This window comes from Hevea brasiliensis, chromosome 11, assembly GCF_030052815.1.
Source record: "Hevea brasiliensis isolate MT/VB/25A 57/8 chromosome 11, ASM3005281v1, whole genome shotgun sequence".
Classification (NCBI taxonomy): domain Eukaryota; kingdom Viridiplantae; phylum Streptophyta; class Magnoliopsida; order Malpighiales; family Euphorbiaceae; genus Hevea; species Hevea brasiliensis.
This window is the reverse complement of record NC_079503.1, coordinates 73,026,482-73,087,429: the sequence shown is the minus strand read 5'-3', so window position 1 is coordinate 73,087,429 and position 60,948 is coordinate 73,026,482. Positions and strand designations below refer to the sequence as shown.

The following is a 60,948-nucleotide window of genomic DNA, read 5'->3' as shown; positions in this document are numbered from 1 at the left end:
ATTTAAAGTCCTCTTATATTCCCTATGAGCTGTGACTTGGCCCAAGCCCAATGCCATTCTTCCTCTTCAGCTGCTTTCTTCTTCTTCTTCTTCTTCTTTTGCTCGTCTCTTCTTCTTCTTCTTTTTCCTTAGTTGTTCTCCTTCCTTCTTCCTCGGTGATATTTCCTCGCCCGATGACTATCCTTGTGATGGCCTTGGATTGAAGAATCAAGGCATCGAAAAGTTGAAAGCATCGCATCGCCTATTCTGCATGTTGAAGAATCAAAGTCCTTCGCCTTTGTGATGGCCTCATCACGCAACTGACTCTTCGCATCGCCTGCGCTTCCTCATCACACAATCGACTTCCTCGCCTAAGCTATTTTCAAGATTGTTTTGAGTGTTGTATTATATATATAGGTACTTTAGATTCGTTGATTTGTATTGTAATCACCTAAATTTGCAAATGTGTGTTGTGTTGTGTTGTTTATTGCATATTTGTTATATATTTTAGGTAAAAATGTGTTTGAGTTAATTGAGAATTTTATTTTGAGTTGTCTATCTTTTGGTGATTTTTAGTTTGTGATGGTGAATTTAAGATTTGCGGGGATTTGTTGTAGGTCTGGGGACAGTGTTTTGGCTCTGTATTCATGGAATGGGAAAAGTGTCATGGAACCAATCAAACCAAACTGAATCGATTTTTTTTGTTTGATTCAATTCAGTTTTAATCATAGTTTGGTTTCGGTTTAGTCTACAAAATTGAATCTTTTCATATTTTACTTCCCATCGTATCATTTAAAGTCTTCTTTATTTGATAAATCTTTTTCTCTTTGAGAAATATCTCTATCTTATAAGTATTTTCTCTCTCCAATAAATCTCTCTATCCATTTAATTATTTAAATATCTTCTAATTAAATACAATAAAATTTTGGCTCACCATGCAAATGAAGCACACATATAACACAAATTGATGCTAGTTTGGGCTCACCATGCAAATGAAGGAATTTTAAGCTGAATTTTCTAGATATCATCCCCAATATGAAGGTAGAATTTTGGTAAATTTTGGTCAAGTTGTAGGTTGGTTTGATGGGTGAACTAAAAATAGTCCAGTTTCTACACAAAATTTGATTCAATAGGCAAACAGTAGTATTTTCAACCCAAATTTTGTATGAAGCACAATAATTATTCCCAAATGATGCTGGTAAAATTTTAAAACCCAATTCAAACTTCAACCTCCTGTTTCAATAATTTCCCCCAATTCAACAATGGTAACAATTCACAATTCCAACACAAACACCACAAACTCCAATAGGGCAGTAGCTATATCATCAAAATTACATTCCTAATACCACTAATCATGTCAATTCTCAATTTCAATCATCAATTCATCAATCCCTCATAAATCACAATTAGCGCAGTAGGCTCAACATGCTTGATATTACGCAAGAGTTCAAAAAAATTAGCTAGCACAAAGATGGTATAAGCTTGAATATAGATTAAACCCTAAGGTAAAATTGAAATCAAAGACAAATTTAAAAAAAATTCTCTAAAACCCTAGATGAAGATTTCAGCCAACAAGTATTTGGAGACTGAAATGAAAATCAAATACTCTAAGGCTGCTAAGATGGGTTTCGATCACAAGAACAAGCATGGAAGATGAAGAAAAACAAAAACCCTAGAAACGTCTTCTTTGGCAGAATACCTTAGAAGCTTAAACCAAATAGAAAAATCAACTTAAGGAAGATAAAGAATGAAGGATACTTACTTGATTTGATGCCCTAATGCTTTGATACCAATATGATAGGCACCCATGTAGACACACCCATGAATGTAAACCTCTAATGGTAGCTAAGGATCACAACATCAATCAAGCATTTCTTTGAACAAAATAAGATGCAATCTCTATGGAAAAAGAAGCACCAGAATATATATTCAAAGAGAAATAGATCAAGTGTCAACACAATAACCTAACTTGTGAGAGATTACATTGATCATCAAGTAAAATAGGCAAGTGATCAAGTTGCTTAAGTTGTAGTTCTTCCAGAAACTAGCAAGAACAAGCTCAAAACTCTCTCTTATAGAGGCTTAAAATTTCAGCAGCAAGACTTAAGGAAGAAGATGAGGTTTTCTTCCTTATATACCTAGGGCTGAAACATAAGCTTAAAATATTAAGATAAAGCTTACACATAATTATGCCATGTTGGCAATCCTAACCAGAATAGTAAGTGCATTACTTACAAAGATAAAAAAGGTGGCAGCAGCATTAATTGCAAAAGACCAAAAGGAAGCAGAAATTGGTTCCTTTGTGGCAGAAAATGGGGTCCACAATGTCAAAAGGTGGCCTCCTTTACACCATGGCCAAATGGCATGAAGACACTTGGCATAGAAGAAGCTCTTCGAAATTCAAAAGGTCCAATTGTGGCCCTTTATGTGGCATGAGCTATGGGGACTTCAAGGTGGCTGCCACATGTGCTCCATGGTGGCGTGAGGAATGTCCAATGACATGGCTGGTGATGTGGCAATGGAAGCTGACATGGCTGGTGACTTGGCAATGAAAACTCCAACTTGGCACATGATGATCCACTTGGATTCTTAGAGCAAGCAAGCTAGGCCTTCCTTATGCACACCCCCTCCTATGCCAAAAGCTCTTTTATGGTCCATGAGTATGCTTTGAAGTTGCTTGGCTCTTGCCCTAGTGATTGCTCCTTTGAAGGGTGTTGGTGCTCAATGATGATCTTCATCACCATGTACATGTTTTCTTAGGCCCATGCCAGGAAAAAACTTCATCCCATTCTTCATAGTAGCCACTTTTGGATCTATCCAGTCTTTATAGATCCCAGCAACTTGAAAAGTAGACATTGGTAGAGCTGAATCATCTATTTGCAATGTAACTACCTCCCCATCAAAATTGGTCTAAACATCCAAAGGACCCTAATAATCGTTAAAATTATCACAAATGTCAACAAGCATTATAGGTTGAGGTTCATTAGGCTTCTAGATGGGTTGGATAAGGTCTATAATTCGGTTATGGTCATTTAGGTGGTGGAAATCATGTAAATACCGTAGAGGTCGAAAATTATGGTTAGGCATAAGGTCGATGTGGGTGTTTACTTAGGTTTCTGAGTCAACTATCTTTTTGGCATTAATTAAGTCTTGGATTAATTTCATGCTTAGGTCAAAAGTATCGATCGGTGTCATGACCATAGGTTTGGTGGAATTGGTTTATATCATAGCTAGGTGGGGGTGGATTTGGTGTTGGTCTAAGTGCTAGGGGCTGCAAGAGGCCTGGATTTTACAGACACTTGAAAACTTTGGACAAGGGCTGCTTGAATTGGGAAAATCTCCTTAGGGAGTGAGACACAGTTTGAACCTCATTAACCTTATTTTCCCTTTCAACTCGAACATCTTGGCATTTGAGATTTCATTCAACATTTTGTTAAACATGGTTATAGTATATTCCATCATAACTGGTACAGGTGAAATCCTTACTAGTCTCTTCTCTTCCCTAACCTAGGTGCCCTAATCAAAAGTCTCTTTGGTGTATTTCAAGGCTATGTTTAGTCAAAAAAGAAAAAAAAAAAAAAAGATTTAAGGGTTAATGTAAACATGCTATGTACAATGCATGAATGGACCTTTTTTTTTACCTTAACCAATTCCTGAAAATGCATAACCAAAAATGAAGTACATAAACTAGACCAAAATTAGAACCAAAAAAAAAAAAGCCAAAGCCTTTACTATATCTGAATCTTCGTCCCCTTATTCCTCCAATTCTAACATATGGGATAGGGTGAAAATTTGTCCTAGGCTTTAGTACACTAAACACACCAACAAGGGGTGGTCTAAGATGATCCTGCCCTCACAAACAATGGGTTTATATCCTTAATGTTTAACTATAAGTAGGCATCTTCTTGCCTAACTTGGGTTTTAAAATGGACCCAGGCCAATACACACATTAGGTTTATGCATAGGCCTAGGTTCATTTCAATTACCACTAAGACTTATAGTTTGGATAGTAAGGCTATAAATCTAACACAACAAATCTATAGGGTACCTAGGGATAAAATCTAGGGCTCATGGGCTTCATTGGGTAGGAGAAAAGGTAACTCATGCGAGAGCTTGTCCATTAAGCACAACGGCCGAAACTTTGGGTCTTTTATATACCTAAAGATATGAGCATGGAGTACTAGCATTCACCAATTTTCCATAGCTTGAGTGAAACTATGGCCTCCTTAGTTAATACTAGCGAGGTTAAAGAGTTAAGTGTGATCCGTGTGATAGTATAGTCTAATGCAAAGAAATTTAACAAAGGAATAATATTAAACTAGTAGAAACATATTGGACTAACTATCCATTATCCCCATTAGAGTCGCCAAACTGTGGGGTTAAAGGTCACGTCGTATGAGGCAAAAGATCATCTACTAAGATCACATAAAGTGCACTAGGTAATGCCTAGAAACGATGGCAGACTCACATCGGTTTTTCACTTAAGTACCACTTCCTTAGGCAGTATTTCCTAGACATGCAATTTATACAATCTTAATAGAATCAAGTCCACTGGTACGTACTGTTTTTCCATAACACTATCACAATACTAAGGATTTGTACTATAAAGACATAGATAGACAGGAGTCGCCACCCGGGTAATAACCGGGACATCTAATTGAGGCATCAATTTTCGAAGGGACAACCAAAAGGACTTAATTGATACACTCAATTTTTTGATAGAGTCATGGATGGTAACTAACTCCTTGCAAAGATTCTACAATCGTCATCACCATAGCCCAATGTCTAGACTCGGGATAGTGAGTACATAAGGGAAAGGTGTTAGGCACCCCTTACGCCTAGTCTAATCTCATTAATTGAGTGCCAGTCCTCTACTTATATTTTTAAAAGTCTTGTTTATTATTCATTTATCAAACTTCTTACCCAAAAATGCAATTTCTATACCTACACACAAATAATTCAACCAGGGATTGTTGTTTATAGATAATTTTCATGCGTAAGTACTCTCTATATATGAGGTTGCTAAATAAAATTAAGTGAAATTTACCGAATGACTAAAATTAATTTATTATTGACGATTTAATTTACAAATAAATTTAATTTATAAACAACATTAAATTTCTAATAAACCTATTTTATTTATTTACAAAGTTATCAAAAACAAATTATGTATATGTTACGATTTATTCTAACAAACACTTAAAGGTTCAAGCAATTACATCCTAAAAATATATTTATTTCTAATGTGCTAATTTATTTTATTTCTTACCAAATATTTAATTACATTTAATTTACATGCCAAAGTTTTTTATACAAACAAGATTTAATTTTAATTTACTTAATAATTATTTAATTAAATTTCGCGCATAAAGTGGGTTAAAGATACAAATAAAATTGATTTTATTATTTACCAAGTAAATCCTATTATTATTATTATTATTATTATTATTATTATTATTATTATTATTATTATTATTATATCACATATAAAATTATTATTTTAAGAAAGTTTAAGGGGGTATTTACCTTTTAATTATTGCAGTTACCTTTGGGGTAAGCTACCCTAAGAAGGGCGTTCTTTTCTTATATGCCAAGTTAATTTATGTCTTACTCCTGTTGAGCTCTACTAAGTTCCACGCAATTATTACTATTTTTGGTACTTACCTTTAGGTTTACTTACCAATTTATTTTTTAAAATAAAATAAATATTATAATTAAAAATTTAATCACCTACAGTATGGATTTTTAATGGGCCAAAACTATACAATGGCTATAAGTCTATCTAACCTAATTCTAACACTTTATAATATCATATCACATCATGCACATTATTAAAATTAGATCAATATACAATTTAAAACTTGAACATAAAAAAAAAATCCACATATGGCAAATTTACTATATTTTAGTATTTGAATTTCAAAAAATATCTAAGCAAGTATTAAAATTTCAAACAAATTATAGAAGCACGATAAAATATCATATTAAATTATAAAATTAATAACTAGGTCCAAATCATTGCCAAATAATTTATAAAAATTGAAACATTTAACTATGACAGATTTTCACTACTTTTTAATATCACGATTTTTCTCAATCTACAAAAGATTTTTCATGAAACTAATGGAAAAAGTTACTTAAGATCTTGAAATTAATTTAAACCCAAGAACCACAGAAAAAAGATGAAAAATTGAAGGAGATATGTGTCTTGAAATTCAGCTATACTGCAAATCACAATCTGTAGATATCCTAATTTTGGACAACCATAACTTACTCAATTTAACAACTTTTTCCGTGATTCTTTGAGTCAAAATTATCATAATTTCATAAAGATTATATATATAATTTTTACAGAAACAAAAGAGCACGAAAAGTAATAAAAAATGAAATAACAGCAATAAGAACACGTGTAAAGCTGTTATCACCCTAAATTTTTTTAAATATACATGAATGTTATGAACATATGAGATAATCTAAAGGCACATAAATATGAAAGAACATATATATGATATATTCCTTTAATATTTATAATTTATAAAAAATAATTTTAAAAAAAATCTTAAAGGTTTGTTTAATAAAAAGAAAGAAAGAAATAAAAAAAAAAAAAAAAAAAGAGTGAGATGGGAAAAGCTTACCAAATTGGAGAGATGGAGTGTGAGTTTTTTTTTTTTTTTGTATTGTGTTGTTGTCTTTTCCCCTCCCTCTCTCTAACTTTGTTTATTCTTTCTTTGACCTTTATAGGGTTTAGGTTCAAAAATTATATAGAAATGGAGTTATGAGACTAGCTACGACCTCATAACAATGAAAATTAAGTGTATCTTGCTCTGTCAATATTCAGGAGAATGGAGTACATGCAAACCTAGCAGAAATGAACTTGCAAATGAAGCCAGCCAATCAACAGAGAGATTAGCCTCTCAACGTGCATGATATTAACCTCTCTAAAAGAAACCATCAGCCTCTAAATAGACAGAACCAAGGAGAGACAGCAGCTAGAGGACTCTTAAACCCCTAAGATCATATTAACCACTCCAAGACCAGTTTGAAACTATAAAACATCGCCCAAAGCTCAGCCTTGACTATAGAGCATCTTCCCAAATTAGCAACAAAACCTCTAACCCAATAGCCATTACTGTCACGAATAAGCCCCCTCCAAATGCTTGTCTAGCAGTTCTACTATATTTTTTAATAAATTAATAATACGTGATCATTTTTAGGGTGTCCTATTTCTTAAAAAAAGGCATTCCTTCTCTCTAATTATATATATATATATAATTTCAATTTTTTTCTAACATCAAAGTTTGGATGGTTAAAAAAATAATTGACATTTGATAATTAAAAATTTAAGCTATAAACAAATTTATTAAAATGGAAATTTAGGAAATTATGTCAATTTTTATATTATTGTCTCACTTCTCAATTCAAATGTATTGTTAATTTTGAGATTATATTTATATTGATCAGATACATTTGCAAGTGTTGATAATGAAGTTATTATGCTATGTTTTCACAAAATGAAGAATAAAAAATATATAATATAGTTGTAATAATTTATCGCCTTGCACAATAATTATTTTATTTATTTATAAATATTTTTATTTTATATATTTTATTTTTGAAGGTGATATACATTTTTAATTGAACTCCAAACTAAAAATTTTGCATCTGTCACTGCTAATAGGAATGATGACAGACAGGATATCAGTGAAAATCTACTCAACCCGATTAATATTTTTAAAATCAACTAGTTCCAAACGCGATTGTTATTATTTAAAAAATATCTAAATATATTTAATTTTATATATTTTAATTAATATTTTACATAAAAAATTATTTTTATTAATAATTTATATTTTAAAATTTTAATAATTCTATAAAATGTTTAAATTTTATTTTATATAAAATAAAATATATAAAAATTTATAAATATTATTATAAAAAATATATTTTATATTTAATCGTTTAATTCAAATAATAATACCCAATACATAAAATCCAAACTAGCTACAAATATTATTTAAATACGAACCATCCTAAGCTCAATTATATGCTTTCTAAATATGTCTTATTAGAATTTGGTCACAAAAATCCTTACAATCTCTAACTACCAATTCTTGTGACTTGCTATTAGAGGTGCAGTGAAGGGCGCATGTGTCTCCGTTAATAGTTGAAAGATGTGCTGAGCTTGTCCTTTGGCTTCTGGTACAACATCTTCTCTTGGGTTCGGCGCACTGGTAACATGGCTGCCCATATGATGACTGCTCATGCGATTTCTCAGACTGAAGATTCCATACAAATTTCAAACTGCTGTAACTCCTGTTCTTCGCTCTATAGCGGAGGCAGATTTCTCTTCATTGTGATTGTGAAATTTCAATAATTCCTTTAAAAAAAACGATGATGTTATGCAAGTTTTAACATAATCAAATGTGAGCCTCCTGTTTAAATTTCGTGCATTAGCTTTAATTCCAGTTTCATTTTTTTGACAGATGGATAGCTAGTGGAGTGGTTGAATTGCTTTGCTAAGTGACCTTTGGTATTTGCGTTTGTCTTCTTTCCTTTTTTATTAAAATTTTGTATGGCATTTTTAAGTGTGTGCTTTGAGTGCTTGCTAAATAATTCTACCATATCTTTAGATAACTTTAAAGCTTAATGGCTCTTTATAATTTTATAAAATTTTATTAAACTTATTTATAACTCAATTCTTAGCATTTTTTTTAATTTGTAAACAAATACTTATTAAAATTAAGCAAAATTACTATTTAATTTTTCTATTTTAATAAAAAAATTATTATTTAATCTTTATAATTTAATGAATTAATTATTTAATCCATATATTTTGAAAATATATTATTTGATCACTGTATTTTGAAAATAATCTATTTATCTAATAGATAAAATACATAAATGGTATCCAAGGAATTGAATAAAATTATATTTGAATAATTTTTTTAAAAAAAAATGTAAATTGAGATTTAGGTTTTACACAATAAATTTTTTTTTATTTATTTAGGAATATGTTTTTCAAAATAAATAGATTAAATAATTAATTTTATTAAAATAAATAGACTAAATAATAGTATTTTTAAAATACAATGATTAATTAATTAATTTCACTAAAATAAAAAGTCAAAAAAGAATTTTATTAGTGCTAAAATTTGTTAAATAACGAAAAAATATTGATTGGCTAAATAGTTTAACAAATTAAAAATAAGAGACTAAATAATATATTTTTAAAATAAAGAGATTAAATATTTAATTTTATTAAAATATAAAAATTAAATAATAATTTTCTCTTTAATAAAATTAATTGCTTATTGGTTAATCTGTATTTAAAAAATACATTAATTATTAATTCTTTTTGTCATTTTAGGGGTCAATACAAATTTTAATTAATTCTTATAATTTAAACATATAACAATATAATTTATCTATTTTTAAAATTTTAAATAATTTAATTATTATAAATATAATTTTTCTATTTTTTAAATATACTAACTTAATAAACTAATTTACACCACTCAACTAACTTATTTTTCATAACCAATTATACCTTATATTTTTATGTAATAATCTTTAATTTTTAACAAATCATTTCTAAAATTAATCTTTTATTAAGCTTTGGTCTTTAGACGTGTAAAATTATGGTTTATATATGTCAATTTGAGTCTAAGCGAATTGTGTCATATGTCACATAGAGATTGAACCACGTGTCAATACTTTTCACATGTTAAAACACATGATGCTGACCTGGCGCACATAATGGGGAAGTGCGTTGGTGGCCTGCACAACTATCTTTAGATCGCAAGATATTAAAAAACAATGGCATTTGCTCCAATAATTTTAATAATGATTTCGTTAATTCTTTGAATGGTGAACTTCTTTTATATAAATAAATTTTATAATGAAAAATGTAGTGTTCCACCCATCCTACAGGTATCATGGGTTCTCTTTGTATGAAACTCAAAATCTTATCTTTAGTGAGTCATAGTCACCAAATTTAAGCATGATTTGAAATGGAGTAAATCTAATCACTGTTTGTTTCAAAAACAATTTTAGTTGTTTCACAACTTATGATTTTATGGGCGTATGAGATACAGAATATATTATCTAATTTATGCTATGACTTCTGAAGCAGCAATTAATCAAGAAGCAGTTTCGTTAAGATCTGTGAACTGAAATTTGAAAAAAACGTTTAGATTGATTAATTACAAAGTGAATATAAGGATTAAAATCAAATATTAAAATTTGAAAAATTAAAGACAGATAAAATAAAAGTAAATAAATTATTGGAGTCTAATTTATATTGTTGAATTGAGTTGTTGACACTATGAATGTTGCTATTAATCTTAGGCATGAAAATAAAATTAATTATTTTGGTATAAACAATCACAAACCAACCCATGTTGGGCATCAATTCATATTTGATCATTTTTGAGCTCATGGAGATTCATCAGATCGCCTAACCAAGTTATAGCTCAAATGATGACAGTTTGAGTAATAAGGATATTGACGAAACATTAGCTCAACAGGAATGAGCTCGGAATGACATGGTTTGAATACAAATACTGTTGCATATGGTGAGCATGATTTTCACGGTACAATTTCATTGCATATAGAAGCGAAGAGCTTGGAATCAGACCTCCTATATTTATAGAAATACACTTAGCCATTTAGCACTGTGATTTAGGGTTAAAAAGTAATTTTAATAAAAATAGACTATGAAAAATTTAGAAAAAAATTAATTTGTTATTTTAATATTATTATGATTAAAATTTTGTAGATTTAATTTTAAATCATTTTTAATATATTTTAACTAATAAATTTAATAAATTACATTTTTACAACAGCAATAATATTAAACAGACCTCTAATATTGGGAGTCTTTTCTCCTTCCTATCCTTTATGCCCTTCAATTTACATTATGAACTCACTTTGATCCCCTCCTCGTTATGGTATGAAAAGGATCAGAGCGTTAATCTTTAACCCAATATATTTCTTTAAATCTTTTACTACGTCGTTTTCACATTTGAATATTTAAATACTCAAAAGTCAGCTTTATCAGCAGGCCAAGGCGTGGATGATGATATTTTCGTTCTCTCTTATTTTACTACTAATTTTGTTTTAAAAGCATGCTGTGTTCATCATCCACTTGCTCCATTTAACTGACATTCTACCGCCGTTACTCATTCATACTTTATTTTATTTATTTATTATTTTTTATACTTAGATTTTATTTATTTTATAAAAAATATTTTTTTAAAAAATATTTTTTATATTTTTTAGTGTTTAATACATTAAAAAAATTAATTAACAGAAAATATTTTTCTGATTAAAAAAAATTAAATTATTTATAAAGAAAATAATTTTTATTTTTTTTAAAAAAAATTATTTTTTATTTTTTAAATTTTAATAATTTTATTAAATATAAACATATTTATATATATATATAATAAATATATATTATTAATTTAATATTATAATTAAATAATAAAAAATATTTTTACGAAAAATATCTTTTTAAAAAATATTTTTTTATTTATATATAAATTATTTTTTATGAAATAAATAGAGTCTTTTCGTGAAGAGAGACGATCTCTTTTCCGATCAGCTTAAGATGCAGTTCGCATCATTCTAATATAAATAATGCTGAAATATTATAAAAAAAGAAAAATTCTTATCTTTTACTATCTAAACAAATTCTATTGGATATTCATACGTTATTTCTTATTTTGAGGATTAAATACTTTTCAATCTCGTTCTATTTAAGGGGTACAAATCTATTCATCCTTCCATAATGTAGAGGCATATATCATCCAAGAAGGAAAAAGAAATGATGACTAGTCCTGGAACGGATTCGTTTGACTATCGAACGGAGCTTCTATCGCCTCCACCACCGGGAGAGGAGGCGCCGGCGGTGGCAAGCGTCCCTTCTTGGAGACTCAACATGGATAAATTTCAGTTGCCTGAAAGACGTCTGGAAACTCATCATTTTGGCTTTACATATATTTTCAAAACAACGAGTAAGTTTTTTCCAATTAAATGCAACTAGAAATTAAATTCTCTCTTTTTCTTCTTCTCCCTTTTTTTTTTTCTTTTGAATCTCTATTGTCTCTCTCTATCTCCTTTGGCCTGCCTAGAGAGACGAAGACAGATTGCAGAATATTACAACAGGCAGGAAAAGCTTCTTGAATCCTTCAATGAAGTTGAATCCTTCACTGAGCTTGGAATTTTGCCTCAGGCTTTGACAGAGGTTTGATTCTTTGCAATTTCCTACAACTTTAACCTCAATTGGCAAGTCCAGCTTTTTTCTTTTTTTCATTTTTAATGGTACATAATAATAACAATTAAGTCTTTCAACTCAACTCGTTAGATACTAAGTATGTAATAATATCATTTTTAATAATATAAATTACAAAATATTTTGCAAAATTTATCATCAAATCAACGTATACATAAAACTTATAAATTTAATAGATAAATCTCACTATATATTTTATATTTTGGATCCACTGAGTTTAAATAAGAAAAATCTCAATTTCAATCTTTTATTTTTATTTTTCATAATAAGGGCAAATGAATAGTCAATCACATTAAGTCTGATTAATAATATATTTTAATTTATACTTTGTTAAAATATTTATATATTTTTAATAAAATTTTATTTTAAAAAATGTTTTAGTAAATACCTGAGTTTTAAATATATATTAATTTTTAATTTGTAAAAAATAATGAATTAAAATTATTTTAATTGAATTGTTGTGTGTATGATTCAGAAAGAAGTAAAACAACTAGCAAGGAGTGAGAAAACGGCAATCTATGCATCAAACATAGCAAATTTGGTACTTTTCTTGGCAAAAGTATATGCTTCAGTTGAAAGTAGATCAATGGCAGTAATAGCATCAACAGTGGACTCTCTCTTAGATCTCTTGTCTGGTTTTATCCTCTGGTTTACTGATTATGCTATGAGAACTCCTAATCACTATATATATCCCATTGGCAAGCAGAGGATGCAACCAGTGGTAATTAAGCCTTCTACTTAATAATTTATTAATGATTTTCTCTTAATTCATTATTTTGTTTTATTATTGAATGATTATTTGCATTAATTTATACATTTTAACTGCAGGAATAGTGGTATTTGCATCAGTAATGGCAACTCTAGGGTTACAGATATTGTTTGAATCAGGACGGCAACTAATCACCAAGGTACGTATATTTTTATTCCAAAATCTTTATCTAGATTCGATTTATCATGATTTAAAATACAATACGTATGATGAAATCTACATATAAGATAAAACAAATTAATGAAAACATAATGAATTGAATAATAATTGATGGATTACATAACGAGAGATAATCAATTCTCTTTTTCACTATAAAAGTGAATAATCTTAAAATAAGCAGAGATTCAAACTCGAAATTTTTTTACTCCCTCCACTTTTAAAGTGGAATGTAGAGAAAATAGGGCTAATTCAATGGGAGGAAGTTTGTCTAAGTTTTGTATATAGTATAAATATCTTGTTCCTAACCAATATAAGATAACATACTTCTCTAACACCCGAGCATGAACATCTAAAGTATGAAATTTACAGTCAAACACATCTGCAGGTTTTGATACTATGTAGAAAAAATGAATCAGGCCTAATTATATCTTAAAAACTAGCTCAAAGATTTGTACAAATTTTATATATAGCACAAGTACTTTATCTCAAATTAATGTATTACAACATGCACCAATTAAACTATCTCCTAATTTGCATTACTTTTGAATTAAAGTGTAGCTATTATTGTTTTATTTCTTGACGAGTACTCACAAATACTCTACAAATATATAAGCAGGCTCAACCAGAGAGGGATCCAAACAAAGAAAAATGGATGATAGGGATAATGGTATCGGTAACAGTAATAAAACTAGCTCTGACAATATTTTGTCGGAGATTCAAGAATGAAATAATAAGGGCATATGCCAAGGATCATCTTTTTGATGTGATCACCAACTCAATTGGTCTAGCCACTGCCGTTTTGGCTATCAAATTCTACTGGTGGCTTGATCCTCTTGGAGCTATACTAGTAAGTGCATTCTTATTTATCTATTTGCTTCATTTAACTTCTTTCTATCTATTTGCTTCATTTAACTTCCTTCTTTTTTTTTATTTTTTTTAAAAACTGTATTTATAAATTCAAACTTCCCTCAGAATCACTTTTAACACTAATTTGATTTGATTCAATGATTAAAAGTATATTATTCATCTGATAGACTTAAGTTTAAATTCTCACTCTCTCATTATCCCTATTTTAAAAAAAAATAATTTTTTAAAGTCATTGCGTCAGTACTTATATACTTTGAAATAAAAATTTAAAATTATTAAGTAATTTTAATTTTTTTTTACAAAATGTTAATTATTGTTATTAGTTACATATGTACAAATAATAAATCAATCTAAAGTGTTAATTTATATGAATTTATGCGTTTAAATGATAAACCTCATCCAAACTTCATTTTGATATTTATAATACATCAAATTGAAATTTTTAGTCATTTGATCAAATTAAATGATTTTAATCACATATTTTATCTCTTCACTATCACAAAATCTCATCATTATTTGGTGCGTAATTAGTATTATAATGAAAATATATAAGAGTTGGTAATTTTTCTTTTTTTTCTAAAAATTTGATGTTCAATGATAGATATGGACAAGTTGAGAACACAGAGTTCAAGATTCGTTATAAATTTAAAAATTTTTAAAATTTTAGTCAATTGCCAAAATTTAAACGTTTAGATTAAATAGCTAAAATATGAAAAGGTTTGAATTATTTTTGTAATTAGGCCAATTAAAGTTCTTATATATAACTACTCATATATAAAATTTTTCAATTTCTTAAATTTAATATAGCTTTTGATATTTATGTGGTCTTGGTGTTCAATAGAACTTAATGGCGAAAAAAGGTCCATATAATTGATCCCACTAATTTAGAATTAAAACTTAGTTATTGTTATTGTGTTCTTAAATTTAATATAATACGTAGAAAATTATGTACACCAGATAGCTTTATACACGATAAGCAATTGGTCGGGTACGGTTGTGGAGAACGTATGGTCGTTGATCGGAAGAGCAGCACCGCCGGAGTATATAGCGAAGCTAACATACCTAATTTGGAATCATCACGAGGAGATCAAGAAAATAGACACCATTAGAGCATACACATTTGGTATTCACTACTTTGTGGAAGCAGACATTGTATTGCCTGAAGATATGTCACTTTCACATGCACATAACATTGGAGAGGCACTTCAAGAAAAGCTTGAACAACTTCCTGAGGTCGAACGAGCTTTTGTTCATTTGGATTTTGAATTTACTCATCACCCAGAACACAACCCCAAGAGGACTAATTGATCCATCATAGATTTTGTATTAGATTTGTCACCCTTATAATAAGAGTTTGTTAAGAGATGGATCTAATTCTTATTGCATAATTTATTAATTATTATTCGGTTTATTGAGATTAAATAAATAAAATAATACTATATAAAAGATGCTCACCTAAAATATTAAAAGTTTTGGATGAATCAATGCTTCTTACAGTATAAAGTGCAAAAAGAATTCTAAGCAAGTAACCAACTAATATATAGTTATCAACTTGTTCATTTTATACAAATTAATACATCTTTATCTCTTTTATTATTTATTTTGCATATAGAATATTATCTATATTTTTAATAATATTTGCATATTTTTTAATAATACTTTAAAAATATTTATAGAAGATTTTGAGGTTAAGCTTAGTGTTTAATTGAGGATAAAAGAAAGGAAAATCTCAATTATTTTTAGTATTTGGTTGAAGTAAATAAAATTTTATATTTTTTAATTATTGAATTTAAATATTTATAAATTTTAAATAATATTTTATTTATTTTAGAGCTTTTATAAAATTATTTTATTTATTTATTAAGAATATAAAATAGCACAATTTATTCATAAACTTAATTATTAAAATTTTAAATTTTAATTTATTTTTTTAATGAGATTTAAATGAATATCAAGTTTTTTCTCAATGACTTAAATGATCATCTTTATTTGATTTATAGATGAAGACGTAATTCTTTTGAGTTCTTGAATTTATTGAATTATTTTAAAAGTTCAAATGCTTGAATGACTCGTTTCTTTTACTCAAATGATGACTAGAATTTTCCACCTTACGGTAGAATTGTTCTGTTTAAATGTTATTGGTAATTATTTACAAACATATTTAATAATTACGAACGGAAATTCAAATCCGTTGATTAATTTAAGAAAAATTAAAAAATAATAAATTTTGTTATCCATTTGTATTCTAAAAAAATTACTAATCGGTATTAAAAAATATATAAAAAAATTTTGTAAACAAAATATTTTTTTATTAATTAAAAAAAAATTACTAATAAATAAAATACTACACCAGTATTATTAAAAATAATTTACTAATAGAAATTGTAAATAGTAATTTATCATAAATATATTGCAATAAAACTACTACAAGTAATTTTATAAGAATTTATACAAAAATAATATAATTTTATAAAATCACAAGAATATTTTCTAACAAACAAATTATTAATTTAAAAATTATAAAAAATTCACTATTAAAAGAATTTATTAAAGATGAGAAAAAGAAATTGAAGAAGAGAATAAGAAAATGAGAAAAAAAACTGAAGTTGAGAAAAAGATTGTGAAGAAAAAAAAAAGAGATAAAGAATGAAATAGAGAAAAGAAAATGAAGATAAGAAAATGAAATTGAAGAATAGAGAGAAAATGAGAGAATAAGATAAGAAAAAGGAAAAAAATAAAGAAAAAAAATAAGATGATAAAAAAAATAATAATAAAAAATAAAGAGTGTGAAATTACCAAGACCAGTGAATACAAATTTAATCAGTCAAAATTAATTTTTAAATTTTAAAAAATTAATTATTTCATTTTTAAATTTTACATTATACTTTAGTCTCTAAATTTTGAGAAATTAATTATTTAGTTCCTTTAATTTTAATATGTAAAACAATTTAATCTGTGTAATTTTAATATTTACAATAATTTATCCATTAATAGGAGGACTAAATTATTCTATATATTAAATTATATGGACTAAATTATTCTATATATTAAAATTAAATGAACTAAATAATTAATTTTTCAAAATTTAGGGATTAAAATTTAATATAATATAAAAATTAAGGTCTAAATAATTAATTTTTTAAAATTCAAGAACTGAAGTATAAAATTAAGGGACTATTTGTAAATTTTCCTTTAAAATAAGCACTTATAAATTTAAATATATGATAGTTTAAAATTATTAAATTTTTTTTAAAATAAAAAATTTAAAAGTATAAAGTTTTGTTAACAATAAACCAAAGAGTGATTATTATTTAAAAAAAAGAAAATTATCCAAAATGGCATGTATCTTCTTGTTTGATCTCTTGGATGATGATGCATGCTTTGGAGTTTAATTATTAACTCATTATTATCCATGTTGGTTTAAAAGTTAAAATAATTAAAGTACCTACCAACTACTATACAAATTGCATTTCACTAAGCCTATGTGAAATTTTTTTTTGTAAAAATATTACCTATTATTTAATTGTAATATTAAATTGATATTATATATTTATATCATATATATATAAATGTTTTAAATTTTAATAAAATTATTAAAGTTTAAAAATTAATTTTTTATTAAAAAATATTTTTTACTAATAACTTTTTTAAATGCTTTAAATACTAAAAAAATTATAAAAATACTTTTTATAAAATAAATAGAGCCTAAATGTAATTTGATTCATATCTTCTCACTTGTCACACTTCACTACATATAAATTAGCAACTCCATGCCATCATAATCCCAAGAATTTAAAATATGTATCCTTATCTTGTTCAATTCCCATCCTTTTATTAATGCTTGCATGGATTATTATTATTATTATTATTATTATTATTATTATTATTATTATTATTATTATTTCATCTCGATCAAGGAACTAAAATGTACATCTAATTTATGAAACAATTAATTTCACTTTTTATAAAAATTATAATATAAAAATTATGAAATTCGTTTAATTTTTATTAACTCAAATAATTTTATTGTGATATAAAATTTTAATATAATTATTTTTGTGAAATTAACTTATAATTTAAATTTGTTAAACTTATTTTAAAATTTTACTTAAAATATTAAGAAAATATACTAATTTCAATATATTTTATTTTTTAATAAAAATATTTATTTATATATTTTATTTTTAATACTTATTTAATTTAAATTTTATTTAATCCTTGTTGGATCTCACTAGCCTTTAACTCATTTACAAAGTAATAGTTCTAGGCATTGTTGAACAACAGTTTTTAAGGTAGCATTTAGTGTTTTGACTAAACATTATTTCTCTTATTTATATTGTTTGTTGTCATAGCATTTATATTAATATTTAGAGATTGAATGAGTGGTTCATGAAAAAGCTACCCTCCTAACATTTATAAGTTGAGGGAGCATTTTCTTTAAAATCAATAAGATTATATCACTATTTTTACACTTAATAGTTAATATAATAGTTATTTTTATCGAACATTCCTGCTTTAACAGATATATAAATAGCTAACTACCAATAACTAATATCTAACAGTTAACGACTCGTAAAACAACTAATAGCTATTATAATAGTTAATGTTGCAAGCAAATTATAAATTGTAGTTTGAATTTATGTTGATTTTCATATTTGATGGATTTTACAATTATATTATTCATATGCATTTTTTATAAGTTTTTGATGTTTATGTTAATTATTTTTTTCAATATATGTTGTAAATTATTAGTTAAATTTCACATTAAAATTCAATTTTTTAAATTTATTATATAATATGAAGCCTCAATTGAAAAAATAACTGGAATAAGATCCATCAAATTGAAAGTGGATAAATTAAAAGATTTTCAGAGGAAGTCAATTATGTCGAAAATTAGTGCATTTTATTGAATAACATTAAAAATTAATTTTTTAAGTTCCATTTGTTTCGCAGAATAACTTGTACATTAAAATTATTTTATAAAAAAAAAATTTTCGTGAAAATATTTTTTATTATTTAATTATAATATTAAATTAATAATATATATTTATATCATGTATACATAAATACTTTCATATTTTAATAAAATTATCAAAATTCAGAAAGTGATTTTCTTTTTTAAAAATAGAAAATCATTTTTCTTAATAATGATTTAATTTTTCTTTGACTGAAAAAAATATTTTTTATTGACCTATTTTTTAATGGCCCAAACGCTTGAAAAAGTAAACATACTTTAAAAAAAACGTATTTTTCACAAAATAGATGTGCAAATCAATTTTTTTTTTACTATAATTAGATATCTTATAATTATAATTTGGAATTTTTAATTATTATTTTACAAATTTCATCATGCAGCTAAAAACGTAATAGCACCTAATATTTTAAACAAAAAATTAAGAATTTCTATCAGAATCATATCAATTAGAGTTATATGTGTGGAAATCATCCAAACTACATATTAGATTAGATCAATTATTCCATTGTGATTGATTTTATAAAAATATTCAATAAGTTGTAAATTTTTGATAAATTCGTCTTCTTGATTATTATTATTATTATTAGTATAGAGCTTTCACTAATTAATCAGAAAACTAGCAAGCAATTTTGGCTAGACCAGCTGCATATGCATTAGCAGAGACAAATAGAAAAAAAAAAAAAAAAAAAAGCAAACATCCAAGACGGCATGGCCATGCACGACGAGAAATTAAGAATTAGTGACGAAATGATTAGTTACATATTAAATATACCCGCAAGCAAATTTGCAACCGGATAACTCCATTAATATGAGCTTGTGATCAAATTCATAAATGGCATTTCATAAAATCTATTCATTGTAAAGAAAACTGAACTTGTCTCAAGAGCTAATTTAAAGGCAAAAAGTTTAACTAAATCTTATTTAATTTGAACACTTTATTCCAAACTAATATAAGATAATTCAAGCAATATAAGCTGATATCATGTAGAGAAAATAGATCAAACTTAACTTTACTAAAAAATTAGCTCAAGGGAAAAAGATTTATCAAAATCTTATGTTTAAATTAAATACATTATTCCAAGTCAAATATGGAATAACATCCATTAATAGCAAATCTTTCTTTGATAAATTAGGGCTTTTAATTTAGAACTCATAAATGATACCCATAACAGCCATCCATCAATCTCTCTCTTCCTCTCTCTACAACATGGCAGCAACAATTAAGAGTGAGCACTCATTTATTTTAACCAAAAAACAAAATCAAACTGATTTAATTCGGCTTTTTAGTTCAATTATTTAGCTTAATAGTTAGGTTTCAATTTTCATTTTTAAAAAATTTCAGTTCTTCAATTCGGTTCGATTAATTTAGTGAAAAAATCAAATTAACCAAACCGAATCTATTTTATTCCCTCATGATGCTACGTCGTTTAGACCCTTCCCAACTATTGGTATTTAAAGTCCTCTTATATTCCCTATGAGCTGTGACTTGGCCCAAGCCCAATGCCATTCTTCCTCTTCAGCTGCTTTCTTCTTCTTCTTCTTCTTCTTTTTCCTTAGTTGTTCTCCCTTCCTTCTTCCTCAGTGATATTTCCTCTGCCCGACGACTATCCTTGTGATGGTCTTGGATTGAAGAATCAAAGCATCGAAAGGTTGAAGATGACTGCATCGCCTATTCTGCATGTTGAAGAATCAAAGTCCTTCGCCTTTGTGATGGCCTCATCACGCAACTGACTCTTCGCCTCGCCTGCGCTTCATCATCACACAATCGACTTCCTCGCCTAAGCTATTTTCAAGATTGTTTTGAGTGTTGTATTATATATACAGGTATTTTAGATTCGTTGATTTGTATTGTAATCACCTAAATTTGCAAATGTGTGTTGTGTTGTTTATTGCAGATTTGTTATATATTTTAGGTAAAAATGTGTTTGAGTTAATTGAGAATTTTATTTTGAGTTGTCTATCTTTTGGTGATTTTTAGTTTGTGATGGTGAATTTAAGATTTGCGGGGATTTGTTGTGGGTCTGGGGAAAGTGTTTTGGCTGTGTATTCATGGAATGGGAAAAGTGTCATGGAACCAATCAAACCAAACTGAATCGATTTTTTTTGTTTGGTTCAATTCAGTTTTAATCATAGTTTGGTTTCGGTTTAGTCTACAAAATTGAATCTTTTCATATTATACTTCCCATCATATCATTTAAAGTCTTCTTTATTTGATAAATCTTTTTCTCTTTGAGAAATATCTCTATCTTATAAATATTTTCTCTCTCCAATAAATCTCTCTATCCATTTAATTATTTAAAAATCTTCTAATTAAATACAATAAAATTTTTTTTAGTTTATTTAAGAATGTTTACTCTCTTTACAAATGTTTCTGGTTTTAGGATTTTTTTTGTCTAAATTCAGTTAATTATAGAGTCAAGACATAAGATGTATAGTAGGATTCACTTATTAAATATATGGGTTTCATATATTTATATCTTAAGTTCATGATGAATTAGGTCTAGTTAAGAATGTAAGTGGATTAAGCTACTTGTGCGTGAGCTACTTAAGACTCGACTAGATTAAAGCACAGTCGGTTCGGCTCATTTAGAAAACGAGCTGAGTTTGAAGTTGAATTTTAAGTTTGTTTAATAAATGCGCTGAGCATGAACTTAGCAGTATTTAGCTCGAGCTCGAGTTTGAGCCACTCGTTTATAAGCTTGTGAGTTGGCTTGTTAAACAGACTTGCAATTTGACTTGTTAAACAAGCTTTTGAACTAGCTCATGAATAAGTTTGTAAATAGGATTGTTTTAATGCTCATATTTATAAAAATATTTATATTAGTAACCGTAATTTATAATATTGTGAATATATTTAATTTATTTATGATGGTTTTAAAAATAATATATAAAAAAAATGTTATTTAAAATTATAATATAATCAACATATAAAATATAGTTATTTATAATTTATTTTTTTAAATAAAGTTAATTTGTATAAAAATAAAATTAGAATATTAAATATATTATTACAATATAAAATAATATATTATTAAATATTATATTATTATATAAAATTATGATATAATCAAAATAAAAAGTACATTTATAAATATAATTATTTGTGATTTAAATATAGTTTTTATAAAAAATAAAGCTAATTTTTATATGAGAAATAAATTTAGAATATTATATAATATATAAATAAAAATTATTTTAAACTATTTTATCTATATTAAAGTACTAAATAAATTAAAACTTAACTATTTAGTTTTAGTAGTGGTCATATGATTTAAAGCATGAATGTATCTCTCTCTCTCTCTCTCTATATTTTAAACTTTAAAAGATTAAACTCCAAATTTAATAATAATTTATCTAGCTATTATTATTACTTTTTCTCTCTTTACGGTTGATCTCTCACTTATTTTTTTTATTAATAACAACTAATCTATCAATATATTATTATTGTTCTCTATATTATCCCTTTCCTAGTCTGCGCTTTTATAATCTTTTTTTTATTTTTTTTAAACTGTAAACTTTTAAAAGGTTAAATTTTAAGTTTAACATTAATCTATCTTCCTTATATATATTTTTAAATTTAGATACGTACTTTTTTAATTACTGTTGTACTTAATATTAACTGTCTACTTATTTCATATAAATTAAATTGTTCATATCTTAAATAGAATATTTGTAATAGGTGTAAAGCACCAAATATAATTTGATAAATTAAATAACTTAATATATGTAAACTTTTTAAACTTATTTAAATAAATTAAATATAAAAATAGTAAAAACACTCAATTATAATATATTTATATAAATTTTAATAAATTAATTTATTAACAATACAAACTCATTAACAATGCAAAAAGTAATATATTTTATCATAATAACATTAGAAAAATAAATAATAATTTAATTATAATTAAAACTATATAGTTTTGATTCAAAACTATGTAATTTTGAATTGAAAGAATAAAAAATAATTAATTTTATTTAAATTATGATAATGTTGTAATTTGTATTATTTTAAAATAACTTACAATATATTTTAAACTGTTTTTCTTATTATTTTATATTATTATGATTATGGACTCATATAATAATGTAGTATGAAAATAATTGTGAGTTAAGATCGTATAATAACTGTCGAGCTCGAGCTCAAACTTATCAAACTCAAGCACAAGCTCAAACTCGAGCTTATCGAATTTGAGATCTAACTTATCGAACTTGAGCTTATCAAGTTTGCGTTTAACTTTGTTTTAATGAATTTATCAAGTTTGAGACGAGCCAAACTTGAGCTTGGCTCATTAATATAATAAACGAACTTAAAACGAACTGAACTTGAATTTAACATATTTTAAACAAGTTAAGCTCAAGCCTTAATGTTGAAAGCTTGAACCGAGCTCGAGCTCGAGTCTAAATTAATATTAATAAACCAAGTCTGAACAAGTCAAAGTTTGGCTTGACTTGATTCGCTTACAGCCCCCTAGGTCTAGGTAAATATTTCCCTGTTTTTGATACTTGTTTATTTAACTTGTGCACATTTTATCCTTACAACTCGTTTGATTGTTTTTATTACTTGAATTAAATTTTATACTATTTTTTTTGACCTTTTGCATATTTTATAATGCATATTTAATTTAATTTGATTTGATATTTATTATTATTATATATATATTAATTAATTAATTAATTAATTAATATGGGAAATAAAATATTTAATTAATAAGAATTAAAAATTTTAAGATTTTTCTTAAAAATTATATTACTTTGATTTAAAAGGAAAAAAAAAAAATCTTAGTTTTGTTCCAAAGAGAAATAAACATAACTAGCTAAAACTATGTAGTTTGTTCCATACCAAAACTACATAGAAGACAACATAAAAGTGGCAGCATAAGAGATTCTCCAGGTTCTATTTGCTATTATATCTAAGCTCTTTGACCCAGATGAAACATTATCCTCTCAATTAATTTTAATTTGCTGTAATGATTATGTTGCGGCATTGCAAAGGATGATTGGCTGGTGGAGTTGCAGGAAATGATAGGCTTAATTTCATCAACGGTCTCTCAACTTTGAGATTATATCATCACTTATGAGCGTGCAATCGATTTATCCAGTTTTGAATTCAACCAAACTGAAAAAAATAAGAATCAAATCACTGATATTTTTAGACCGAATCAAACTGAAGTATTAAATAAATAGAATTGAATCAAACCAAAATATTTTAATTTGGTCAGTTCATTTCAAAATTCTTAGAATTCCCTCATTTTCTCGTTGTTTCACTAAAGCCAATCAAGAAGAAATATATTCTTTTATCTTTGAAATTCGTTCATTTTATTTTCTTTTATTTTATTCTCCTTCAACTCAATAAGATTACATAAAGAAAAATAAAAATTGAAGAAAAAAATAAAGAAAAACCTCAAATCAGAGAACTGTTATAGTAACGTGCAACAACAATAGTGCAATGATGAAACGAAGACCCAACATAAACCCAAATCTCAATATAAACCCACGCCCAAATGATGAAACATAAGAAAAAAAAGAAGGAGAAGGAGGCACAAAAGCAAAGAGTGAGCCAGCTAAGCCACAAGAAGAAGAAGAAGAAGAAGAAGAAGAAGAAGAGCGGGCACAACCATGCATCAAGGCATCGCGAGGAGGCACAAAAGCAAAGAGCTAACTAAGTCGCAATGAGTAAAGAATTGGTTGAGGCTGAGGCAAGTCGCACATAGTGAGAGACAACAGAATGATGCGACACAGAGAGAAAGAAAGAGAGGAGAAGGGAGTACCTAAGCAGTCGGGACTTAAGGAAATGGATTTTAGATTTTGGCACAAAAATGTGAGGAAGACATTTAGTATTGAAATCAAAAAGAAATGATAATTAAGGAAATGACTTTTAGATTTAGGCTTTTGGGAAGCAAAAATGGGCTGACTTTGAGTATTAATGGACATCATTGGTTTTATATAATAAAAAGGTAAGAAGCAATTCATGTTAGTCGATTCAGTTTTTTCTTGATTTTTTAATTTAAAAATTGAATTAAATTAAAAATTAAAATTTGCTAAAATTTTAAATTGGATTAAATTAATTTAATTTAGTTTGATTTTCTGTTAATAACCATTAAATGCTCACACATATTATTACTGTTTTTTAACATTAATTTATATAATAAAAATATTCAAATTTCAATTTCATATCATCCAAGATTAAATTTTATTGAAAAATAACAACGCCACAAGATATATATATATTTTTTTTATAAAATTGAGGATAAACTTATTTTACCTGGCCTTGTTTAGTTCTTTAAAGCTTTATTTTTTTTATTTATTTTATTAAAAAAAAAGTCTAAAAGGGTAGACTTAAGATCTTTGCTAAAAGAAGTATTTTTCGAATTGAAGTTCCAAGCTCAACACTAAGTCGTTTTAAGCTAGGGTTACTTAAGAAAAACCTAGGTTAACTTTTTTTTTTGAGCCGCCTACCATTTCGTTCAAATCTACTCACTTTCTTCTCTCTCTCTATATAAGCTCCACTTGGTTTGGCTCTTGGTTTGATGTATTTCTTGAAATCTTTTTCTTTTTCCTTCCTTTCTTTGTATTTTCTCTTTTCTTTTTCTTTGTTATAGCTTATTCTTTGTTGTTTGCAACTGTATTGATTTAGGATTTACCTTCCTTTTCATACAAATCTTGTTAATTTCTTTGTTAAGTTTTGATTTTGAAATTGATGTTTGATTATCTTTTATAAAGATTGCATTGAATAGAAGGTTTAGCTTTGTGTATTTTTTGAATTGGGCAGTGTTTGGAGTTCTTTAAGAGTATATCATTTGGAGCTTTTTTCATCTGTTAGCTTCTAATCACATAATAGGCTGAAAAGGGTATATGAAATATGCAAAATTTCTTTCCTTTTTATTGGTTAATTTTGTGAAATATATGAATGAGCCTGTGATGCATAGAAAATGTGTCCGTACAATCTAATGATTTCTATATCTTGATGCATTGAAATATTTTTTGAGGCCTTTTCGAGTCTTTTTAATCCTTATTTTTTGGGTTTATTGTTTCAAAAAAGAAGAATAATTTATTGATAGAAATCACGGTGAAAGGGCATTGATGATGAAAATTGTACCATCAAACTATGAGAGCTCAAAAGTTAGCTTGTTGATGTTCATTAATCTCTGAGCCTTTTCTTTCTACATGCAACTTTGATCTACGGTGGATTTTATTTCTTTTTTTTTGTTCTTTCTTTTTAATATATTTTTAATAATCAGGATCTCATAAGGGGAAACAAAATGAAGTTGGAAAGGCAAAAAAATAGAGTTTTTGGATTGCTTTGATCATCTATAGCGTTTTTTTAGTGCTGTACATTGCCGATATTGATTTGGTTGTGAGATTCTAGCAATTTCCTCACTTTTCTTCTTGAGTCTTGTGCATTTAGATGTAGGCACATGCTCATTTAAATTTGTTTTTGAAATTGTAAGAATTTTTTTTTTAATGCTTGTTGGTTCAAAGCTTCAGCTTTTATGGGTCCCTATCTCTGTAAATCATGTATAGCTTGTATGCATTATAGTTTAGTTCAATCTCCACAAATTGTTAGAATTGATGTATTATCCATAAATAGCGTAATTAGTTATGGAAAATTAAATCTTGTAATGGATGATAATGCTTTGACCTATCTAAATAGGACGAGTATTGTTCTTTTCTATGTATCTTTTATTTCTTTTTCCTGAACATTAATAGAATGAAGAATATGAATTCACAAATGATTTCAACTACTTGTTAGGTTGAGCACTTAGCTTTCAGTTACAAGAAAATCATGTTATGTGCTTTCCATAGGTCAAACTTTGTTATTCTCCATGGCATGTGTAAAGGCAACAAGTTAGAGTCTTTGATGCACTTTCTTAATAGTGATTTCAGTGCTGTACGTTGCCAATATGAATATGGGGCTAATATTCTGGCATGGCTTCTTATTAGTTAGGCTTATGCATTCAGATCCTCCCACATTTGACTTGTGTACATCAAGAAGTTGTGCATTTGTATTGACTAATTATGTTTGTATGACGCTGTGAATAAAGAATATCAGTTAGACTTTGATGTGAACAATTGGCATGTGTTGGTATTTTTTTTCTGTATGTTTCAATGCTACACTCTATATGCAATATGTTCATTTGAGTCTCCATCAATTCTAACAAAATTTTGCTTTTTTTTTTTTTATTATGTTAGCAAAGGGCAAATTTAGGGTTTATAGGAAGTGGTGTCTCCTCTGCCATTTAGTTGCTATCAATGGCCTCTGATTTGTGTCATTCACTCTTTCTTCAGTTTTTTGTAGACTCTATCTCGCCTTCACCCTCTACTGAGCTTGGTATTACTGGAAATATGAGAAAGTGAAGTTAATTTTGTGAAATATATGAATGCAGATGGGCCTTTGATGCATAGAAAAATTGTCCATACCATCTGATGATATGGATCTCTTGATGCATTGAAACATCTCTAGCTTTTGAGGCCTTTATGAGTCTTTTTAATCCTATTATTTTGTTTTTTTTTTTTTTAAAAAAAGAAGAATAACTTATTAATAGAAATCACAGCCAAAGGGCCTTGTTGATGACAATTATACCATCAAACCATGAAAGCTCAAAAATAAGCTTGAAGATCTTTAATTCTTAACTCTCTGAGCCCTTTTTCCCTCTATTTTACTTCAACTTTTGTTGTTTCGATTTCTCTTTGCTTTTTTACTTGAAACAATGTTGCGTTCGATTTATGGCAGCTGTTAGTTCTTTCTCTTTCTTTTTTAATAACCTAGATCGCTTATGGAAGAAAATAATAACTTGGAAGGCATAACATTTTTAGTGCTGTACATTGCCAATACTGATATGGTGCAAAGATTCTAGCATTTTCCTTGCTTTTCTTTCTTAAGGTTTATGCATTCAGATGTGCCACACACTGTTTATGTTTTGATTTTTGTTTCTTGTTAATCATAAAGTTAAGCATTATGCGTCCTTGTCTCTGTAGTTCTTAAATAGCTTATATTGCATTATAATTTAATTTAATCCCATCAAGCTCTTAGAATTGATGAATTATCTAGAAGTGCAGTAATGGAAAAGTTAGATTGAACAAGGATAATGACACTTTGACTTATGTTTTTAACTTTTATTTTTTTCACCTGAACATTTAATAGAATGAAGAAAAATCTGAATGAATCTATACAACTGATTATTTGTTGGGTTGAGCTTTCAGTTTCAAGAAAATCTTATTATGTATCTCTTAAATGTCAAGACTATGTTATGTTCCATTGTATGTGAGAGAGGCAACAAATTAAGACTCTCTGATGTGCTCTCTTAATAGTGTTTTCAGTGCTGTACGTTGCTGATATGAATGTGAGACTGGAGGTGGGAGCTTAGATTTTGGTGTCATCTTATGCAATCAGAGGTTCACTACATTTAGATGTTCCCATATTTCAAAATTGTACATCGCTCTGTGCTGCTTTTGTGTTGACTAATTATGTTATATGCTATAAGCAAGATGATTCTTCTAGTCTTTGAAATTAGCTCTTGCAATTTTATGCTTTGTTTGAGATTGTAGGTGGGAAGCCAAAATTTTGTATCTCGAAAAAGTATTATTTTATATGAAAAAAGTTTAGTTATTTTGGAGTTTTATGATTGAAATATGTTAAATTTAATTTTTAAATTAAATTTCAATATTTTTTAATTAATATATAGTGCTTTTCTTTATAGTAGATTTAATTTTTAACTGTATTATATAGCTTTCTAATTAGTTCGATTTGATTTTATTTATAGGTTTGGTTTGGTTAGAGTTGAGCACTATTAGATTTGAACCGAAATAATCAACTAAACTACATAGTTATTAAAGGTCTAAGGCACACCAAGGCGTCAAGGGTCTTGGAGCCTAGGTGCAAGCCACACGCGAGCAAAATGAGGTGCAAAAAAAAAAATAATTCAAAAAAATATGAATATTCCATTAAATTTCAATTAGCATAAACCTAAACATAATAATAAATAATAAATATGAGGTAATACGAATAATTTTGCAATCCAAATAGAATAAAAATGAACTATATTTTAAGAAATTAATATAAAGTGTCACAATCCTAAACTTATTAACATAATAGACACTAGTCACTGTAGTAATCAAAACCAAAGAAAGTAGTTAACTAGTTACAAAATAACTAGTTAACTACTTCTCGATCTATTTCAAGTGTAGCACTGGTAATCAAAACTTAAGTACTAATTACTAATTGCAAAATAACTAGTTAACTACTCTTCAATCTATATCAAAAGTAGCATTAAAATCTTCTTCATCTTCCTCTACAGTTTTGTCCTCTTTATACTCATCTTCTTCAAAATCAATATCTTTATCTTCTTTAGAAGATGTCTCTTCTTTAAGTAAAGGAGTATCAGTTCTAGATGGTGGCTTTTCTTTACGCTTTGACATAGATCTTGAAGCAACTATAAATGCTAAATTTTTTTTCTTCCCAGATCTAATGTTGTAGGCATCTTCTTCAACTCTAATAGCTTCAGCAATCACATTCCAAGTCAAATTGTCATCCTCAAACACAAGTTCATCATTTTTTAACTCTTCCTCCATTTGACTCATCAACCGTTCATTACTATCATTTATGTCTTTCAATGAAATGGAGTCAATGTGGTCACGTGCATCATATCAGAGCCTTAATGCCCGATTATACTTCACAAATACCAAATCATTCAATCTTTGCTGAGTGAGCCATTCAATCTTTGCTGAGTTACCATATTTATTCTTTTACTATGAATATGTAAATATAACAATTTTAATAAGTAATTTTTAATAAAGAATAAATTAAGAGCATGCTTACATGCTTAAAGATACTTAAATTATGTTCACAACCAAATGCACTACAAGTGAGTCTAACCACTTTTATTGCAAAATTTCTCAAATCTAGAGTTGAAGCTCTGTAAGCATTCCACCATTAAGCTATTAATAAAATAATGCATATTAATTATGATAAAAAAAAAATTGCAAGATAAGATTAAATGCTTATGATTAAAATTATGTTACCTGGAGATATTGTTGTTCGATTCCTAATTGTCACAGGCATCCCAAATATGCCAACACTCTTTTGATACAAAAGTAGTTGTTTCATGATTTTGTCTTGATCTTATTGGGTTGGAATCAACCTTTGCATAACTGTGTATAAACCAGTCATAACCTCTTCATCTGCAGTAACCTAAGTATTTGAATAAAAAAATTTAGGATTCAAATAATATCCAGCTGCATGCAAAGGTCAGTGGAGTTGGCTTTCTCATCATTTATCAATGATCTCAAACACTGTCTTTTATTTTTCTTCCTTTTCACCAAATGACTTTGCAATTACTTCTTTAACCCTATCTATGGCCTCATAAATATATCCCATTGCAAGCCTTTTCTCACCATCAATAATCAAAGCACACAAACTAATGGACTAAATATCTTTAAGATATACACCATAGTAGTCCAAAAACTAGGCATCATCACAATACTAGTCACTTTCTTATCAGCTTGCTCTTTTGTCCACTTACTTGTGGTCCATTTCTCTGAAGTAAACATCTTTCTCAAATTGGTCTTGTGCTTATGTATGCGTTGAAGGGTGAGAAAAGCAGCTGTATATCTTATGACAGTAGGCCTAATTAGTTCTCTTTCACCGATGAAGTGTCGTAACATGTTCACCATGCTTGGACGAACATAAATATAGCCATTCATTGTAACTGTCCCTTTTAATTGTGTTATGAAATTTAGGCATTTTCCTAATGTCTTCTAGAATCAAATCTAAGTAATGGGTAGTGCAAGGAGTCCAGAACAAGTGTGGACGCTTGACTTGTAACAACTTTCCTAAAAACAAAACAAATATGATAACATAAGTTTTTATTTACTACAATCGTGAATTAAAATGAAATTTAAATAATTTAATAAAAAATACAACTTAAAATTACTTGTGAGCACATAGTTGCTAGCATTATCTGTCACCACTTGAACCACAATAGCCTCCCAAACACGCTCCACAATTCTATCAAGCAACTCAAACATCTTCTTATCAGTCTTTGAATACTCTGAAGCATCCACAGACTCAAGGAAAACAGTTCCCTTTGGAGAATTCACTAAGAAATTAATCAAAGTCCTTTACTTTTTATCTGCCCAACCATCTGCCATTATAGAACAACCATACTTTACCCTTTCTTCTTCATAGGATTTCAATAAATTCTTCATATCAGTAACTTCTTTATTCAATAAGGGAACCTGCAATTCATGGTAACTTGGTGCCTTCAAACCAATGCCAAATTGTCCAATAGACTTTAACATCACTTGAAAACTTGGATAATTAGTAGCATTAAAAGGAATTGTTGCATCATACATCCATCGAGCTATATCCCTACATGCTTTTTCTCGCAATTTCTTTTTACATGCTTCATTTATGGTGGTTTGCTTCAACTTTGCATTTTTCCTATCTTTCACTGCCCTTTCTACATTTTGAGCCAAAAATACATCAATAGGACCCTTTGTCCTTGGCTTCTTTCTCATATTTGCAACTTTATTACTTCCTTGCTATGAGACTTCTATGTTTGCACCAATTTCATCTTCGTCTTCATCATTACCCATCCTTTTAACATCTTCAAAATCATGAAAAGAACTTTTATCAAAGTCCTTTGCTACAACCTTTTTAGCATATATTTTTGTATTTCTTCACGTACATGTGTTGGACACCTTTTACATGGTGGCATTGCGATGTCCCCCAGCCAAATGTTGCTTAGCTCGGTAAATCCCTCCATTTGTAACTTCATTACAAAAGTTACAAACAAGATCATTTGTATTTGGTGGCTTGAATAAATGCACATACTTCCAAGCAGGATCTTTTCTATTATTGTTACTTTTATCTCCAGGGGAAGCAAAAGATGTTTCGGTGTCCATCTTTTAAAACCAAACAAGAAATATCAACTCCCAATAGCAATAGCATAGCAAGTTTAGCAAAGCAATTTATGACTCACACACAAGTCATAAACACCCATTCAATTGTCATCTCAAATAATACTTGTATTCAAAAAATAAAATTTATAGTAAATAATATTTAAAATATTCAAGAAAGAATATTCAACAAACACCGATTAAACTATCTTATTTATTTACGTTATTACAGCAAAAAGCATGTTAATTATCAATATGTTAATAACTTAATTATCATTATATTACTTATGTTGCAACAAACACCTATTCACTGTTGCTGTGTTGCATTATCAGTAAATAATTTATTTATTGTAATTTTATTTATTTATGTTAATTTTCACTTGTCTTTTTGCTTTTTATCATATATAAGAAATTAAGAGTTACTAGGTTACATGTGACAGACAATCAACAAATAGCCAAATATTGAACAGAGAATTGAAAGAAACAACAGCAAAAAAAAGCAGCTAGTGTCATCAACGAGCAACTTGCATCATCAAAAAGCACAAAGTAGCTGGTGTCATTAAATAGCAAAAATCAACTGAAAAGTTAAAAAAAAAAAGCAGATGCAATATAGGTGAAACCCTAAATCACCGAAAATTTCAGCAATATAACAGGGGAAAAATTGAAAAAAAAAAGAGCATGCTAGCAACAACCATTGCTTGAAAACCAGCAAGAATGAAGAAAAGAAGAATAAAAAAAGCAGCAACCATGGCTTGAAAACCAGCAAGAAGGAAGAAAAGAAGAATAAAGAAAGGAGAAGAAATCGATGATGAGAAAGAAAGGAAGAAAGGAAGGAAGGAAGAAGAAATAGAAGAGAAAGTAAAAAATAACAAACCTGAATCTTCTCCTTCAAAAGGTTAACCAAGTTTCTAGAATCTTCTTCTTCTTCTTGTCTTCTTCCTCTTGACTTCTTCTTTTCACTTTTTTTTTTTAAACTTCTAAAAGCGACTGCTGTTATGGAGTGGGGCTAGTTATAAAAGTCCTCTTCATTAAGTAGGCTACCTGGGACTGCCGAGGTGCGCCTGAGATGCGCCTTGAGCCGGGGTGTGCCTGGAGCTTAGGTAGCACCTTCTCAATGTTGCCCGCCTGGACTGTTTTAAGGTGCAAGCAGCTGAGCCTCCATTGCCTGGTGCCTGGGATACGCCTTTAACAACTGTGCCGAACTGATTAAATTTGGTAATTCGGTTTGGTTTATACGATAATTTGATTTGTTTTGGTTTTTATTTTTATAACATCCTCACTTTATGTAGTCCGTATGTCCCACTGTTCCGACGACTAATGTCTGCCCCGGAAAGTCGAAATATCTGGAACTACACTTAATTGACAGTGAGGAAGTATAAAATAATGAAATATGTGATGAAAAAAATTAAGAAAAAATAAAAGAGATAAAATGTGACTAAGTTAAATGAGTCGAATCAGTAGCGATGGGTGACCGCACCGGAAGTTACGGCGAAAACTGTTGACTAGCCCTGGATTGTAGGAAACCCCGGAAAATATTTTCGGGATTGAATTAAAGGTCTACTGAGGTGTAATTAACATTGGAAATGTCAAAGAAAAATTAATAAATTAGTATAAATAAAAAATGAAAATTAAATAAATTGGAGGGTTAAGGACCTAATCGGTAGCACCGAAAAATTTAAAGTACAACTGAAGAGGGGCATTTTGATCAATTGACTCCTCGAGTTAACTTTTGACCTCAATGTCCATTAAAAATAAGTGATATTAAAATTTTGAAAATGCCATGAAAATAAGAGATTTTACACATAATGTGATTAAAGGAATTATAGGAGATTAATTGAAATATTAATAAGTTTAATTATTATAACATTAAACTATACTTAGTGGAGTATATATATCAATTAACCTAAAGTTAGTGGACCACTATATAAGTACATATGGGACATATTTCATCACTTGGAAAACCTCATTTTCTTCATTTCAATTCCATGGCTGAATGGTCCTTCTCCCAAACCTCCATGGCTGCATCATGTAAGAGCTCCATCTTCTCCATGATCAAGCCATTATTTCTTCAAGTTCCCTTCATGAAAAATGATCCTTACATCATGGGCAACACATAGGCAGCAAAAAGAAGAAGTTTGAGTGAGGTTTTACAAAGCTCAAAATAAGGTTAGTGCTAATTTCCCTTCCTCACTTAATCTTTGATTTAAGGTTGTGATGAGTGTAATTGTTGAAAAATTTGAAGAAAAAGATGAGTATTTGATGGAGCATGAATTTGACAGCCATGGAAATTAAAGGGTTTTAATTTATTTTGATATGAATTGGATGGGTAATGATATGGATTGAGATAATTAGATGTTGGAGCAAATTAATTTCATGTGTAAGTTAAAATTGGGAATTTGAATGAAGTTTTTGAAAGAAGTATGGAAGATTAGTAAAATTGTCAAATTGGCAGCCTTGATGAGCTTGAATATGAATTAATTTATGCCTATAATTGTTGATTATTGATTTTAATTATTGGGATCTAAGTGTTAGAGTTAAATTGCAAGTGTACATGTGAGGTTGACAATGTGAATTGGGGCTTTGAACAATGTTTGAAGACTTGGACAATTGAATTTGAAATTGGTAGCCTTGTGGTGTAATGAAAAGTGCTTAATTTCATGGATTTTTTTGATGAATTATGGTACTAAGGAATTAATAGAAATATATGTAAATTATTGATGGAATTCCATGTATTAGTGAGGTGATATCATGTATAAATTATGTAAATGTTGATTTTGTGATTTAGAGTTGTATTTGGTGTATTGAGGATTTGTACATTCTGCCCAAATTGACCATAATGAGATGTGATGAATGATGTTAGTATGTTACCAATTCAGAAATTAGCTATGGGGAGCTAAGGTATAGAAATTTGAATGTATAGTTAATTGGTATTTAAGAATTGTATAAGGACAGTATACTTTGGAGCTATAACCCTAATTGTGTAACCCCAATTGGTATGAGGCCAATTGGAGGTAAAACTAGACACAAAATGTGCCACTTTCATGTGGAAACATTGTTAAAATTTTGTCCAGAAAGTGACCATAAATTGGACCTAATCCGGATTTGGTAGTGTGTAAAACCTAAAATCTGACCATATGAACAGTAATCACGTAATTGGCCATAACTTCCTGCAGACAGGTCTAAATGACCTGAATTTTATACCGATGGAAAGTTTAGATATAGGGCTACAACTTTGGTGAAGATCACAGAATCTAGAAATGCCATTTACTAAGTCAAATTGCTTGCACAAGTTGAGGTATCAAAACTGTCCAGAACTATTGCAACCCAGAATTTGACCATATGAGTAGTAGTCACTCATTTGGCCATAACTCACTCTAAACAAGTCAAAATGACCTGAAGTTTATATCAATGGAAATCTTAGACATATAGCTACAACTCTTATGAAGACACCAAAGCCCAAAAATAACAAGAACCAAGTCAATTTGCTTGCCCAATTTAGGGTACCAAATCTGCCAGAATTGAATTTGTCCTAAAAATGACCTAACTTTGTATTAAAAATGCAATCTGTCCAGCTTTAGTAAATTGACCATATCTTGGTCTATACAACTCAGAATGATATGAAATCAGTGGCAAAAATTTAATAAGACATAGACCTATAAAATTGCTTCTTTGACTAGAATCTAAAAATCAAGGGAAATAGGACATCTAGCTAGATTAATCTAGCATACTAAAACTGAAAAATTTACATTATCATGCAATAAGTCTTAGAAATAAAATTGGCAATAAATGCCAACTTGTGATAATTGTAAAATGTATTATAATAGCAACATATTGAGATGCAAATTGTGACATGTTGATACTAGAATCAACCTATCCATGATGCATAAAAAGGTCAACATTTTTGTTGACCAGTGAAAGGTATAATGACCTATAAACCCTAAAAATAAAGAATTAAATATTTAAGCTTGTAAATGCCCTAGTCTTGCCTAGTTGACTAGTTTAGATAGGTTAGCATGCCAGTAGGGTTCTGACAGCTGTACTGTAAATGGCTTCATGCCATATTGTGTTTTATGGCTTATTATGCCACACTGTGATTTTAATAGCCTATGGCTATACGGATTATGTTATTATACTCGGTTTATTGCCTGACTGATTATATGGCTTATTAGTCACACTTTTACACACCGAGAGGTACTTTGTTACCGATAGTGTGACCGCCCGAGGTACTAGGTACCCAATGCTATTTTAACCATTTATTCAGTCTGGTCAGTTGTATAAGCTACACGGGCAGTCAATTAAAACATTATTCAATTCAGGCAGTTAAGTTAAGTTAAGTATAATGAAATTTCAGTATAATTAAATTAAGTATTTAATGAAATGAATAAAAGAGATTAGCAATAGAAATATAAGAAAAATACAATTTGCAGAATCGTAGAGACTTAAAATATAATATAGTTAGAATAATTTGTATACTGGGTATTATTACTTAAAGGGTATAAACTTAGCACTTCCAAAGATGAACAAACTAGTATATAAGATAGTTGATACTAAAAATACCATACCAAATTAAATTGATTCTTGAGTATCTGAATTATGATTTATTTCTTTCTTTATTTGTATATATTATTTCATTGTCGTATTATTGCACCGCTAAGTAGAAATGCTTAGCGCGATGGAATTGTTTCCTCGCGCAAGTGCTGAAGGTAAAACCAGTAGACAGTTGACTGAGATTTTTGGAGTTCAGATCTGCAGAAGTGTCAGAAGAGTTCAAGATTGTCACCTCCTCAGCAATGCATGTAAATAGGGCTCACATTAAGCATATAATGTATTTTGTATATTTTAATTATTTCTTATGTTGTAATTCAAATTAAGAAATTATATTGAATAAGTCTGTGATTTAATTAAACTGTATAACATGTAGACTGTGATTTTATGTAATTAGTTGCAAATTATGGACATTGATGAAATTGAAAATTTCTATATAAGAGCTGAATGTGATTATGAATGAGACTGTGATTATGATTATTAAGACCATATGGTATTTACCATATTAGTCAGACTTTAATAAATAACGTTAGTGCCTAAACCATTTTTGAATAAATATATCAAGAACTGTAATGAAATCAGATAAGATCAGGTGCTCCGGCACACTGTGTAGCACATCTTGCTCGGCTACACTGTAAATGGGTGAGGGGTGTTACAGTTTTAAGGTGCAAGCAGCTGAGCCTCCGTTACCTAGTGCCTGGGGCACGCCTTTAACAACTGTGCCGAACTGATTAAATTCGGTAATTTGGTTTGGTTTATATGATAATTTGAATTGTTTTGGTTTTTATTTTTATAATTTTTTGTCTATTTGGTTTGATTTTAAATCAAACCGACCTAAACCAAATATATATAATTTTACATTGTAAATGAAATTGTCCTAATATATGGCTTAGTGGTAGAAAGGGTGCTTTAGATGTTGATGGACTTGGTTTCAATTTCTATCGTCTACACATTTTTTTTTTACTCTAACGCCAATGTTATGTTTGGATTGAGGTCTACATTTTTTTTTTTCAATTTTAGTTTAACTTAACACTAATGCTATGAATTGAAGGATTTGACCCTATGGATTTGGATTTGAACTGAATAAATTGTTTGGATATTCTAAATGAAAATGGATTTGAATTTGGCTCAAATTCTATATATTTATAACAAGCATAAATTTACTTTGTTATTTCAAATTCACTTCTTATTACAATCAAATGTATTAGTTCTATATGATATCATAACTTTTAGGCATTTTAATGAAAATTCTTTCTATTAGTCAAAACAAAAATTTTTAAATTTACGAATTTAAAATTCTAAATTTTAAAATTAAAAATTTGAAATATAAATCATGTAATCCCAACACAACCTAAAATTAGATAATTACTGTCCATTTTTAATGTTAATACATAACTTTCAATCTCTTAAGAAGACAAGAACCCTAGCCACTCAATCTAGAGACTTTTGTCCCCTTTGCAATCTCTTCATAACTAAAAAATGAAAATCCAATAGGCTAACACAAAGTTTGCTAATCTTTTTGCCTCCTACAGTTATACTTAGAAGAATCGTTCTTTTCCTCATCAATAACAATCCTATTTTACCTTCTCCGAGCCTTCCTTTCTTCATTTGTTCAAAACTCTCTCCTACTAATAGTAGGTCTTTTTAACTTGCTCCTTGTACCTCATTCTTTATAGCTTTTGCCTACCTATCTAGTTCTAACTCGAGATTCTTTTGATGCTTAATCCATATCTTTAACAATGGAGGCTCTTTATTGAATAAAACCGAATTAAATGTTTTAGTTCAAAGTGGTTCAGCCCTTTACTCGATTTGTATTAAATAAAACTGAATTGAATGTTTTAGTTCAAAGTGGTTCGGCTCTTTTACTCCATTTGGTTAGGTTTTCATATTTTAAAATTTGATTTTTTGTTATTAGAGTCGGTTCAATTTGAAATTGAATCAATCAATTACACGCCCCTGAGTTTGGTTTGATTTTTTTATTTAAACAATTTACTTAATTCTATTTGTTTTGATTTGAAATTAAATCGATCTCTTTACACTTTATGTTTAATAATTGGCATTCTCTATGTTTGACAGATGGTACTATACTATAGAAATTAAAAGTAATAGTAAATAATTTCAAATAATTTGAAAATTTTAAGGAAATATATACATATATTTTGTATAAGATTGAAGAAATATATTCAATAAGATTGAAGACTAGAAATTGTAAAATACATAAGTGATTTTATATGGATTAATCTACATTATCTAGTATAATTACAGTTGCTATAGATAATCAATTGCATGGATTAACATTATGTTTTGGAGAAAGATTTTAGAGGTAAGATATGAATTTTCAGAATAATAGATTTGTTTGAGAGGAATTTTTTTTAAGCAAGGTAAGGTTTTAAGTTGTTTTAAAATCTATAAAGCCCTCATTTTTTTAACTTATCAAATTAGTGGATTGAAAAGATTTTGATATATTACCTTACTTTAAAAAAAAATTTATACAAACACTACTATAAATAACAGCTTTAGTGGAAACACAACTAAATTTCTTATTTCAAGTATAGCTTTAGATTTATGTGTGGGCACAACATTTAGACTTAAAAAGACTAATAAAGGATGCTAGGTGTCTTGTGTTACTTAGGGAAAAAATAACAGACATAACATTTAAAACTTAAGTGCCTTTTTGTGTGCTTTTCAACTCACAACTGAGTCTTTTTAAATTTTATTTTTTATTACTTTGAGGAAAATTTAAAAATAAGTTACTAATTTTTATTTTAGTTTGGTCAATAAAAAACACTTTTAAGTTTTTAGAATGTGGCCTCATTAATTTATTTTTAATTGAGTTAATAAACAAATATTAATATTTTAAACTTTTGTTAAAAATTCTTTTCGAATATGCCAAATATGATAATTTACTTGCATACATTCTACTCCCAATTAAAAATTAAAATCTTAGAGTAACCAATAGCCCATGTCAACCTCTTGGATCCATCATCGATTCTAGAAATGCCTTCAAATCATTTAAAGTTGATGATATATAAACTCTTGTTTAAATACTTTATCCTTTAATTTTTTTTTTATGTAGAAAAGTTAACTTGAAATTTCAATTGCAACATTATGAACTTGACGCGACTAAACATAAAGGTTTGTAGAATTTGTTAACTATTACAGATTTATGTAGAGGATTGGTTGAAATTAGGAAGTCAAAGGCTTATGGTTGATAGATTGATTTAGTTTGTTTTGACTCTTAATGTTTCAACAACAATTATGGATCGTGTTTTTTCACTTATGAAAATTGTTAAGACAAGGCTTGACAATAAGATGAAAGACAACTTTTTCAGAAATTCCTTAATTGTCTAAGGTAAAATTGTTGAAAATTTTACCACAAACAAAATCCTTAATAAATTCTACTCAATGAAAGAGTGGTGTGCACAACTCAAAAATGAAAAAAAAAAAAATACTTATATGTTTTTATATATTTTATTATCTTTACAAGAGCTAGATTGATATTATACTCATTGTTTTAACTCGCTGAAAGATTATTTTAGCTTTGCCCTTGCTATTTAGCTTTGAGGTCTAATTGAAATTGTGGCTGATCACTTTCAAATCGATTATTAGCATATATAAAGGTTTCCATGCAAAAGTTGATGCTTACTTCTTTAAGAATCAATGTTCTTTAAATTTTTGATCTTGCGTTAAGTAAACATTTAAGTGCAACTTTTTGTCATTGTCAAAGACTATAAAGGATTCAAGTTTTTCCACCAGCTCAATTTTTTTTCTTCTTTTTTTAATCTCTCTCATTTAGAATACTTATTAGACTAGCATGGAAAGTTATCTCTATGCTATGATAGGACTATCAGGTGTCATTAAGGCATGCATGGTTTGGTGTATTCCTATAACAGCAATGTCAAAAGAATGTCAAACATTAAACCTAGACTATTTTCCCTAAGTCAATGGTGTATGGTAAACCAGGTAGAGTCAATCAATCTTTACTTGACTAGAACAACTCAATTCGTATCCATTTGACTTTGCCACTTTGGTTTTAGGTAATATGACATGACTACTTTCCTTTATCTCTTCACCTGATGTGGCTTCCTTTTCGTATTAACTAATTTGACCATTCATGTAATACCTACCATCTGTGTTAGTCAGAATATGTGTCTAGAGTTAATGATATTATGAATGAATGAATGAGCTCCTTGCTATGAAATGATCTAGCGACATCAGGTAAGGTAATTTTTTGTCTCTAGCATCATAATAGAATAATATGATGATAAAGAAAAAGTCTTGAGGAGCTCCCATAATGGGTTAGGCATACTAGAATGATTTTATGGAAAGGTAAAGTAGGGGACCTTTATTGACATAACTACTATATGTGACACCCCTATTTGCATAGCCTGGTACATTTCACTGTTCCGGTGATCGGTGTCAGTCCAGATAATTAAGAGAATTACTTAACTCAAGTGGAGGTAAGTAATTGAATTTGAAAATCTTAGTTTATTTGTTGTGTTTGTAGCTCAATTAAACTAGAAATCAACTTAAAAATCAAAACAAAACAATTGTTGGGGGAGTAATATGAAATTCGTCCAGCTGTAGGTGGGGTTGAGATTGAATGAATTTGGTGGATTTGAATGGTTATGTGAGGTGAATTAGGTGTATAGATCATGAATGTGCACTTTGAATGCATTAGATTGAACTTTATGTGTAGCTAAGGTTTTGAGTATGTGAAAAATTGGAGAAAAAGTTGAGAATTGGTCAATTGATGTAGTTAACCTTATTTGAGTTGAGAAATGGTCAATTGTGACCATTTGAGGTGTGTATGAATTGTTGGAACCAAGTTCCAATTCGGATAGGTTAAGGTTAGTCTACAGGCAGCTTGACCTAGGTCCTTTTCAGGGACCAAAACTAAAAATTTACCAACCCAATTGGTATGAGGCCAATTGGGAATGAAACTAGACGCAAAATGACACATTTTTCATTTAGGAATCATGCCCATAAAATGACCATAACTTAGTAAACAATTAGGCCAAATCTGGAATTGGGCACACATGAATGTAATTTGATTTTACTTTAATGAAAAATGAATGAAGTTATGTAGTGATATATTTTGAAGACAATTGATATGAGAATTATTTTGAATTTTGGAGTTGGAAAAAAATTTGATGTTGATTTTGTTGTGGTAGTGTTGGATTTGATGAAATGAGAATATTGGAAGCGTTTTTACAGGTTTTTGAAGAACTGTTTTCTTAAAATACAGACGGCACTCTGCCAAAATTTTTCCAAAAATTTGCATAAAAATAAAATGGACAAAAATTTGAATTAGTTTTTAAACTTCTATTAAATGTAAGAAAATGCTCACCACTTCTAAAAAGTAAGAAAATGGTTTTAAAATCCCTTGTAAGGTACTTAATGAGTTATCAGTATGTGAAGCTCGGTAGTTCATTAGGTATTCTATGGGATCATGTTATGCCTTATAGAGGGGTAAGATGTGACATGTTTTAGTGGTATCAGAGCGAATTTTTAAAATACATTTTAACTTGTGAATTTGTGTCTTTTCTTTGATAAGTATAACTGCTTAATGTCCTTATTTGTTACATACAGTGCATTACATCATAAATATGAACTAACGGAGGGAATCTCCTTATGTTACTTGTTCAGGAGATATCTTAACTCCAATTTGAAATGAAAGAAGGGGATCGCTCTGTTGAACAGTCTATAGAGGTTGAGGCCCAAGGGAAAGCCCAGCTCTCTAAAATGTCAGTGGGTCGGTGGCACCAGCCCCAAAAATGCCGTAGTTTCCTGCACAATTCGCCCAGCAGATGGCTGCTATGTTTCAACAGATGGCTGGGGGTATGCCTGCTCAAGCTCCACCCCAGACTCCTGTGGTGCAACCTCAGGCTCCAGTCAGATAGTATGACAAGCTGTTGAAATATGGGGTGACAGAATTCAAGAGTACTATAGACCTTCTAGAGGCAGAGCAGTGGCTGGAGAGAATGGACCGAGTGTTTAAGAAGCAGCACTGCCTAGATGAATTGAAATTTGAGTATTCGGTATTGCTATTGCAAGGGGATGCGTATGATTGGTGGAAGACCATCCCCCATAGCTTGGCAGAACTGCTAGTATTAACCCGGGACGACTTCATTAGAGAGTTTCGACAGAAATATGTCCCAGATGCATATGTCAATCAAAAATTACAAGAATTTCTAAGTCTGAAGCAAGGCAACAGATTAGTGGCAGAGTATGAGAGGGAGTTCTCCCGTTTAAGCCACTATGCTGGGAGTCTCCTGTCTACCAGTAAAGAAAGGTGCAATAGATTTGAGACCGGTTTGAAGCCCAGTCTGAGGATGCAAGTAGTGGGATTCAGACACAGTAACTTCTCTGAGCTCATCTCTCAAGCACTTGAGTTACAAAGAATTGAACTAAAAGCAACACCAGTGAAAGAGAAATTAGAGAAGACTAAGAAATCAGAGAAAGATAAAGGGGAAAAAATTAGTAGAGCAAAGTACCAGTGGTACATCTGGAAAGAAGAAAAAATTTGGGGGACCAAGCAAAGGTAGAGGTGAAAGGTTTGGAAGGGGCAGATTCTCTGAACAAATACCCCCTAGATCTGGTCAGCAGTCGACCAAGGGTTCATATCCTCCCTGCCCTGTGAGACCTGTGGCAAGACTCATGAGGGAGAATGTTATTGGGCAATAGGAGCTTGCTTTAACTATGGAGGCAAGGGCCATCTTGCTAAGGACTGCACCAGTGCCCTTAGATTTGGTCTAGCTCCTACTACTGCAGAAGGATCCATTCAGAGTCCTGCTATCAGAGGCTCACAACCGGTTAGCAGAGGAAGAGGCAGAGGTAGAGGCAATGCTTCTGACAGTCAGGGTACTATCAGCCAATCAGCACAAGGGAGTGCTCCAGCCAGGGTTTACATGATGAGACAGTGGGAAGAGGTTGAGACTTCCGATATTGTAGCCGGTACATTCTCTATCTCTGATCAAAATGTAATTGTACTATTTGATCCGGGTTCCACCCACTAATATGTTAGTGCTAGCATAGTTAGTTCTCTTGCGGTTCCGTGTGCCAAAATGGATTTTGAAGTGCTAGTAACTAGTCCGTTAGGACAAGAGGTCCGGGTCAACAGAATGTATAGAGATTGTCCTTTGGTGATCTAAGGACATGTTTTTCTGTCAGATTTGATTGAAATGCCCTTCAGAGATTATGATATTATCTTGGGCATGGATTGGTTAGCCAGGCATCACGCCATGATTGATTGTAAACTGAAGACGTCACTTTTGGTCTCCCTCTGTACGGTGATGTGGTAATACATGGGAAGAGACAGTTACTGCCATCAAACATCATGTCGGCTGCACTAGCCAGAAGGATGATCAAGAAGGGGTGTGAAGCATACTTGGCACATGTGATAGACACCCAAGTGGGGAGTTCAGCACTGAGGGACATCCCTACCGTATGTGATTTTTCAGACATATTTCCAGATGAGTCGCCAGGATTACCTCCAGAAAGAGAGGTGCAGTTTGATATTGATGTTATGCCTGGTGTGGATCCAATCTCTATAACACCATATAAAATGGCACCAACAGAATTGAAAGAGTTGAAAATGCAGTTGCAAGAGCTGCTTGATAAGGGCTTTATCCGCCCTAGTGTGTCACCTTAGGGAGCGCCAGTGTTGTTTGTAAAGAAGAAAGATGGCACTCTTCGGTTATGCATTGATTATTTGCAGTTGAATAAGGTGATAATAAAGAATAGATATCCATTGCCCCGCATTGATGACTTGTTTGATCAGTTGAGGGGTGCAGCTGTGTTCCCAAGATTGACCTGAGATTGGGTTATTATCAGCTGAAAGTACAAGAGCAGAGTATTCCTAAAACTGCCTTTAGAAACTGCTATGGCCATTATGAGTTCTTGGTCATGCCATTCGGGTTAACTAATGTTCCGGCTGCTTTTATGGATCTGATGAACACTATCTTCAGACCATACCTCAACCAGTTTGTTGTGGTATTCATAGATGATATATTGGTCTACTCGAGGAGTGTAGAGGAGCATGATAGACATCTGCAGATTGTACTGCAGACTTTGAGGGAAAAACAGCTATATGCCAAATTATGGAAGTGTGAATTTTGGCTAAAAGAAATATCCTTCTTGGGGCATATAGTATCGGTAGAGGACATCAAGGTAGATCCAAGTAAGATAGAAGCTGTCCTTAATCGGAGACCACCCAGAAATATCATTGAAATTTACAGTTTTCTGGGTTTAGTTGGATACTACCACCGATTTGTGAAAGGGTTCTCCATATTGGCATCTCCATTGACCAAATTACTTCTAAAAGATATGAAATTTCAGTGGATGGATAAATGCCAACAGAGTTTTGATGAGTTGAAGAGGTGTTTGACTAAGGCTCCAGTCTTTACTTTACCTACTCCGGGTAAAGAATATACAGTTTACAGTGATGCTTCTCACAATGGGTTAGGCTGTGTACTGATGCAAGAGCGGAATGTCATTGCCTATGCATCACGCCAACTCAAACTGCATGAGAGGAATTATCCGATACATGACTTAGAGCTAGCAGCTATTGTGTTCACTCTTAAGATCTGGAGACACTATTTGTATAGGGAGAAGTGCTACATCTACACAGATTATAAGAGTTTGAAGTATCTAGGCACTCAGAAGGAGTTGAATTTGAGACAGAGGAGATGGTTAGAGTTGATAAAAGACTATGATTGTCTGATAGACTATCAGCCAGGGAAAGCTAATGTGGTGGCTGACGCCTTAAGTCGTAAGACTATGGCAAGTCTACGGATTTTTCCTTTGTCTATGGTACATGAGTTGAGGGTATTGCATGCCAGCGTAGAGATTAATAATGAGGGTAGACAGCAGTTGCATGGCATGTGCAGCCAGTGTTGATTGATCATATCAAAATGGCTGCTCAGAATGATCAGAAGTATCAGAAGCTGTTAGAAGAAGTCCCGCAGGGCAAGAGACAAGAATTCTTAGTAAGAGATGATGGCTTACTACTTCACCAGGGCAGAATGTGCGTTCCTAATGACGTTGACTTAAAACAGATCATTTTGAAGGAAGCACATGAGTCTCCTTTTGCTATGCACCCTGGTGGCATAAAAATGTATAGAGGGCTGAAAGAGCACTACTGGTGGATGGGTATGAAAAGAAATGTAGCAGAATTTGTTTCCAAATGCCTAACTTGTCAGCAAGTGAAGGCAGAGCATCACATACCAGCTGGTTTGTTACATCCACTACTAGTACCAGAATGGAAATGAGAGAGAATAACTATGAATTTTGTGATGGGACTTCTGAGGACACAGAAGAGCCATGATGTAGTATGGGTCATTATTAACAGACTGACCAAGTCTACTCGTTTTCTGCCTGTTCGGATGGACTATATCCTGGAAAGATTGGCCAAGTTGTACATTGATGAGATAATAAGATTGCATGGAGTGCCGGTATCCATTTTATCAGACAGAGATCCTAGGTTCACTTCTGGATTCTGGGGTAGTCTTTAGAGAGCCCTAGAAACTAGATTAAACTTCAGCATGGCATTCCACCCACAGACAGATGGCCAGTCTGAGAGATTAATTTAGATCTTGGAGGACATGCTACGGGCTTGTGTGATTGAATTTGAGGGCAGTTGGGACACACAGTTGCCTTTGATTGAGTTTGCTTACAACAATAGCTACCAATCAAGCATTGGGATGCCTCCATATGAAGCTTTGTATGGCAGAAAATGTAAAACACCGTTGTGTTGGGATGAAGTGGGTGAAAGAAAGATGATTGGGCCCGAAATTGTTCAGCAGACTGAGGAGAAAATCAGATTGGTTAGAGATCGACTCAAGGCTGTATCAGTCTGTCAGAAGTCCTATATTGATTTGAAGAGGAGGGATATTGAATATGCAGTGAGTGTGAAAGAATTCCTCAAGGTTTCCCCTTGGAAGAGAATTATGAGATTCGACAGAAAGGGGAAACTGAGTCCTTGTTTCATTGGGCCATATGAGGTTCTGGAAAGAGTGGGTCCTTTGCCATATCGTTTGGCACTACCTCCAGAGTTGGAGAAGATACATAACATCTTCCATGTATCGATGTTGAGGAGGTATAGATCTAACCCATCTCATGTAATAGCAATGGAAGAAAATGAAGTGAATCCATACCTCACATATGAGGAAGAACCCATAGAGATTCTGGCTTATGAGGTAAAGCAGTTACAAAACAAGCAGATATCGTTAGTGCAAGTGATGTGGAACCATCATTCAGGCCAAGAGGCTACTTGGGAATGAGAGGAGGATATGAGGAGACGGCACCCACAATTGTTCAGAAACTGATTACCAGGTAAAAATTTCGAGAAAAAATTTATTTTAAGGGGGGGAGGGGGGGGGGGGGGGAGAATTGTAACACCCCTATTAGCATAGCCTGGTACATTTCACTGTTCCAGTAACCGGTGTCGGTTCGGATAATTAAGAGGATTATAACCACGTTTAAGACACCTAGATAAGCCCTGAACATAAATAATTAGTAATTGCCAAATAGTTAAGTATAAAGAAGAAAAACAATGCATAAAAAGTTAAATGAGTAGGGAGTCACAGCGATGGGTGACCTTCTCGGAAAATGACTGCGAGGTCAGTCTAAACTCAAATTTCAAATCGTAAAATGTGATGCTGCTATAATAATATTGCAAACACAATGGAAAAGAGAAAATCAGAGAAAATATTAAATTACTTGCAAACCGAATCAAACCAGCGAGGGGCAATTTGGTTAATTCACCCCTAGAGCTGACTCTTGACCAAACTGTCCAATTTGGACAAAAAAAAATTTCGAAATCGGGAATTAAATTAAAGAACTAATAGAAAAATAAATTCAAAAAAAAAGGTTTATTTACATCATGCATGACATAAGCATGATGCAATAAATCTAATATTTAAAAAATTGAAATTGTGGATAATTATGTATTATTAAGTTAACAAATTCAAAAGAAAAGAAAAAGAAATTCTATCTTCTTCCTTTATCCAAGCCGGTAGCCACTTCCTCTTCCTCATATCTCCATTGATGTCCACCATTGAAGAGTTATTCAACCTTGAATAACTTGATTTTCTCTCATAAAATCTAACCTTAAACCCTAGTAAGCTTCTAAATTAACCTAGACAAGAAGAGTGAAGAAGGAAAGAAAGGGAGAAATTGAAGGAAGGGAAGAATTGAAAACTCAAGTGGAGGTAAGTAATTGAATTTGAAAATCTTAGTTTATTTGTTGTGTTTGTAGCTCAATTAAACTAGAAATCAACTTAAAAATCAAAACAAAACAATTGTTGGGGGAGTAATATGAAATTCGTCCAGCTGTAGGTGGGGTTGAGATTGAATGAATTTGGTGGATTTGAATGGTTATTTGAGGTGAATTAGGTGTATAGATCATGAATGTGCACTTTGAATGCATTAGATTGAACTTTATGCATAGCTAGGGTTTTGAGCATGTGAAAAATTGAAGAAAAAGTTGAGAATTGGTCAATTGATGTAGTTAACCTTATTTGAGTTGAGAAATGGTTAATTGTGACCATTTGAGGTGTGTATGAATTGTTGGAACTAAGTTCCAATTCGGATAGGTTAAGGTCAGTCTGTAGGCAGCTTAACCTAAGTCCCTTTCAGGGACTAAAACTAAACATTTACCAACCCAATTGGTATGAGGCCAATTGGGAATGAAACTAGACACAAAATGACACATTTTTTATTTGGGAATCATGCCCAGAAAATGACCATAACTTAGTGAACAATTAGGCCAAATCCGGAATTGGGCACACTGACCTGTACAAAAATGACCAAATGAACAGTAGTTACGTAAATGACCATAACTTGGTTTAGGAAGGTCCAAATGATCTAAATTTTATACCGATAGAAAGCTGAGACATAGCCCTACAACTTTCATGAAGAAAACAAACCCAAATTGTGATCATAACCTGTCCAAAAACTCACCTGCAGTCAATGTACAAAAATTGCCAAAATCCAAGAAATGCCCAGAATTCTGGGTAATACCAAATCCGGCCAGCCATGTTCAAATGGCCATAACTAGGGCTACAAAACTCCAAATGGAGTGATTCAAAAAGGGAAATAAAGTTAAGATAATAAGGAACAACTTCTATGGAGAAAACTTAGCCAAATTACTACAGCAACTTGACCAATGGAACAGTGCAAACAGGATAGCAAATCTGAAATTTTGAAAGTTTCACCTAAGAAACTTAAAGTTTGAGAAAATAACTAAAACCAACAAATTAGGTAACCAAAATGTGGTATGTGGGTGAAATTGAAATCCCTATACCTATTAAGCACGAGAAAGTCAACAATTTGACTTGAATAGTGTCGTGAATAGTAACCATGAAGTGTAAATTTTAATAAACATCAAGTTAAGCATATTTAAGTTAGATATAAATAGATTTGAATTTAGTTTTGGACGTGTGATAAATTATGATACTGAAACACTGTAAATGTAACACCCCTCACCCGATTACAGTGTAGCCGAGCAAAGCGTATTACATTCGGTGCCGGAGCACCCTAACTTATCTTACTTTATTTCTTTAAAAATTTTGTTCTCGTTATATTTAATATCGATTATTTTTCGATGGAGAAACTAACGGAGTTTCCCCTATTTTATTATCGTTTGGCGTATTTCAATATTCACCTATTTGAAATTCAACAATATTTTCAAAATAAAATCTTATCCATGCTAATCATAATGATCTCATCAATCATTCTCATAATTTTCTCATATTTCAAATCTCATCCATACATTTCAATTTCATAATCATTTCCATACATTTCCATTCATACTCAATTCATATGTAAACATTCTCAAATTACATAAGCCAAATTTTCAAATTTCCTTAATTTACATAATTTACAAAATAATTACAAAATTTCATAATTTACATGATATATAAATTAATTACATATGAAAAAGCAAATTTATTAATTTACATCGCATTCCTATTAATTACCTGTTCATAATATACATTACAATACAATATCTAAGCAATTTATACAAAATACAAAATATGTTCTATATGGGCCCTATCTACATGCATTGCTGAGGAGGTGACAACCTTGAATACTTTAGATACTTCTGCAGATCAAAACTCCCAAAATTCCCAGTCAAACGTCCATTGGGTTCTAGCCTCGATTACTGCGAAGGAAACAATTCCATCGCGCTAAGCATTGCTGCTTAGTGGTGCAATAATATAACAAGGAAATAATATACAAATAAAGATAGAAATAAAACATAATTCAAATAATTAAGATTTATTTATACTTCACATGCGGTTTCTAAAATTTAATATGTTTTATCCTAATTTAGTCTTCTTTGAAAGTGTTTATTTCGCCAATGTACAGTAATAATGTACAAAGAAAAATGATCTGATAATAATAAATTTATGCTTATATTATTATATAAGTCACATTTGCAATATTTATTTATGTTATAATTTTCTTTGCTAATCTTTTAGCATTTTCTCTATACTTGCTAGGTTGTCTCAGATTATCTCATAATAAGTAAATTTTAATATCGGTCCAGTTCATTTCGATTCTTTCTAATAAATAACTATTCTAATTTATTTTAAGACATCTTACTCATTTATTTTATTTAATTTCTAATATTTTTAATTGCTAATATTCTTAACTTATCTCAATAAATTTCACTGCCCAAGTAACCTATGACAGGCTGACTAAACTGGATAACGGGTCGTTAGCACTGGACACCACGGTGTCTCGGGCTGTCATACCATGGGACGTAGAACGTCAACCACGTATGCCGTCAGTATGGCTAAAAAGCCATGATAACACATAATCAGGCATAAAAGCCATGAATGTTGGCATAAAGCCATGAATGTGGGCATAAAGCCATGAATACGGGCACAAAGCCATGAATACAGGCATAAAGCCTTTCGCAGTACTGCTAAAACAATACCCTATTGGCATGCCAAACTATCTAATCTGACACACATGTCTAGGCAATACAAGGGCACATAATATCATTAAATATTAATATATTGTATTTTATGACTTTATTATTTCATGATAAATTTCATAATTTATACATTCATCATAATATTCATACATTCCTTACATCATTCATATTGATCACGATTCATAACAATGATGTTCATATACCATTGTACTCAAAACGTTCTTCCTTTCCCTTATAAAGAAAACTAATGTTCCATTCATATTTTCATCTGATTCATTTATTCATTACAATATTTATATGAATTCATAACTCATACAAGGTGTTATTATCTTATTTGTAATGGAAACATAAATCCTAATATAAACCTCATCCTATTTATACTCAACAATCCATCTAGTTTAATTTCATTTCATATTCAAGTGGTATTACTTATGTTTTATTAGACCTACTAGTAAGGGGAATACAAATCTTAATCATATACTCACATAACTTAAATGTTTATTAAGTCATTTAGGTAAATTACTATTTCTATTCCAAGTAATCCATGAATGTTTCATGGATTCCAAATTTCATACCTTAATTTCTTCTACCAATTTAGATATTATACTTTGTGTCTTTGTATTACTATTCACATTACTATTCACTTAAATTGTTGACTTTTTAATACATAATAAATTTATTGAACCTAAGTTCTCCAAGATACCACATTTTGCATTCAAAATTGGTTGGTATTGGTTGCCAATACCATTTCCAAGCTTAATGTTAATTGGGCAGAATTTTCAGTTTTCATGCCTTGTCTTTACTGTTTCATTGGTCAATTTTGTAGTGGGAATTTGGCAAACTAATCAACATGAAAGTTGTTTCTCATTTTGTCTAGTTGAATTTCCTTTTTTGAATCACTCCATTTGGAGTTTTGTAGCTCAAGTTATGGCCTAAAAACCATGACTGGCCGGATTGGGCAGAACCCAAAATTCTGGGTAAAATTGTTTCTGCCAGATTTGGTAACTCAAGTTTGGTTGGCAATTTGACTAGGTTATGGTCATAATTTGAGTCAGGTTTCTTCATGAAAGTTGTTGGTATATATCTCAACTTGTTTCTGATAAAATTTCAGGTCAATTGGACCTTGCTACATTGAGTTATGGCTAAATGACCAAATACTGTTCATTTGGTCATTTTGCCCAGGCAGATTGCAGGTCACCCGGATTAGGGCAAACTTTTGGTCAAGTTGGTTTGGTTTTCTGGGCATGGTTTCTTCACCAAAGTTGTACCATTATGTGTCTAGTTTCACCTCCAATTGGCCTCATACCAATTGGAGTCACACAACCTCAGTTATAGGTCAAACAATACCCTGGACTCATAGGTCCAAATTCCCTGCATAAGAGAAGCACTCCCAATTTTCAATTTCACCCAACTTCCAAAATTCAATTCACATTTATAACACTTCTAATAGTCAATAATCAACCTCAACATCATCAAATTCAAGTCACAACACAAAATTCCATATTTGAGCAAACCCTAAATCAACTTGCATAAATTTTAAATTCCAAGAGAATTTCTAGCACTAACCTTATTCCTTAGCTTCACTCAACTTCAATTCAACCTTCTAATCAATCAAAAACTTGAAGCTCCTTCTTGGTCCACCTTGGCTGAAATTCCTCTTGCCCCAAACTCAATTTCTTTTGGTTTTCTTGAGTGCTTTCTACTAATTAGGCTTTAGTTTAGGGTGGGCTATAATTTTTCCAAGAAAAAATTTGGTTGAGACTTAGGGTTTTAAGCTTTGGATTTTAGGTTTTAATGGAAAATTTTAGAGAAGAAGGGAAGAAGGCACTTGGACGGGAAGAAGAAGGGAAAAATGCAGATTTTTTGTTCAATAATTAACCTATATAATAATTAAATATTTAATGGCAATATGGTAAATAAGTAGAATGGCAAATTTGAAATTATTTTGAAGTTTATAATCATTATAATTTGACTTTTCAATAATTATTTTTAATTTTCATAATTTTAATTAATTAAATTAATTTAGCTTCATTAAATTAATAATCATCACTTTTGGTCAATATTGGACCCTCAAATTTAATTGACCAAATTTTGCTCTTACCGAGTTGTCAGTTTATCTTTCTTTCTTCTTTCTTTTACTCATTTTTAATTTAATTTTTCATCAATATTTATTCATATTTTATGTCATAATAATTATTTACTTAATTGGATAAGTTGGTCAAAAATCATCTCCGAAGATGAAATGACCAAAATGCCCTCCGTTTGGCTTAACAGACTAAAATTGTCTGTACCGATTGAAAAATTTTTCTAAGTATTTTCTTGGCATTCTAATGCCATAGGAACCTCAATGACCCTTCTCTGGAGTCCCAAAAATTATTTTATGAATTTTCTCCCGGGTCTAGGGCTCCTAGTTGCAAGAACCGCAACTTCCCACTGGGTTACCCATCGCTGGGGCACCGGCTCATTTAACTTGGTTGTATTTTATTTCCAAAATTTTTCCTAAATTTTTCTTATTAATATTTGAGTTATTTATGACTCTTCACTCTAGTCTAATTATTTTTCCAGACGTTCTAGCTGTCCGGGCTGACACCGGTCACCGAAACAGTAGAATGTGCGGAATTGCTACAGTGAGGGTGTTACAGTAAAATTTTGTGTTTCAGTTGAAAAGAATACCGGAAAGAACCCGAGGCATCGAGTCAAGGCTAAAAGGCGACTCGCATAAGGTTTGCGCACAACATAGAAATTTCTGTAAATTTTCTTCTGCAAATTGTTTTGAATGAATTGTGATATTAAATTGTAACTTAATTGTATTGAAATGATTATTATGCTTTTGACTTAAATTATTGAAAGTTTACTTGTATGTGTTTGAAATGGCAATAAATGTTTAGTAAATTGCTAAGACAGTTTTGAAATCACAGTGTCATGACCATATATTTGAATGCCTCACTAGCATGACTAGTGGGAGGAAATAGTTTTAAATTTTGATTCCCTCTCTGGCTGAAGTGTTGAGGTGTTTGCCAGTTGAGGAAAAAATTTGAATGGGTATCCATAGTTTGAGCTAGCTAGCCTTGTGATTACTCATAAGCCTCTGGCTTTTGAGATGAATATTGTTCTAAATGGCATGATATAACTGTGTTTTTATGAAATTCGTTTTGAGACTTCCTGAATGAAATTATTTGGACTAAAAATTTATAAATCATGTTTTGTATCTGTCTTTCATTTTCAGTACTGTATTTGAATAAATGTGATTTAAATTATATATAAATTGTTATTTTAGTATGTTGTGCACCACTGAGTCATAGTACTCAGCGATGGCTATTATTGCTGTCGCAGATATAGAGACTAGAGGAGCAGCAGAGTGAGCTGCTGAGGATTTTGGAGCTACATCCCTAAAGTTTTATCGGGTATATTTTATAACCTTATTGTAATACTTATTTTGATGTATGTAAATGTATGTACATGTATAAACTGGTCATGAGCAGTTGTATAGAGTTTGTAATAATATTAGTTTGGATTTTCTCATGTATATTTTGGATGATGAATGCAATTTGATTTCACTTTAATGAAAAATGAATGAAGTTATTTAGTGATATATTTTGAAGACAATTGATATGAGAATTATTTTGAATTTTGGAGTTGGAAAAAAATTTGATGTTGATTTTGTTGTGGTAGTGTTTGATTTGATGAAATGAGAATATTGGAAGTGTTTTTACAGGTTTTTGAAGAACTGTTTTCTTAAAATACAGACGACACTCTGCTGAAATTTTTCCAAAAATTTGCGTAAAAATAAAATGGATAAAAATTTAAACTAGTTTTTTAAACTTCTATTAAATGTAAGAAAATGCTCACCACTTCTAAAAAGTAAGAAAATGGTTTTAAAATCCCTTGTAGGGTACTTAATGAGTTATCGGTATGTGAAACTCGGTAGTTCATTAGGTATTCTACGGGATCATATTATGCCTTACAGAGGGGTAAGGTGTGATATTATATGTGAATTGTTTGTGTTATGTAACCTCATGTATATGATGGATACATGTGATTGTCTTTAAATTATGCATTCTTTATTATTCCCTAGTAGTTTCTCTACTCACTAAGTACCATTACTCATCCCCATTTATTTCTAACCTGAGAAAGTAACAGAGAAGAGCTTGTAGAGTGATACAATAAGCCCTAAAAGTTTGATACTTTATTTATGGCCTGGATAAATGTAAAATATGAAAAATTTTGTGACATGTATATTTTTACAAAGGTTGAACTGTGCTTTACATTTTGTATAAATGTGCTATTAAAGGTCCTTGGAAGACTTGTATGTATATGTCTTATGAGAAAGGAGTTGGACCCATTATGTGAAAATTCATGTTAAGTCATGTTATGGCTCTAATGAGATTTAATTTGCCAATAATGGCCCATGTGATATGAAAATGAGAATGAAATGATGATGTATTATGAAAATTAAGAGCCTTTGGCAAACCAGTGCTACATGAGATAAATTCTCCATGATAATATGAAATGACCACAAATATAAGTAATATATATACATACATCGATTATGGCATGAAACCATTAAGGAATGGAAAGTTAGGCTTGCTACGGGTTTTTGTGGCCTTAAGTCTCTCAATGCTCTAACGCCGATAATGGTCTAGCTTTGGGTCATTACAATTGAAAATGGTTTTTTTGACTTGTCAATGTTCACATGTCAACCTATCATTGATTTTCTGATTTTTTTCCCCCTTATCAAATATAATAAAAACATACAAGTTGTTGATCTACTTAATAATGACAAGCTAGGGTAGGATATTAGGGTGTTGAATGAACTATTCTTGAATAAGGAAAGTAAGGCATTCTAGGATTTTATGGTAAGGAATAACCAAGTAAAGGATAGATTGATTTGGCACTATAATGAAAGTGGTTTATTTTCAGTAAAACCTAAGTGTGGCAAATTGTCTTTTAAATGTAATATAATGTGCAAATCCCCAATAATTAAGAAAAATGGAAGACTAGATGTGGAAAAAAATATGGCAACTCCATGAACATTCAAAGATAAAAAAAAATTTTATCTGAAGGGTGTGCAGAACAACTTGCCAACAATGGCAAATGTCACACCTTACCCTTCCGTAAGGTATAACATGATCCCGTAGAATACTTAATGAACTACCGAACTTCACCTACCGATAACCCATTAAGTACCCATAGGGGATTTTAATACGATTTTCTTACATTTTGGAAGTGGTGAGCATTTTGGTAGGAATTAAAAACCATTTATTCAAAGTTTAAATACTAGTAAAAATTATGTCCATTTTAAATTTTGTCGCAAATTTTATAAAAATTTTGACAGAGTTCCCTCTGTATTTTGAGAAATCAGTTCTTCAAACACCTGTAAAAAGCACTTCCAAAAATATTTCACAACTCCCAACCTTCAATAACTCAATCATCTCAAATCAATTCATTCCAAAACAGTTCCACAATCTAAATCAAATTTGTCAACTCAGAATATTTAATAATTCCATTCATAAAACATAAAGCAGGAAATTCATATGTACAAATATTAAATTTACAGAAGAAAATCCAAAATAATATTATTACAATTTATTTACAACTGCTCGACTTTATATTGATACATACAACATTTCCATATTTACATCAAAATTTATCTACAAGGGCATAAAATAATACCCGTACAAAAGATCAATGTAATTCTCGATTTAATCGCAGCTCACTCTGCTGCTTTTTCCTTGCTCTTATCTGCGACAGCAAAATAAGCCATCGCTGAGTATAAAAATACTCAGTGGTGCACAATAAAAATTTAAAATGCAATAAATAAATCATTCATTGCCAAACACAATTCAAATGTTTCTCAATCACATTTCAATAATGATCAAAGTTCATAATAACACCATTTTGTCAAATAATCTATTAAATATAGTTTAGTTAAACAATTTCATAAACACAGTGTTGCCAAAGTCATACACAACTTAAGCAATGACACAAAATTTCCGATCAATGCCGTGTTGTACACCACGACAAAGCAATCTCAACCCCATTAATCGAAATCAATGAGGGAGGTGGCTAGCTAGCTAATGAGTACTCATTCGATCTACAACCTCAACTGGCAAGCCAGAGAGGGAGGAAAATAAACGATCTCAACCCCATAAATGGAGGAGGAATAATAAGTAACTGTCATGCTAAGTGTGAATCAAAAATCCACTTCAAACATTTCATTCAAATATTGCATACAAAAATCAAATCAATTTCCAAAGTTACAATTTGATCACAAGGTGGCAACACAAAAGTTCATAAATTCATAATGCGTGCTAAATTAATTTTTCAAGGGTAAAATGCTTAAATAGAGTTTATTGTGCACAAACCTCAAACGAGTCGTCCCTTAGCCTCGACTCGGTTCCTCGGGTTCCTTCCCGATATTCTTTTTAACTGAAACACACAATTTTACAATGTTTCAGTACTAGAACTTAACATAAATCCAAAATAAATTTAGCTTCACAATTACCTAGCTCTAACGTGCTAAATTCGACGTTCTTTAAATTTTGTATTTCGGGTTACTATTCACTATACTATTCAAGTCAAATTGTTGACTTTTTAAGGCTTAATAGGTATGGGAACTCCAACTTCACCCACATACCACATTTTGGTCATTAAACTTGTTGGTTTTGGTCATTTTCTCAAAGCTTAGGTCATTTTGGCAAAATTGCCAATTTTCGGTTTTGGTGCTCCGAAGTTGTACTGCTCCATTGATCCATCTACTGTTAGAATTTGGTAAAACTTCCTTCATAGAAAATGTTCCTTATTGTCTTAAGTGTATTTTCATTTTTGGATCACCCCAATCGGAGTTTTGTAGCTCAAGTTATAGCCAAAATACAATTACTGTTCACGTGCACTGTTCATACTGGTATTTTGGTTCTGGCAGATTTTTGACCCAACTTTGTTCAGTAATTTGATCAAGTTAAGTCCATAATTTGGTCTAATTTCCTTCATACGAAATGTTCTACTATGTCTTAGGTTTCCATCGGTTCAAGAATCACCTAAATCGGAGTTTTCTAGAAAGAGTTATAGCCATTGGAACTTTACTGCTCAATGGTAATTCTGCAGAGTTGCAGGTTCAATAGCTCAACTTTGCTCAATAATTTGACTAGGTTAATGGCATAATTTGGGGTGATGTTCTTCATGAAAGTTTTAGATCTATATCACATCTAATCACTGGTAAAATTTCAGGTCAATTTGACTTGTTTAACTCGAGTTATGACCAAATGAACAGTTACTGTTCATTTGGTAGTTTGGTGCAGTGGCAGCCTGCTCTTATTTCACTTTGGTCAATTGTTTCACTAAGTTTTGGTCAGTTTTTGGCCATGGTTCCTTAATGAAAATTGTGCTATTTTATGTCTATTTTCATCTCCAATTGGTGGCATATCAATTGGGCTTGTAAAATTCCCGTTTTGGTCCTTCAAAGTAGGTTTGGTCATGCTGCCAGCAGCATGACCAATTGACCTACGAATTTGTCTTCCATTCTAACAATTCCCATATATTTCCTTTGGTCATTATTGACCATTTTTCAGTCCACAATTGGTCAAAGATATCATTTATGCATTTCTCCAAAATTTGGTTCACAAACCCTAACATTCAAACCCTAATCTCACTAATTCATAGTATTTAACTACATTAATGGTTTTAATGCTAATCATTCAACTAATTAAGGTTTCTACACTCATTCAAACTCATTAAATTCATGCAATTCATACTCCCTTCAACCAGACCAAAATTTCAGCAATGGTCCTTCCCCCATATTTGTTTCATTTAATCAAGTTCTAAGCTCTCTTTCACAACTAATTATGCATTTAAAAAAATAAAATGGTAAGTTAGCACACTAACCTTTCTTAAATCTTCAAAACCCTAACTTTTGCTCTTCTTTCTTCTTGTAATCTCCTTCTTAAGTAGTAATAACAAGCTTTAGTAGAGTTTTTAGGGAAGTTATGTTGATTGGGTGAAGCAAATTAAGCTTAAAAGTAAGCTTAAAGAAAGAGCTTTCATGGAGGGTTTTTGGGAAGGAAGTGGGGCGGAAATTGGGAAGGAAGAAGAGAGGATTTTTGCTTTTTTTTTTTTCTTTTCTTTTCTTTATTTATTTAGGCTTATGGAAGACCACAAAAAGTCCAATTAAATAATTCAACTAATTAATTTCTTTATGACATCATTCATGATGTCATCACCTTTGACTTTTCCATCTTCTTCTCTTCTTTTTTTTTCTATTTATTTTTTTCTATTAGTTCTTTAATTTAATTCTCGATCCTGAAGTTTTCTTTTCTCTGATTTTATTTGATAGTTAGGTTAGGAGTCAGCTCTCGGGGTCAATTGACTAAATTGCCCCTCGCCGGTTCATCCCGGTTTACAAATAATCCAATATTTCTTCCGGCTCCCTGACCTAATTATTTGACTGACTTAATAGTTCTTTTTCGTGATTTTCTCTTTTCCACTGTGTTCATAAGGGTCCTAAGGACCACAGCGTCACTTTTTACGATTCGAAATTTGAGTTTAAAATGACTTTGCAGTCGTTCCCGAGGAGGTCACTCATCGCTGTGACTCTCGGCTCGTTTAACCTCTTATGTTCTGTTTTTCTTATTTATAGTTAACTAATTAAACATTACTAATTATTTGTGTTTATGGCTTCTCAAGTTGTCTTAAGTGTGGCCCTAATCCCATTAATTGTCCGGACCGACACCGGTCACCGGAACAGTGAAATATACCAGGCTATACTAATAGGGGTGTTACAATTCTCCCCCCATTAAATAAATTTCGTCTCAAAATTTTACCTAGTATCAATCTCTGAACAGCTGTGGATGTTGTCTCCTCATGTCCTCCTCTCGTTCCCAAGTAGCTTCTTGGCCTGAATGATGGTTCCACAGCACTTTTACCAATGGTATCTGCTTGTTCCGTAGCTGCTTCACCTCATAAGCCAGAATCTTTATGGGTTCTTCTTCATATGTGAGGTTTGGATTCACTTCTATTTCTTCTACTGGTAGTACATGAGATGGGTCTGATCGATACCTCCTCAACGTAGACACATGGAAGACATTATGTATCTTCTCCAGCTCTGGAGGTAGTGCCAACCGATATGCCAAAGGACCCACTCTTTCCAATACCTCATATGTCCCAATGAAACGAGGACTTAGTTTTCCCTTTCTGCCGAATCTCATAATCCTCTTCCAAGGAGAAACCTTGAGGAAAACTTTCTCACCCACTGCATACTCAATATTCCTTCTTTTCAAATCAACATAGGACTTTTGATTGTCTGATGCAGTTTTAAGTCTACCCTTGATCACCCTGATTTTCTCTTCAATCTGTTGAACAATTTCGAGTCCAATCATTTTTCTTTCACCCACGTCATCCCAACACAACGGGGTTCTACATTTTCTGCCATACAAAGCTTCATATGGAGGCATCCCAATGCTTGATTGATAGTTGTTGTTATAAGCAAACTCAATCAAAGGCAAGTGTGTATCCCAACTACCCTCAAACTCAATCACACAAGCCCGTAGCATGTCCTCCAAGATCTGAATTACCCTCTCAGACTGGCCATGCATGCGTGGGTGGAATGCGATCGAAGTTCAATCTAGTTCCTAGGGCTCTCTGAAGACTACCCCAGAATCTAGAAGTGAACCTAGTATCTCTGTCTGATACAATGGATACTGGCACTCCATGCAGTCTCACAATCTCATCGATGTACAATCTGGCCAATCTGTCTAAACTGTAGTCCATTCGGACTGGCAGAAAATGAGCAGACTTAGTCAGTCTATCAACAATGAACCATACTGCATCATGACCCTTCTTTGTCTTTGGAAGTCCCATCACAAAATCCATCGTTATTCTTTCCCATTTCCATTCTGGCACTGATAATGGATGTAACAACCCAGTTGGTACTTGATGTTCTGCCTTTACTTGCTGACAAGTCAGGCATTTGGATACAAACTCTGCCACGTCTCTTTTTAAACCCATCCACCAGTAATGCTCCTTTAGCCCTCTATACATTTTTGTACCACTAGGGTGCATAGCAAAAGGAGACTCATGTGCTTCCTTCAAAATGATCTGCCTCAAATCAACATCATTAGGAACACACATTTTGCCCTGGTGTAGCAGTAAACCATCATCTCTGATTGAGAACTCTGGTTTCTTGCCCTGTCTGACTTCTTCCAACAGCTTCTGATACTTTTCATCATTCTGAGCAGCCATTCTGATCTGATCAATCAACACTGGCTGTACATGCCATGCAACTGCTGCCTGCCCATCATCATTAATCTCTAAACTGGCATGTAATAACCTCAACTCATGTACCAAAGACAAAGGAGTAACTTGTAGACTTGCCATAGTCTTGCGACTCAGGGCATCAGCCACAACATTAGCTTTCCCTGGCTAATAGTCTATCAGACAATCATAGTCTTTTATCAACTCCAACCACCTCCTCTGTCTCAAATTCAACTCTTTCTGGGTGCCCAAATACTTCAAACTCT

General features: G+C 30.7%; 1 protein-coding gene and 4 non-coding genes across 5 annotated transcripts; all 5 read left to right on the top strand.

The window, feature by feature from the left end:
• The first annotated feature begins 11,795 nt into the window (after positions 1-11,795).
• On the top strand, positions 11,796-15,377 carry LOC110655431 (metal tolerance protein 10-like). Its single transcript, XM_058129474.1, has 6 exons — positions 11,796-11,996; positions 12,114-12,226; positions 12,750-12,994; positions 13,101-13,182; positions 13,819-14,049; positions 15,027-15,377. Exons 1-6 carry the CDS (start codon positions 11,807-11,809, stop codon positions 15,375-15,377), a joined length of 1,212 nt encoding a protein of 403 aa, XP_057985457.1. The 5' UTR covers positions 11,796-11,806.
• A 10,580-nt stretch (positions 15,378-25,957) lies between these two features.
• LOC131171017 (small nucleolar RNA snoR117) lies at positions 25,958-26,037 on the top strand. The gene has a single exon (XR_009141776.1). It is a non-coding gene; the product is annotated as a small nucleolar RNA snoR117 (small nucleolar RNA).
• An 82-nt stretch (positions 26,038-26,119) lies between these two features.
• LOC131171011 (small nucleolar RNA snoR116) lies at positions 26,120-26,200 on the top strand. The gene has a single exon (XR_009141770.1). It is a non-coding gene; the product is annotated as a small nucleolar RNA snoR116 (small nucleolar RNA).
• Positions 26,201-27,434: 1,234 nt separating this feature from the next.
• On the top strand, positions 27,435-27,520 carry LOC131171014 (small nucleolar RNA snoR117). The gene has a single exon (XR_009141773.1). It is a non-coding gene; the product is annotated as a small nucleolar RNA snoR117 (small nucleolar RNA).
• An 84-nt stretch (positions 27,521-27,604) lies between these two features.
• Positions 27,605-27,690, top strand: LOC131171013 (small nucleolar RNA snoR116). Its single transcript, XR_009141772.1, has one exon. It is a non-coding gene; the product is annotated as a small nucleolar RNA snoR116 (small nucleolar RNA).
• The last annotated feature ends 33,258 nt before the right edge of the window (positions 27,691-60,948 follow it).

What these genes read in the sequence shown, in the direction of transcription:
- LOC110655431 (XM_058129474.1), top strand. Translation starts at nt 11,807, where the DNA reads ATGATGACTAGTCCTGGAACGGATTCGTTTGACTATCGAACGGAGCTT. An exon ending in ATATATTTTCAAAACAACGA is followed by an intron (nt 11,997 to 12,113) that starts GTAAGTTTTTTC and finishes TGGCCTGCCTAG; the next exon opens with AGAGACGAAGACAGATTGCA. An exon ending in TGCCTCAGGCTTTGACAGAG is followed by an intron (nt 12,227 to 12,749) that starts GTTTGATTCTTT and finishes TGTATGATTCAG; the next exon opens with AAAGAAGTAAAACAACTAGC.